Genomic DNA, 72,089 nt, shown 5'->3' on the forward strand with positions numbered 1-72,089 from the left:
AGTACGATTATAAACATTAGAAGGACGTAAAAGTAGAAACTGATATGATGTTACCAAGTTAGTAAATCCTTAAACCGTAATGCTTCATAGAGTGAAAACGGTCCCTTTTGAAATGTGATTTTTTTTTTTAAATTAAAGTTGTTACTTTACACCAACATAACAGGTAGGAAGTTAAGATGTTATATAGAAGAATTTAACGCGTATATTTTGCAAAACATTGTAGCCGCATGACGGTCGTTTTGGGTCCAGCCTGTGCTGGAACAGTAGGTGGTAGTAACGAGTAGATTTGTTGCGATGGGGGTTTTAAAAGCATTAAAAGAAGAAGAAGAGAACGGGCCAATCACAGGCAGTCAAACACTGATGCGGAAGTGTCCAACAGAGGAAGGGTTCTGGCTGACGCATGTATGTGCACTTTGAGCACTTTGTCATCACGTTAATATAGATACAATAAATTCAGGCACTAGTATAGATACGCAGTTCAGACACAGAAGTGTGTAGTGCAGCTATGTCGTTCAGCGGAGAAGCCGTGTTTCGGGCCGTGGAGGCACCGCTGTTCTGGCTCGGTGCTCTGACCGCGGCCTGGTTGTCTCTGTGCACCGTGTACCGACTGCTGTCCGGGTTCAGGGTGTGGGTGCTGGGCAACGGACGGCTCCTGTCACCCGCCAAACTAGGAAAGTGGGCAGGTGAGAAACTAATTGGGGAGACTACCAGCCAGTTTTATTTATTCAAGTAGTAATGGTACAATATAAAGGGACCTGTCCTGTTGTCCTGTCGGTTGTATTAAGTATTAAGTAGCTATTCTTTGTCTGAACATAACACCCCACCCCACTATATATATATATATATATATAATTGAAATGTGCAAAATGATAGTTTTTCTGATATGTAAACAGAATTAAACAGTGGAGCATTAATCTTTTTTCTGTTTAACTTTGTTACAGTGTTATTCTGTAGTATAAGTATTATAAGTCACTTCCATAATAAATTCTTTTATAACTCAGTACTGTTTGACACATTAGTTGGTAACATTGCAGGGAATGTATTGTCATCATTATTACAGCTTATGCGTCAGCTTATTTGACCATCGTTTGAAATCATAGAGGAAAGACGAAAAAACACCCCCTCCCCCCCACACACATTTTATTGATTGGTCTGATGTCATGATACCTGGTCTATCTTTTTGATTTTGGATTGAAATTATATCTGATCCATATGTGGTTTCTGTGTATCTCTAGTTCCAGGGTTGAATTTCTTTAAGGTCTCACATGTGCTAAAAAAATCTTATTTGACTGAGATTATCAGAACACCAGCTACAGCTAACAAACCGATGAACAGTGAGAGTAACTCCACTGAGGCAGAACACATGGCTTGTATTAGATGAGGTCCTATGCAAAAGCCCTGCTACTGCCCTTATAAAAGCAATTTATATTTGCCAGTGCCACTATCCCGAGTCAGGTCAGGTCTTTGTTTGTTAGTCTGAGAGTCTGACCACTTTTTTTGTTTGTTTTTTCTCTTGTAAAATCCTTCGGCGTCTTAGGGAGAATATTTAGCACAAATGACCTAAAGTATGGCACGTACCATTGCCTGATGTCCTTGAAAAATGAACATTTTTCTCACCAGATTTGGTGCCGTGCAACTTTGGCCTTTTAATAAAATGTAGCTGGTGCCTTTCACTGTAAGATACAATCCAAATTCAAAGCAGGTGCAGGTTTTTGCATTTTATAGATGCAATAGTTTAACATTTCTAATCACACCTTGTGTCTCTGTAGTTTATTTGTTTCTTAGGGTGAACTGGATTGCACTGGGCTGTGATGGTGCACCTAACATAATACAGAATGTACAGTGGACTACAAGCACACACGGTGCTCTCTAATGGACTCTCCTATTCTTGAAACCACTGGGAACGACTCATGCTGGGGTTGTTGCGGTGTGTCACAGCTGTGGCTGCTCTGTTTAATGTTTCACTCTGGTGGGGTGATTGTGACGTATCCAGTCGTCCCATATTGCTTCAGCATATACTTGTTACACACTAAGACTTCTTTAGTAAAGCAGCAGAAAATCCTTTGATGCCTTTTTTGTTTAAAAGGAATACATAGTGTTGAAGGGATGATCAGCCCTTTTGTCATCACTTGTAAAACAGTTGCAAGTCTTATCGTTGGATTATGGCTCGAGGGGATTATCAAGTTAGATTGAATGCTGTCCATCTGTCCTACCTGCTTACTGATTGAACCTTGAAATTTGAACAGACTGGCCTGTCGGGATTGCTTTGGTGTTGGCAAGTCTGGTGTACAAAGTTCACACCAACATCAGAGTTGGTAGCTCACAAATCTCAGAAGTTTTTTACATAATGATTCATTTAGGCACCCCAGAAGAGCCCAGGACCTGTAGGGCCTGTCAGTAAAAAAACTACATAGTCAATGAAAATCCAAACCTGAAATTAAAATGCTTATAAGGCATCATAGAAGTATTATCAATGCCTTTCCAATCTCTATTTGCTGATTCCACAATCTTTTGATTGCATATTTATATTGTATATTTCTCTTTTTGTCTTGGACACGTTCTCCTGACTCCTTTACCATTTCCAACAATTCAAGATTCAAGGCTAAAATCAGAGGACTCTACATCTTTCTCAGCCTTTGCAGCTCCAGTCACATCAGTGTGTTAGAGAGGAGCCAAATGTTCGGGGGATGTGAACCGACGACGCCTTTGATCTTTTTTTTTTGTGCACGGCTAAAAATGGAAACGCAGAAGGGGAGGGAGGATATTTTTGGATTCCAGATGCAAAATGATTCAGAATATGCAATGAGGCAAAGGGAGCCCGTTAGCCTCGGCTACTACTTTCATTCACAAACTTTGTCTCACTGAAGTGGACTTGATTGAGAGGATGGCCCGATTATATAACGGGACTACAGCCATTCATAAGTTAGCTTTACATGAGACGCAGGATCCTCGTGATTCTGGTTCAGCGGTGCCTGCATTTCACTGGTGTGTGAGAGAGAGAGCAGGAGACTGTGAGGGAGAGAGAAAAGGGAAGCTGTGATGGTATTACACATTCTAATCATATGTTATCTGAGACAATGACTTATAAAAAATACAGCTGCCTTAATGCATTGTGTGACACTTGCTGAGCATTTTATTAGGAAGGTAAGCTATTTCTCAAACATTGCTTCAAATGACATAGTTGTGACACGTGTGACATACCAATACTGGATACAGTTTTGTTTCCACCCTAAACTTTTGATGGTTGCAGACTTTTATACAGTGCCGTCTGATTTCACAGACGGCACAGTTTTGTTGCTTAATGGTGATTGGCAAACTGCTTATAGGTTTACCTCACTCCGATCTGCCGGCATCAGATTCTGCTCCACATCAGTGCGATTCAATTCACAATTTGTGCAGATTTGCAACTTGCACATTTGCACTTCAAGCCACCTGTCTTGCTTGGTGAATCCAGCAGAATGCCAACTGGGGAGGTTCCTGAAGTCTGCTGAACTAATTCTCAGCTGTATGAAAAACATTTAGACTTTTGTTTTGCATTATGGTGCGTTACCCTGCTGGAAATAGCCATAAAAACATGGGGAAATCATGACAATAAGGGGTCACTACTCCACATTTAATCAATAGTTAATTATCTTTGCCTCACTTCGGCAGTGTTTACTGTCTTGTCTCTCTCCCATAACCCCCAATTGGTTGCGGCAGATGGCCGTCCCTCCCTGTGCCTGGTTCTGCTGGAGGTTTCTTCCTGTTAAAAGGGAGCTTTTCCTTCCCATTGTTGCCAAGTGCTTGCTCATAGGCAGTCATTTGATTGTTGGGGTTTTCTCTGTGTTGTTGTAGGGTCTTTACTAATGGTAAATGGCCTGTATTTATATAGCGCTTTACTAGTCCCTAAGGACCCCAAAGCGCTTTACACATCCAGTCATCCATTCATTCACGCACACATTCACACACTGGTGATGGCAAGCTACATTGTAGCCACAGCCACCCTGGGGCGCACTGACAGAGGCGAGGCACTGGACACTGGCACCACCGGACCCTCTGACCACCACCAGTAGGCAACGGGTGAAGTGTCTTGCCCAAGGACACAACAACACAACATTCAACCTTCCGATTACAAGGCGAACTCCCAACTCTTGAGCCACGATCGCCCCAATATAAATTGCCCTGATGTGACTGCTTTTGCACTATATAAATAAAATTGAATTGAATTAATTGAAAGGGGATATACATGGTCAGTAACTATTCTGAACTTGATTGTGTGATTCATACTTTAATTGACTGGTTTTCTGGCCACAAAAGGTGCCAAGAAAATGCTGTTTCACCTCTAGCAGCATCCTGGACAGTCGAGTCCATGAGTTCATGCGTCATTTTAACCCTGCTTTCTGTCTGATAACTTTTTATCCTCTTGTCCCAATTTCGGCACAAGATGGTTGACTTTCAAAATGCTGAAGTTGAGGCGTTAAAATAAGAGTGGTTGGTAAAATTCTCATTTTGTTTAACTTTTCTGTGAAAACAGTTTTGTTAAAAAAACAAAAAACAAAAATCAGTTATTGTCCTTATATCTTGTAAGGTGTCATGAAATCCTGCGCCCCAATGTTGTTCACATAGTAGCACTATCATTGGAACACCTAGCCAGTCTAACCTAGATTTGCCAGAGACTGCAGTTCCTAAAATAGATCTTGTTTTATTTGAGTGAAGGGAACATGCACTCAGCTGTAAAATGTTTTTCCTTTTTTTCCCTGTTCTGACTGCAAATCACTTCATTCTTAAAACAACTAAAAATAACCCAGCCTACGTTTTCCTCATCATTGTGCCTCCAGACTCCCCCTGCACTCTCCTCTCCTTTTCCCTGTACTATTTTTAGTTGCCCTCAGGATCCCCTGTGCTCGTGTTTGTCATTTTCTCTTCTCTTTTGCTCCTCCACTCCTCCCTTCTGTTTGGCTCTGCTGCAGCCCTAGAGGATGCTTGGCATCCCGGCATCATCTGCACTCAAGACAATCACACAAAGAGGAAAATGGGCACAGCAAAGGGCAGATAGATGGATGAGCACAAGAACAAATGAAGAGTAGTGTTAAAATAGCAAAAACATTTGCTTAAAATAAACTCTTTTAAGGTGGTATTTATATTAGACATTCCAGAAAGAGCACAGAGAGCATTTGAACATGTACAAATTGAAAATTGCTGCAGCCGTTGTGCATAAGTCGTTGTGTTAAAATCAAGAATTCATCCTGTTTTAAAAATGGGTTGAATTTCAATGGTCCTTGCTTCTGGTAAAACGGTAAATAGAAAATCCAAAATCTGTAACTTGTGTCTCACAGGGTGATGTCAGCGACTCTTCTTAAATCTTAAGGTACACTGAGCATAGCTTATTATTAGGACATTGTAATAAAGGTAATATATGGAGAGAATTTCAAAAAATTAACTGATGACTTGCTTTTAAAAAGCAATTGCACTAAATGGTTGTATCACAGAGTCTTGCGTTGGTGCATTCCATGATGTTGTCCGACATATAAGATGTCCTTAGAGTAAGAGTATACATACTGGGGACATTAAAGTTTAAAATATTTAAATTCTTTCTGCACTGTTTATTTTACCTTGTGCCACCTGTACCACCAGAAGGAGGCAGTAAAGACCATAGAATATCTTCCAGACCACCATGACCTGTTGGACCACCAGTCCAACATGATCGAAAAATCAGGTCGGATATCCCTGTGTTGTGCGTTGTTCTTGGATCAACATTTTAATCAATCAACTATTCATCGAGGATCAACATTGCATCAGACCAATCACGCTGTTATGATGTCATAGCTTTGCAACATGGGAAAACACCTGCTGATGTCCACTCAGGAAGAAATCCAAAAAAGGGGCCGTTAGGATTGGGGGTTGGGATGTGATCGCGGTTAGGGTTACAGGGCTATAGGTAGGGTGCGTCCATGTTGCAAAACTATAACTTTACTACAATGTAATTGGTCACTTGTGTTCTTGAACCTGGACCAACATTAGTTTTGGTGATCCAGGAACTATACCAACATGATGATATCAGTTTGAGCAAAAAAGACTCCACAGTTTTGCTGATGGCCACTTACAGCTGTTTTTAAGGCAAGCCGAACTAAATAGATTCCCATGCTATGGGGCTGAAATCTTTTAAATTGAGACTTTAACATATAGTGTTCAAAACCAATGGGCACCATTATGATGTAACATTAGCTACATACATCCATTTTTATGCAGCGCATGGTTACTAACAGGTGTTGTAACCAGGATTGCTAGATGTGAAAATTATACAAAAGGGGATTATGCACCTCAGATCCCTCTTTAACTGTGGACTGTTGAAAGTGCAGTTGGGTGGAAGATGGTTAGTTTTGTCGACCTATAATTTTTGTCTCAGTTTTTGTCAACGACCTTTATCTTTTGTCTGACAAAAACAAGTCAATAACTAAATAAAAACTAATGCACGAGTAGGGCTGCTCAATTAATCGAATTTTAATCACGATTACGATCTGGGCTTTCAACGATCATTAAAAATGACTGAGCCGATTATTAGCCCCTCCCTCGTTTATCCGCGACACCTTAAAGGCCGGTCCGTGAAAATATTGTCGGGCATAAACCGGTCCGTGGTGCAAAAAAGGTTGGAGACCGCTGATTAAGAGGACCCGAGGGAAGCTCGGAAAGCTAAGCAGAAGTTATTTGGAGAGGAGAGTGACTGCCGTTGGTTGAAAAGAGAGGTAAAAAAAAAAACTTCAGTGGTGTTGCACACTATTTTATATTATTTTTTAAAGTCATTGTTAACCCTTTAAAGCCGTCAGAGCAGCACGCTCCGTTTTGTGTAACTATTTTTAAATCCCTGTAGAACCTGGACCATGTAAGCTAGCGCAATAATTTGTTTTGCATATGAAACCAGAGGAGTTGTACTTACATCTCATACCATCAGCTTGTCCTCGGTCACGGTTTCCTTCCACATAAAGCTTTGCAAAAATTGCATAAAAAGCGCTTGCAGGAACAAAAACATAATATTCCAGAAACACGCTTCGCTGATCCGATCAGCTGTTCGTAACACTTCCCACAGTGAAACAGGCGTCAGCGCGAACTATCACATGTCCGCCATTTCCTGGCCGAAACCGGAAGTGACGTCATTTTCGCGGAAATGTAGTTTTTTTTACTTGTAGGCCTTAAAGGCCTATACTGGTCATGTTTGACTTTTCTGAATAGTTTCTGGGATGCTTAGAACTCGAATTGCACTGCTGGAAATAGTTTATTTTGATGCACCTGCTGTTTTCTTTGAAAATTTGCATCATAGGATTGTTTTTTTGTTTTTCCTGCAGTATATAAAAATTGGTGTATCTCCAAAATAAAACTATGAACACACTCAAAATAAGTTTCCTGTTGTTGTAAACTATTTTTTGCAACTTTTTTGTATTTAAAGTTTTGAGGGATAAACCTCTTAAATTTCTCCAAGTAGAAATATATGTAAAAAAACAAACAAAAACGATTTTCAATTTTTTTTTGTAGTTTATTGCACTTTTTTGCAATTAATGTAGTTACTATGGACTTAATTCATACATATTATTAAAATATGGGCTATAACAGTTGTATAGCAACTTGAAATGCTCCCATAAATGGCACTACAACATGTAAAAAAATAATATAAGCTCTGGCGGACTTGGTTCTATAGTAGGTCTTAAAGGGTTAAATAAATATCGTCAAATAATCGAGATCTCAATTTCAGTGAAAATAATCGTGATTATCATTTTTGCCATAATCGAGCAGCCCTATGCACGAGGATCAGAAACTCTGATGAAATCTATTGACACTTTCATCAAATGAAAACAGGATGAAAATATTCTAGAGAGATGAGACTTAGAACTAATTAAGTTGTGTAGTAAGGCCGAAAAAGTTTGGAAGTGATCCAGTGAGAAGAAATTAGCTGTGCGGCGAGTTAGATGCCCACATTTGATCTGCCCCCAACAAACAGGGAGTGGGTCCTATGCTTCTGGGAGAAGAAGATTGGACATATTTTGCATTTGATGTCAAGGGAAATAAAACGCTTTGTAAACCGTGTGGAGCAACCAGTAAAAACATACCAAACTTTTACACTTGATATGATATTTAAATAACTAAAACTGAAAGAACTTAGATGCCTAAATTATGTCTAAAACTAAATGATGTTTTAGTCAAAAGACTGTGACTAAAACGAAATCAAAATTTGCCATCAAAATGAACACTGGTGGAACACACTGGAGGGACAGTCAGACAGTTCCCAGTGGAGCAGTACTTAGGCTTAAAATGCTCAACCCCCCTTTTTTAATCTTTAACTCGTAAGCTAAATCATCAGTGTGCATTCTCGTGAATAGTGAGAGTAGTTTGAGTACTGGAATTGCAATGAGGAACAGAACATGACTCATTCTTTAGTTTTAAACATTTCCTTTCCACAAACCTTTGTTGACTATTGTTTTTTGATGGTACCGTGCATATCTTTTGTTGACTATGAATGGTCCCAGGTAGTGAAGTTTGTTCTGAACAGACTGCACTTATGTCGGTGCACCTTGCATGTAGTATTTAATGAGCCTAAGCGTCCTAAAAGCCCTAGTAGCAGACCCTAGAGGCTGAACTGCTCAGTGCACCCAACCACACTGATGTGGTTTGACCTAACCCACACAGCAGCATTCCCATCTTAAGTGCACTTTACTTTCAGAAGTCTAATGCAAAAAAAAAAAGTAAGAAGGGACTAAATGACAAAACAATAGGAATATAAAATATAATGGACAGTTTCTGAAAACACAAGAATGATATTGTACTCAAAGATGAGGCAAGTATTCCTCTCTAAGTAGGGCCTGGCAGGTCATTCAGGGACATATTGTAACATTTCGACTCACCACGCAACTCCCCATCCGCTTTTTTGTTATATTTAGCCAGAGGTGTGATGAATGGTTCCTTCTGAAAGATGGGAATTGCTAAAAATAGGATCCTGCTGCCGCTGCTGTTTGTGCCAGGCAGTTCCAGGGCATCTGCTCGCTCGACTGCCACTGATGACAGAGAGGACCTCTTTCCCCTCACCCTCCCTCACTCTCTTTTTGTCCTCCTTAGTCACCTCAGCTGCTCCCTGTCAACCGTGTCCTTCACTGCATCTAAAAGTAAATCCCTTTTATTGTGCTCAAGCTTTTTGCGCTGGGTCATAATTAGCCTTTCTACACAGCAATTTCTTGACATCACTTGTCAGTTAAGTATTGTGTCATGCTTCGAAGTAGATCTCTGTGCTGATAAAGTTCCTGTAGGTGGCACTCTTTAGCTGTTCATCTGTGGTGGCTAGCACCGCTCGGGTTTTCTGCAGTATGTTTTTTTGCTTCTACGTTTTGACAAACAAAGACAAAACAAGTCTAAAGTGGAAGAGGCAGAAAGGCTTCAGGTCCTCAAACTGACAGTGTGCATCTAAAGTATCTCTGATTGTGAAGTGGTCACTCACTGGAATCCTTCACAACAGGACAGTCCTCTAGTACTTTTGAACGAGAGTTCAATTCTGAAAAATGTGTAAATTCCTTTTTTACGTAGTGTTATAATTTCAGCTCCTTAGTACCAATAAATGAAACATTACTGCTACAATAAGCGACCTTGCTGTAAGGTTCTGTTTAATAGCGTGGCTATACATGTCTGGCAACAGTTTGAGGAAAGCCCCTTCCTGCCTAAGCTTGACGTTGACCCCTTAGATATATCTAGGCTCATTAAGAAATAGTTCTTTTTTGTTGTTGTTTTAAGCCAACTTGACTGACCTGCTCTTAGCCTCCAGAATCCCTGGGATGAACACAAAAGCTGAGTGTGAGCATCAGCTGGTTGACCGCCCTGCACCGATGCTCTTGTGGTGGAAATGGAGCAAATCCCAGGACCTAAGTTCCGAAATCTCCCTCAGCTTTGGAGGTTGTTAGAGAAGTGGATTAACCTCATTACTTGGCCCTGGGATGACATCAGTTACATTCATATGCCCATATATTTGGCTACATAGCACATGTCTTCTTTGGTCTGTTTAAATATGTTTTGCTTGCAACGCTCTGTTATAACAGAAGTCAAAGCTACGGCCCGTAGAGATTAATGTGATTAAGTCGTAATGGGTCAGTCTGTGATATATTTTCAATATGTTTTTCATATGTTTATCCAGTGTAATTGAGCATAAGGGAAAGGCTGTATATTTTTACATGTGTACAAAGGATCTTATTAAGGTGCGAGTAATGGTAATATAGTTTCCTTGCTAATTAAGTCTCTCTCTGTTTGTAGTTGTGACAGGAGCCACAGATGGGATTGGGAAAGCATATGCAGAAGAGGTAAGGGTCTCCTAGAGGTGTTGAGTTATGAACTTGTACTTGAAAATAGTATGTGCCTGTAATAGTAGATCTATAAACATGTAACACCTGATGGTGAGTACGGTTAAAAAAAATATTTTTAATTTTTTTTTTTTGTTTTTATACAGAAAGTAACACATGGAGAGCCACACAAATGAGACAAAAGCATGGTCACTGAAATTTATTTATTTAGGAAAATGACCCAATATGATGCATGTGAGTTGCAAAGATTGATCTGTAACTGGTGTGAACATCTTGCACAGCAATAACTGCAACTAAATGTTGAGAGCCGGGGTGTGAAACACCAGGCTGGGGGGCCAGAATCGGCCTGGCAAAGACCCCAATCTGATCGACTATATGGCTTTGGAAAATGGGAAGAAAGAAACTTTAGGATTCTGTATTTTCAAGTTCTACAGCTTTTCCTTCTGATAAAGACCTCCTCCATCCTTAATCATATTACACCAGAGTAATTCAGTAATAAATAAAACAATTAGATTACAGAAAAGTTCCTTTTTTTTCAGTATCTACTATAGAAGTGTTTTTTTGTTTTTTTACAATGAGTAGTTAAACTTCATTAGACTAACAGGCCACTTAAGATCAAGGTGGGTTGTACGTGGCCCACAGTGTAATATGAGTTTAGAGTAACTGCTGATCAGTCCTTCACATCACTTTGGATGAGTGAGTTGAATTAAATGTTCAAAACATATTTAACTCGATGACAGGTATCCTCACATGAAGCGCTCGCTTCAGGCCATTCCACAATATCTTTTGATGAGTGAGACCTCGGCCATTCAAAACATATTTATTCCTCTTGTTCGTTTTTTGTTTTTTTGTAGAATGACTAGTTTTCAGGACATCTTTTATCTTGATGCACTGTGTGACCCAGTTTCTCTTGAGATTCCATTCACGGATGTCCTTGAATTGCACTTTCGAATTTGCTGCTGTATTTAAAAATTTACTGTTCCATTAATGACGGCAAGCTGTCGTGGCCCACATGCAGCAAAACAGGCCTAATCTGTGATGTTTCAGAGATGGAATAAGGTCCTGACGCTCGAATGCAGCGATTTTCCCTTCTTCTAAACCAAACGCCTCTCGTATACACAATGAAGTTTTTCTTTGCTCTTAGCTGCCCACAGAGCTCTGTTCAAACAGCCTTCTGGCTTGCTAGTGTGATCTTTAGCAAACTGGCTCTGGGCAGCAGCGTTGGTTTTTGGAGTGCAGTGACTTTCCTCTTGTGACCCTGCCATCCATGCCATTGTTGCTTAGTGTTAAGGCACACACTGGGTCTATTTGTTGGCAGGCAGACCACTGCTGTGAACAAGAGCAGTGTTCTTGATTTGAAGTCTGGTTCAAAGTGAATCAATGGAGTCCAAACACTTATTGTCTGTTTTGCATCAAGTTTATGAGTTTTTGAGATACTACCTCACCTCAGAGACATGTGGTATAGAATCATTTTCAACAAGAATCTCTTATATTTCCCATTAAATTTATTTACTTGAGTTTCCATTTTTAGAAACCAAATGACAAAAATAAAATCTACAAACTTTGCTTTTTAAAAGCTTTTTCATCTGCATTTGGTTCACAAAGTTGCATTTTCAGTTTTCAATATTAATTTGGTATTAATTCAAAGTAATAACTTTGACGTCGTCATAATATTGCAGGATAGCCTAGTGCCAAAATGTAAAAGTCGATCAAAGAACCAGTTAAATGTTGATCATCAGTATGGATGTAAGTGCAGTGCGCATGTGTTTTACTTTGTTGACATATTTCATTTTTGTATTTGCAGCTCGCCCGCAAAGGATTTGCCATTGTGCTGATCAGCCGCTCTCAGGAGAAGCTGGATGATGTATCCAAGGCTATTGGTGAGATATGCACATGTTTATATTATTTCAAAATTGTTTCACCCCTGTAAAATTTTGGACATGGTTAAATATTCCTCTCCTTATTGCATCGGTCACCCTGATTGGTGCAATGTCTGTGTGCCTTGGTGATTTGTGAGAATCGCTGCAGGAAGTAGTTCAGCGTATTGCAGCCAGTCAGTCTGCACCCTGCTTATCAGAATGATTTGAAGTAAACAAAAACGCAGCTAAGGACAACATCTCACACGGATTCAGCTGAAATTATCTTCAGTTTATGTGTGAAAACATCTTTAGAGTCAGATTAAAACCTACCTGTGTTCCAGAGGCACCAGACTAATTTAGTTCATGTGTATGACCGCGACTTTTAGAGCCTCATTTGTCCCGAATCTGAAATCTTACAGCTTGCATAATAATACACTAGGGCTCAGTAACAAAAGAATAAATTATACTGCACTGAATTTAGTGTTTTAGCACAAGTGATCTCTTACTGAGTAGCCCTTTGCTGGACTCTTATGCTTTTGGTTATGAGGTAGTAAAATCTTTTACTGGAGCTGAAAGTGAATATGTCCAGTTAAATGAAAGCGTCCTCTTAAGGGAGGGATAACCTCACTGATGATTAATTTAGGGTTTAATACTTTGTTCCCCTTCCTTCCCTTTCTAAATCACTATTTAATAGTCATTTTTGCCATTCCTGAATGCTATTTGTGAGTATTGTTTTCTGGTATCTTTCATTGTGACTCAGATATAGTAAATTAAAATGCATACTTCTGTCCTCAGCCAGTAAATGTGGTGTGGAGACAAAAACAATTCAAGCAGACTTCAGTGCTGTTGACATCTACTCTAAGATTGAAGGAGGACTCACAGGACTGGAGATTGGAGTACTGGGTAAGACTGCAGGAGGTGCTGAGGCCAGTTCCCTTTTCACGAGTGTTAATCAGCCTGTCACACGATATGTCAAATCTTATCTCAACCACATCTGACAAACAATGAGTGCTGTGAAATCCACTGTGTTTTTCATGTATTCGGAAGGGTTAATTTATAAGCCTTTTACTGCCCCCTGAAGACTGAAATGAGGAATAACAGAGTCAATCCTGTATTCATAAAATACTTAATCTCTTTGAATAATTTGGCAATTCTGAATTTTTTTTGTCTTGTTAACAGTGAACAATGTTGGGATCTCCTACCCTTACCCTGAGTTCTTCCTCAGCGTCCCCAATCTCGACACTGTAAGTTCCAAGTTTTCTGATTATTGTATTTCACATTCAAATTATAGTTAGTATGAAAATACATGAATGTTTGCCCTTGATGTTTCTCCAGCGACTGCATATTCCACAGCATATATCGGCCCTCTGCTCTATTTCTGTAAACTGCTGTAGCGTTGAAGGAAATCTAAATTTTTTATTACTATTTAAAGTTAAGTAGATTAGGTCGCTTCACCTGCATTAGACAGCAGTCCAGTTTCCGTCAGTCTCACTCTCCTTAAATGGAGATCGGTATAGGTGGGACAGTTTTACACTCAGAGCAGTATTCTGCCTCTTAAAAGTGTTAAGTAGAAGAAGGGAAATTTGTTATTCATGAAGTCTTTAAGCTTTGTAAGTCATAAAGTCAGTAATGGCTGTTGCTCAGGAATTTCTAGCTGAAAGCAGGTGTAAAAGAATTTGTAGAAGAATGCGCGTGGTATTTCTTCCATGTGAATAGTCCTTTTACTGTTACAGAATACATTTTTTACGATTCCACCCTATCATGTTATCATTTACAGCAGTGGCTCCTAAGTGATTTGCTGCACAACTTGGGATTTTGTGTCAGCCATGCAGTGCTTTTTGTAAAACGAATCGATTACATCACTGCTATCTTAGCCACTCAGGCAAATTCTATAGCCTAACAAAAAATGAGAGGGATCCCAGGTATGCAGTTCCATTAACCGTTTAAAGCCGGTCGGAGCGGGCACGCTCCGTTTTGTGTAACTATTTTTAAATCCCGGTAGCACTGCAACCACGTAAGCTAGCGCAATAATTTTTTTTGCATATGAAACCAGAGGAGTTGTACTTACATCTTATGCCATCAGCTTGTCCTCGGTCACGGTTTCCTTCCACATATAGCTTTGCAAAAACTGCATAAAAAGTGCTTGCAGCAACAAAAACATAATATTCCAGAAACAGGCTTTGCCGATCTGATCAGCTGTTCATAACACTTCCTACATTGGAATAGACGTCAGCGCGAACTATCGCATGTCCGCCATTACCTGCCCGAAACTGGAAGTGACGTCATTTTCGCGAAAATTTTGTTTTTTACCTTCAGGGCCTCATGAGCCTATACTGGTGTTTTTAAAGGTTATGTTTGACTTTATGACTTTCTGTGTCGTTTCTGGGATGCTTAGGACTCATATTGCACTGCTGGAAATAGTTGATAGTTGCTGGAAATTTTGATGCACATGCTGTTTTTTTGCAAATTTGCATTATAATATTTATTTTCATTTTTCCTGCAGTGTATAAAAATTGGTGTATTTAAAAAAATAAAACTATGAAGACACTCAAAATAAATTTCCTGTGGTGGGAAACTATTTTGTGCAACTTTTTTGTATTTACAGTTTTGAGGGATAAGCCTCTTAAATTACTCTAACTAGAAATATATGTTAAAAAAACAAAAACGATTTTCAATTTTTTTGTAGTTTATTGCACTTTTTTGTCATTTATGTATTTACTATGCACTTAATGCAGACATATTATTAAAATTTGGGCTATAACGGTTGTATTGATGTATAGAAACTTGAAATGCTCCCAAAAATGGCTCCACAGCATGTAAAAATATAATGATAAGCTCTGGCGGACTTGATTCTATGGTAGGTCTTAAAGGGTTAATGGTCACATTTCTTATAGCATGATGCATCAAAGGCCGTGATTGACAGTAAGGAGGAAAACAAAACAAAACAGTTAGCTAACAGGTAACCTTACATCTATAAAAAGAGATCCAATTTAAATAAATAAAAACCTTTTACTAGAAAATATCACGTAAGCTAGCTATCTTTTGGATTTATTCAGATCAGGGATATCAACAGCCTTCAGCCCGAGTGTGTCATCTGTCAGGAAAAGTTTGCTAGTGTTAACACTGTGCCAAGCGAGTGCAGGGCCCGTTTGGAAACTACACGGCCCTTCTGAAAGAAACTTGGCTTGTTTCAAAAGATTGCTGGATGTGACCCAAAAGCAACACGATTGTTGGATTGTGTGAATGTGTCTGATGAGCTGACAGAGGCGAGTCAGTTACACTAGATGTAAACGCACACACAGAGACTTTTTCTTTTTTACTTAAAAAGGCTTAAAAATGACAAAACAAACCTCATTTGCCAATGTTTACAATTCTACTTACAAGTACGTGCACCAGTGCAAAATGTAACCATCTGTACTAATCCACGTGTTCTTCTTGTTTCAGTTCATTGACACCCTGGTCAACATTAACATAACATCAGTGTGCCAGGTGAGTGTTGCTATATTCAAGTAATTACGTTTTTTTCCCCTTAACAGGTTATCAGAGAGAGAAAAGAACCTTAAAATGTCAGTGTGAAAACAAATTAAATCTACTAAAGAAATTCCTGATTGCACTGCAGGTATTTCCACCTGCAAGCTAATACTTAGTAAAGCCACCTTTAGCGGTAATTACAGCATTGAATTTGTGTGGATCAATACAGCTACTTGGGACATAGCTCAGATTTTTTTTCTCCTCCAGTTTTTACTGAAAGGCACATGTGTTCAAACAAATGAAAAATAGCATTCAGGCATGTTCACAGAATTTCAGGGTGCTTTTTGATAGTCAGCATGAATGCCTGCTGCAGACCGCTCATCTTAAATGTCTGGCTCAGTCCCAAACTGCACACTGAGGACTCGTCATGCATAAATGTTTGTCATCCGTTTCCCCGTGGTGCGCTCTCTGTGGAATGAGTAATTAAAGCCGTCAAGGTGGATTCAGGTGTTTAGGATGGTTGGTAAGATAGATCCACAGTCAGGAAGTCCCACAGACCACCGAAGACCTCCACACATACACACACACACACACTGGCACAACACAGTGACTTATACCATAAGAAGTCACTTCTGTCCCAGTTCTCCATGTTCAGCAGTTCCCAGAGCAACAGCTACAGTCGACCCTCTCTCTTAACACTTAATTTATATTGTTCAATATTTCTTTAAACGGCTCCCTCTGCTATCATTATCATTTCTTTTCTCTTGTCTCTCCGACCAGCTCTTCACACAACACCCACACGCACACACACATTTACGAATGTGGATGAACTCCTCCACGTACAACCCACAAACAATAGCCGTTTTTGTCTGTCTCATGCTTTTATTCTGCATCACCCACTTCTAACCTTTTCTCTTTCTGTCTTTTTCCCCCATTATCATTGTTTTCTGTTTCCAGATGACACGTCTTGTTTTACCACAAATGGTGGAGAGGTAAGTTGTGTTTATACATCACCGTTGTCTGCGAATCTATAAAAGGTTCAACGCAGTGAATCCTGATCATTCATATGCACCTGTTTTGGAACCCGCTGCGAGATACGTGGGAGGCCGGTACGGTGGGATTGTGTAACAGGGCGCTGTGTTTGCCAACCAGCAGTGTGGTCAGTGAAAGATTAAACTGGGATTTCTGTGGTAGTGGTGAATGGATATTTAAAATATTAGATCTGGAAGATTCAGGATTTTTGGGAAACTTCTTCCTTGCAGCAAAAGAAGATATTGAAGCAAATCCCAGTCAACATCATTAGTATACAATCATAGACAGAAGAAATGTGGCAGAATGCTGGAATTTTCTGAAAAGATGTTGAACTTTATTATTATTTGACTACGCAGTGGGTCAAACGTGTCGTCAAATGACACGGGAATATTAGGTTTTCGATAAGTGAATTGTTCTTTTTCTGGGGCTGTGAGATCATGTAACATACACATTCGTGCATGGAAGAAAAGATTTTTTGTTAAAGTTATATTCCTAAAACACCCATTTGAGTGTCCTAATGGTTTGAGGTAATGCAAAAAAATTCTGAGGTAGTCTGTTTCCTTCATTATTGCATCCACTCTGTACCAGTTCAACTAGCAGCAAAACAGCCGCACAGCAACTTTCTACCCCGACCACAATGCTTGACAGTTTATGCTGTTTTCTTTAGCTTGAGTATCTCAGCATTGCTCCAAAACATATTTTTATAATTGTGGCAAAACAGCTCAATCTTTTAGTCTCATCGGACCATTAAATGTTCCTCCAGCAGGCGTTTTCTTGTCTATGTGGTCAGCTGCAACCTGTAGTTAGACTCTAGCCTCTTAGTCCATAGTGATTTAAAACACAATGCTGTTCCAGCAGATTCCAGAAACCACCGAGTCAGTGCCTGTGTCTGAGTTACGTCTGACCATCTCACCTAATTTTGTCTTAGCTGAGTGTGACGGCAAAGAGGTGTCACTTCCTGCTGACTTGTATGTGTAGAACTGATTGAACTCATGATCTTGGACTTTTCAGTTTTTCAAGAGAAGTTCCTAACTTTTGTAACTCTGTGATCCTCTTTCTCATATCTGCACTGAGCTCCTTTTATTTTTCTGTTTTACTGTGTTTTGGACAGTCCAGTGGGTGTAGTCAAGTAAACCTCTTCTTTTCTTTATACGTCTCAGCTGTAAGAGGCTGATGGGGTATTGCAGTCACCCTCCAGGGAGATGTGGAAAACCAAGTTTGTGAATGCGATACCTTGAAAATAGACAATTCAAATAGACACCATGGGTGTGTCTACTAAAACACTTTGATGAATTCAAACCTGACTTTGACATCAAAGTTAGAGGTCGGAGGTGGATGTGATAACATGGAAACAAAAAAAAGGGCATAGTAGGATTTTGAAATTGATACCATAGTGTATCTACTAGGAGGGCGAGGGGTGCCACTGGCAGCCGCCAGTATTTTTATCTTGGTAAAGAGAAGCTACCAGCTGCAGTAAAACAGGAACTGAAGAGATCTTGGGCTTTTCATGTTAAGACATTTTTGGAAACTTTAGCACCAGTGAATTCATATATTTACTTCTGTTACTTACTGTTCACAATAGAACATAGAAAATATTTGAATGTTTAAGCAAGGAAAATGTAATATTGAAACAAAAACAGGCTTTTGATGCCAACAGACCTCAAAAAAGTTGTGGTGGGGCAGCAAAATACTGAAAAAGTAAGTGACACTGTAAAGAAACAGCTGGAGGAATTGATGGGGTTAACAGGCAACAGGTCAGTAACATGATTGATTGTATATTTAAAAAAACAGAGCATATTACTCAGAGTTTCTCTGAAGTGAAGCTGGACAGAGGAATAAGAATAATGTTTCCCAGTGTAAAATTGTACAGACTTTGAATATCTCATCATCTGTACCACATAACATCAAAAGATTCTGAGAAGCTGGAGAAATATCTGTGCAAGGTACAAGGCTGAAAATTAATATTGGATTCCCGTGATCTTCGGGCCCTCGGGCATCACGGGAATAAAAACAGACATGATTCTGTCATGGAAATCCCTGCATGGGCTCAGGAACACTTCCAGAAATCAATGTGTGAGCACAGGTCACCGTGCCATCCACAAATGCAGGTTAAAGCTCTATCAAGAAGCCATATATGAACATGATCCAGAAACACTTCTGTCTTCTCTGGGCCAAAGCTTATTTAACATGGACAGAGGCAAAGTGGAAAACACAGAAGTTCTGTTTTGAAATCACGGAAGCTGTATCCTCTGGATCTAGGAAGAGAGGGACCATCCGGCGTGTCATCAGTGCTCAGTTCAAAAGCCTTTCTCTCTCTGATGGTACGGGTGTGCATTAGTGCCTATTGAATTAGCAGCTTTCACCATTGAAGCTGAACGATATATACACATTTGCTTCCATCCAGACAATGCTGGTATATTTCATCAAGACAAAGTCAAATCACCTCTTGCATCCATAACAGCATCATGGCCTCATAGTAGACGAGTTCAGGTGCTGTGATGGTTTGTCTGCAGTCCACCATAACAAAAAGAATTTGGAATCATGAAAACCAAAATGTGACAAAGAAGACTCGGGACTGTTGAGCAGCTGGAATCCAGTATTAAATGAGAGTGGGACAACATTCTTCTCTAAAGATCCAGCAGATGATCTCCTCTGTTTCCAGATGTTTACATTATGTTAAAATATGAGGGGATGTCTAATAATGGTAAACATAGCCCGAGCTCAACTTTTTTGAGATGTGCTGCATTCATTTTAAGATAAGATAAGACCTTATTGATCCCACAACGGGGAAATTTTTGCATCACCTCAGCTCAGGTACAGATATCAGAAGGAAATACAAAAATACAAATAAGTACAATCAGTGAAAAAAAAGTAAGATAATACACTATATACAATGGTAGCATACACAGTATGTGATTATGGATATGGTTGGAAATATGGAAGACATAAACTATATAGCTTGACATAACTATTGTACCACTACTATTCCTATTTATAGACATGTACACACACCCACATGTACACACTAAATATACATATGTATACATATACATACATATATACCAACTGTAAACAGCATTAACATTAGAATGAGCTGATAATTTTCATGAAGCAGGAAAATGCCTCAGTTTAAACCTTGAACATATTTTCTGTCTCCTCAAGTGAACATACCGGTAGCTAAAAAGCCAGTGAACAGTGAACAGCCAGTGAACTCCTCATTACAGACAGGTTCTGTAATGAGGAGTGGATCAAAATCCATCAATTACAACATCATGTTTGGCTTGCTGATCAAATACTTTTCACTCAGTGACATGCAGAACAATTCATAATTTTTATGCAATGTGGGGTTTTTAATTTCTAAATGAAACTACCATTAAAAGAGAGTTTTGATTTCTTTGGAAGTGACCATAGCTAAAAATTCAGCAGGCGATCAAATGATTTCCCCTTCTGTGTGTCATATAGTCATTCAGCTCCAGGAAAAAGATCAGTTCACAGAAGTATATGACAACTTGGATTTCCTCTTTCGTTCTTTGGAAATAGAAGTCATGATAGATGTATCCTAATAAATGTGGCTCTGTGTTGAGGCATATTGGTTTGTTTTCTGTTTTCAAATAAGTCCTGGCACACTTGGTGTATGCTAATGTGTCGTGCAGTTATAAGCCGGTGGGCCGCATGCTTGATCGTAGGCTGTTGTTGACTAATGTGGCTGAATAATTCCACAAGGGATGGGTCACGCAAACTGCCAGATATTATAATAGAAAGATGATTCCTTCATTGGTCTTTTTCTTTTTTTGTTAAATGAAATGTATGCAAGCACCGCAGGCTAGAGTTGAACTATTCCCCACATTGTAAACATTTAGGTATCTTGATGAAATCTTTGATCCTATCTGTATCTACCAGTTCCACTTTGATGTACAGCAAGAGCAGTTTTGGCTCAGCATGCAAGTACACATACTACCGTCTTCTTTTTGTTACCTGGGGATTGAAGTGTTTGTTGCACATCTTTCTTTTCACTCGTAATTTGCTTCTTTAAAAAAAAAGCACCGGCTTGTCTTGCTGTTTTTAGGAAGAAGGGAGCCATCCTCAACATCTCGTCTGCCAGCGGCATGTACCCTGTTCCTCTTCTTACTGTCTATTCTGCCTCCAAGGTAATTGCGCTACATGGTTTATGACCTTTTCATAAAGTGTTAACTGAAGTTGGACTCAGCTTACCATGTACTGAAGAGGAATCCATCTCATCTTATGAATTATTCTAATTGAACAGCGTACTGATAATTTATTGACGATGGTGATTGAAGTTTGTCCAATATTTATTTAGAAGAAGGGATGAAGTGGTTTTTTTTTTTGTTGTTTTGTTTTTTAATTTTGCTGTTTTTATTCAAAATAAATGAGCCGGTGAGTAACTCGGGTCCTGAGGTAGTGTACCAATTAAATGTTTATAGGAACATGTGGCATCATAATGTTTTATCACGGTCTCATGTGCATTTGTTATCTTAAATACAGCCTGCTGTTCACAGTTTTCCTGGTTAATTTACTGCTGTCTTAATCCTGGGTCCCGTCCTGGCTGCTGTTTTTAAATAAGCAGCTAAAATTAGCCTTTGCAACATCTTGAGTTTGTCGTCCAGTTTGCTGATAATTTCGTCTGCTGGTACCATTGATACAGTCACTCATTGATTTCGTTTTTAATATGTTTTTAATAAATTTTGACAGTTTAAAGGATCTTTTCAGTGTCACCTTTTTGCCACCTTTCTAGATCTTTGTGATTTAATGAGCTACATTTATTTCATGTAGGCATTTGTGGACTTCTTTTCACGAGGACTGCAGGCTGAATACAAGAATAAGGGAATCATTATTCAGGTAAAGTTTATACCACTGCGAAAGACCCACATATTTAATATAGACATAACTGTAGTTATTAATGCAAATTTCATAGGACTTCAGGCCAAAAAAACATGTTTCTGAATACTGTATTGATACATTAGAGTTACACAATTTGACACATTGTAACTTATAATCTCATTGTTCTCTTCTTCCAGAGTGTTTTGCCATTTTTTGTTGCGACTAAGCTGAGTAAAATCCGACGGGCTACACTGGACAAGCCCAGCCCAGAGCGCTATGTTGCATCTCAGCTCAACACTGTGGGGCTACAGACCCAGACCAATGGCTATCTGCCTCATGCCATAATGGTAGGTTCTCATGTGTAAATTGGAGCATCATTTATTCAGCCTTGGTATCATCTTTTTGCAGCGTGGACACCATAGTTTGCACAGACATTAACAAGGCGTTGTAGGATTTTCAAATTGATTTCATAGATTCATTTACTAAAAATCCAGGACAAGTTTGACTTTGACGTATCATGTGACATATCATGCTTCTCTGTCGGGCAATGCGATGGATGAGTCTGGGTTTGGCGGTTGCTAGGAGAACGGTACTTGTCTGCCTGCATTGTGCCAAGTGTAAAGTTTGGTGGAGAGGGGATTATGGTGTGGGGATGAGAGAGTTTAGTGTGGAAGAATTTGACTGTCTTGCACAGAGTCCTGACTTCAACCTCATATAAAACCTTTGGGATGAATTAGAGCGGAGACTGCGAGCCAGGCCTTCTCGTCCAATCAGTGTGAGACCTCACAAATATGCGTCTGGAAGAATGGCAAAAAATTCCCATAAACAATCCTTAAACCTTGTGGAAAGCCTTCCCAGACCATTTGAAGCTGTTAAAGCTGTGATAGGTTGGCCCACATCATATTAAACCATATAGACTAGGAATGAGATGTCAGTCAAGGTCATATATGGGTGAAGGCAGATGAGCGAATATTTTGGGAGTATAATGTGTTTTGAAAACACCTTTAGTTGGTGTAGGAGCCAAGATTTGTGTAACCAATTTAACAACAAAATCAAATACATTTCATTTGCACAGTACATAATCCTGACTGTATCTGCAGATGGATAAGCTTTTAACGGCTGGCAGTAACTAACCATGACTAACAATATTGGGATGCTATAGCTGCTTTGACATTTGTGTGTACAATAAACCTGCTGCTGACAGTGACTCGAGCTCCGCTGAAAGTGCTTCAGTTAGTTGGAACTTAAAATGACTCGACAGGCCAGTTCTTACTCGGCAAATGGTAGTCTTAATGACAATAAAAGATAGGGGAGCACATAAAAGCAATGCTATTTTAACACAACTGGTTTCTCTGTAGTAGTAATGGATCTGCTGCAGCGTAACACTCACGATAACGAGCGAGAATCGTACTGCAGGTAGTCAAGGTATGTGATGGCAACAGGACTGAAACCCCATCAGGCGGCAGTTTCACTTTATACAAAATAGCCTCCTACAGGCTCATCTCCATTCACTGAATTAATGTTGTGTCAACAGTTGCTAAAGCATCTGTCAAAAGGTAAACATCCTCTGAAATAATGGAGTGGGATGCTCAGCTATCTTTTCAGTATTGTCTGCATCCTAACACTGCAATTACTCTGCAGAGAAATGAGCATCAGAAATGAGATGGAAACACAAACATAGTTTTGCTTTTCTTTTTTTTCGGAGGCGTCTTCGTTTTTAGCAGAGGTCACTGAGAGCAGCAGTCATTTTCTCTTTACAGTTCCTTCATGCTGTGCTGTACACCAGTGAACTGTGTGACATGAATATCAATGATCTTGTTTATTGATGTGCATATAAATAAGAATAGGGTCTATTAAGAGCATACAGGTGGTCAATACATTCTAATCAGCATAAGTAAGCTTTATTCGAGAATAAAAAAAGAATTCTTTTTTCTTTTTTGTGGATAAGATAAAGTCAGCACTCTTTCCTGCCTCCAGCCTCTGTATGAGGTGCAGAGAAAAGGTTTGCGTGTGCAGAATCAAAGCCTGTACCCGAGTTATACTCGCTTCAATGTTGTCTCATTACAGCTCCCTCTTGGTAGCCCTGTTCTGACCATTTGCAGGTTTGCAGTTGTTATTTCACCGTGAGCCTTGAACTTAAATTGTATCGGCTCGCCCAACTTTCACATCTAGTGTCATCACTCTTGGTGAGCCAGGTCTCCGGCTACAATCGAGGGCGAAGAGCCCACATTCCAGAAACTAGAGATGGCACGATACCACTTTTTTATGTCCGATACCGATATCATAAATTTGGATATCTGCCGATACCGATATGAATCCGATATAGTGTGTTTTTTTTAATCAATAAAACTGTTTTTTTTAATATCTTGCTGCATTTTGTATAAGTTCATACTCAAGTTTAAAAAAACAACAACACTAAAGCTATTCTGTTATACCTGTATGCAAAAAAAATATTTCATAGTTCAGCAATACTGATCAATCTAATAAACTTAAACCTACACCATCCTCCCTATTCTGGTATTTTAAAGAGTACTTAGCGTAAATATTAAGCAACCTAACTAATAGGGTTCCAACTCCCAGCAACAACAACAGCAAAAAAATAAAAAATAGGGAACCACCCCTCACCCTCCACCTCATGATGCTTAATCGACGTAATCAACTTTAATTTGATGCAGTGTGAAAAAAATGCACAGAAATCAATTATTTTTCAAGAAATATTAAATAGATTCAACATCTTTCTTTAACAGAATTGCAGACTGCACAGATGGTGCCTTCCCAAAGGAAAAAGTAAAAGCTTACTAGGGTATATATATTAGACTTAATAGTTACTATATACAGTTATGGACTTCTATTCATTTTACATCAAATTAAAACTTCGGGTGTGAGATTCAGATAATTATTTATTAAAAGCTAGACATTTTAAATGAGAATAAGAAAGAAAAGTATGTCTTTGTGCCCCCCTTTTCCCTGTTAATGCCCTATCGGCCCCCCTGGCTAAACTTTGCTAGATCCGCCCCTGCACAGTTACCAGCCGTCAGCTACGTAGAAAAGGATCCTGGTGTAATATTAAATAAATTCTAACAACAGATTATCAAGCTTAAACGTGCTGCTGTTGTTCAGCCGCTGGTTCCCTCTTTCTGGTGCAAAGTGGGCCAAAAACAAACAAGAGAGACGGAGTCGCGACAGAAAAGCCGATCAGCTGATCATTAAGCAGTTTCATGATTGAAGTAGCAGCAGGAGAGAGAGAGAAGAGGCAGTCGCTCCATAAATCGGTTGTTAAGCTTAACGTGGGAATGCTTTACAAACATTCAGAGATGGACTTACACACTTGCTTTACTTCTCTCGGGGATAACTTTGTCGGAGATGAAATGCCGGGTTGGTAGCGAAGCTCCAAATGCTCAACCATACCACCGACAGGTCTCGCACACCACAGCCACTCTATCACGTGATGCATACTGCTCCAACGTGCTACGGTTCTGAGGCGAGTTACGGCGTGTCGCAAGTTTTGTGAGGTGCTTTCGTGATATTTAATGGATCGGATTACATTTTTTATTTCTCTCCGATATCCGATCCAGTAATTTAGGTCAGTATCGGACCGATACCGACACGTACTATCGGATCGGTCCATCTCTACCAGAAACTGTAACTGAAGTTACCAGGGCTTGCCAGTATTACAGTGTATCATAGTGCTTCCTCTTGTAGCACAGTTATTGATACGCTGGTGCCAAATAACAGTGTTTTTGATAATACATCAAACCCAGTCACAGTTATGACTGTGTGACTCTTCACTTAACTAGTAAATGAGGGAGAGTGAACAAAAGTTGGACTGGGCAGCAAGGAAAAGCTGAAACTGAAAACTATTAGAGATACTGACATAACAAAGCAGTGCATAATACAGTAAATGCAGTCCCAGTCAGAAGTTTGGACACACTCGTGTAATCCTACTTATAGTGACGTCACCTGGGTGATTGTCTTGCAGCAGTGCATCAACATGTTAATCAAAGGCAATGTATCGTAATGATAAGCACTTGGAAGTAGGGCTGGGCCATATCATACCGTTCACGGTAATACCAGTATAATGTTGGGCAACGATAAGAAAATGAAATCTCGCAATAGAATATGGGTAAAACGCGCATGCGCGGTGCCTTTGTTTTCATACGCACATGGCGGAAAAAGCATGACGACGACGGAGAATGAGAAGGGCGAAAGTGGATCGTTGAATGAAACAGATGAACCAGAATTGGTTTGTAAAAATGCTGCAACTTCAGTGGTGTGGGACTGGTTTAGCTTTCATCCGTCAGATAAACAACAAAGCACTATTTTTGGTAGAGCGTGCTAGCGGGCCGTCGTTATTACCGTGTTTTTTGGAAAATACGGCACACTTAAAATCAATCCTTTGATGTTTCTGAAAATCGACAGTGCCCCTTATAATCCCGTGCGCCTCATGTATGAATTCTGGTTGTGTTTACTGACCTCAAAACGATTTTATGTACACGGCGCTCGAAAATCTGTCAAATGTTTTAGTACGACTTTGCTAAGCTAGGAACCCGCACTGCTTGATGGATTGTCGGAGCATTACGGCTGTCGTAGGCAGGAGCCTCTGCGGAGTGATACGTACTGTGCTTCAACATAATATTACCATATTGTGTGTAATTAAGTTTTGTGGATATTATACATGGTTATGCTGAGGATTTGTTGGCCAATATTCACTGGAAATGCCTTTTGGTTAAACTGTCAGCAAGGAATTTGTATTTGCACTGTTAGATTTTTAGATAACTTTAATGCACATAAAAAACAGCTGCTCGTTTAAGTGAAAATACATTGATGTGGGTTTTTTTTGCACTAATAAAGTTGTGGAGTTGTAAAGTATTTTGTCTAGTGTCAATTATATCGTCAGTTATATCGTTATCGCAAATTTTCAAATGGATATAGTGATAAATATTTTTGGTCATATCGCCCGGCTGTACTTGAATGATTCCCATCCCTACTGCGAAGTGTGAATCCTTCCCTCGGGATCAGAATGTAAGCATGATGTTTTGTGGCAGCGGCGGTGACTGAACTGTTGTGTATGCCCGCTTAAAAGGGACATCAACGCAGTCGTTTTCACCCGACGTATTTGCCAGATCGGTCTCTCTGCAACTCATTCATCCTCCTCACACAAGTTGAGGGTTTGTCTTTGTCACACAGTGGAGGAGGTCCAGTACACGCTGCTCACTGGCACATACAGATGGCCGTAGTGTGATTTTCTTTGTCCTAAAGCTGACACAAAAAGTCACACTGGCTTTCCACGATTACAACCCCCTCGGTTTTAATAATATGTTATTTTAGATAAGAAATGAATTTCAGCTTTAAAGTAAATAAAGCATGAAAAATGAAAAGGGGAAAAAAGGAAATTACTAGTAATTATCTGGATGTGTTTCTAAGTCTCTGAAATGCTCTATTACTTAAACTGTTCCTTGATTGTAAAATAAGTTTACTGTAATCATAATTGAAATCAGTGTGATACTGTTGTCTTTAAAGGTAAGGTAACAGACTTTTTGGCTAAAGCGGAAACGTTTAATTTGAGCTGCCTGTTAGTATATGATGTATAGCATGCAAATTAGATGAATTTACCCATAGAGTCAAAGGGGAGAGAGATAGAATTTTACAACTGGCTATAAAGGAACCATGGGATTGTCTGTGTAGCGTTTGATGACATCAGTGAGAAAAGATTTGCATAATGCTGAAATGGTTTTATGATCTTTATGCAAAATACACAGTTATTGCAGGGACTTGTACTAAAAGGCGTGTAGTTCAAGCATAATTTGAAAAGGGCACAGGCATTAAAACGGCACAATTGCCGGAATTTTCCTGCGCGCAAACGTGCTCGCCACATTTGTTGCTCCTGTGGGTTGGAAATTAATAATGAATGCTAATCTGTTATTTGTAAATGCCACCAGCTGACCATGTAATTTCCCTCTGTAGGGTTGGGTGACTACAGCTCTGCTCCCAGCCAAGATCCTCAACAGCCACGTGATGGGGATGGGTTTGTCCCAGCGCGCTCGTTACCTCAAGAAGCAGAAGCAGGGGTAGACGGATCGGTGGAGGCCAAGACAGAGGGATTAACGACTCGTCCGACTACCATCATCATCATCACGGACCCGAGCAGATGAACGTGACAGTTTCTGGGCAAACATCTCAGTTTTGTCTCCCTCTGATATTTGCTAGCTCATAGATGATGTGAGGCAGTATCTGGCCACATTAAAAGCATTCAATCCAAACAGTTGTGCAAACAATATTGATTAAAGCGTTGCTCTTTACTAAGTGAACAGCTTTAATGAATGGGACACTAATGTTAAAACTAAAACCAACAACAACAACAAAAAAATAACCATCTGTCTGCAAAGCGTAATCAAAAAATGAACCCCGCGGGAGAAGATTTAAAAGATTTGGACGTGTCTGTTGTTTCAGACCTCCTGTGAGTTTGTGGACTAGCTTCAAGCTGCTTAATAAAAACTGGAGGCGCTTACTGTTTTGAAAGCACTTAGTGAGTTATCAAGACTTATGAAAAGTTTATTTTTTCAACCATTTCTACTGTGATGTTAAAAACGTCCTTAATTCCATCATTGTTGTCGTCTGCAAACGCACAACTTTCTGTTGAAAAGTACCACATGCTTATTCAAAAACATCCTTTTTTTTTTTTAAACTTCCTCTACTGTTGATGGGTTAGCGAAGGTGCTGCTTGTGTCATTTAACCCAACTGTACATTGCGTGTATAAACATGAAGAGCATAGAGGGAGAGTTTGTGATGGTTAGAATACTAAAAATGTGTTTTGTTTACAGTCATGATTGAGTTTCCGTGTCATTCTCACAGCACACTTGACATTCCAAAAATGTATTTTATTCCACGATAAATGAGTGGGTGGCTTGTTTTTTTTTCTATGCAGTAAGTGGGTCACATCAACATTTATCTCCATCTTTACAGACGTTTTATTTTTATTTCTTCTCAAGTCTTGGATTCGCTGAAATGTTGTACCCCATGTACAGATGAAGTGAAGCAGAAAACAAATTCTAATCTGACATTTGTTTGACATTCTTTTGTGACTTTTGACTTCATCCAGTATGGCAGTAGTGGTCTCACACATTACTTGCTTTGTTTGGAGTAATCTAAATGTTGTTAAGGTGTACTGTCGTTGCAGACGTCAATAAAAATGCTTTTCAACTAACTTCATCCAGTCGTTTGTCCACATGTCCTGTGTTCAGTCACCTTTTTTACCCCTCAGCCATAAAAGGCTCATAGGGCATTGTTGTCATCCCGCTGGGCAGGCAACGTGGACACGCAAGTTTGTGAATATGATAAATCAAGAAGAAGATGATGTAGGATTTTCAAATTGATACCATAGGTGTATTTACTAAAAATCTTGGGTGCATTTGAATCTCAGTGACCTGGATGTCATGTTTCTGAAAATCACCTAGGATTTTCACATTTCTAGCCATCGGTGTATCTAGTAGGAAGCTGAGGGGTAGCAATGGTAGCCACCAGTATTTTTCGTAACTGGCATTTTGAATTGTGTATTTTAGCCAACTAGCCATTCTCTTCCACTTATTCTTATCATGGTCGTAGGGAGGCAGGAGCCTATCCTAGCCACCAAAGGGCGAGAGGCGGATTAAACCCTGAACAGGTTGCCAATCTGATGCAGGGCTTAACACAGCAAGACAGACAACCATTCGCGTTCACATTTACACCTAGGGGCAATTAAGGCTCACCAGTTAACCTAACCCCACTAATTGCATGTGTTTGGACTGTGGGAGGAAGCCAGAGCTCCCACGGAAATACCAGGAGAACATGAAAACTCCACACAGATAGGCCCTGGCCAGATTGCAGACTCAAACTCGGGACCTCCTTGCTGTGAAGCGACAGCCGACTACAGTATGCCTCATGTATTTTAAACTATATTAATCAAATGTGTCAGTTAGGTCTTTGTAGTTTTAAAAATTTTATTCTTTAGGATTTATAGTTGGTTAAAATATAAATTAGCTTTGTAGACAGTCATCAGTTACCAAAAAATTGCAGTTCCTGAAATGCCCACTTAAGGCTGCCTTGAAAAGAGAGTCGACCGCACTGATTCCTATGTTAAAATGCCAAACTTTACATCATGTTCAGACCCTGGAACGTAAAACAAGTTTGGTCTCTATAACTGAACACCTGCACACTTGTGCAGATAGTGATTTATTTAGTTATATATATATTTTTTAAAGAGAGGAAAGTCTAAGATGTTTTGTACATATGCAGAGGAAGGATATAGTGAACAAAGTATGGCAACCGTGGCAACCCCTAAATGGAACAGAAGAAGAAGATAAATTGCTACATTTTTATTAAAGCTTTAACTCTGCATCATGTTCGCACAAGTGGACCTTTCAGCTGTGGTTATCATGTATTTCCTTGCTGTGTGGTTTATTTCACTGTCCAATAAGTCTGAGGTGCCTCGGTGGAATTCTACTATCTTATTAGTGTGGTATCTGTGCATGAATTAGCAGGCGTTTGTGCACACAGCCTAAGGATGTACCCTGCCTACAAGGCTTACTAGTATTAATCTGATAATTTTCAAATCCATCATCTTGTCTAAATGTGGTCACTTCTGGCTCCAAAAAGCCAACCACAAATCAGTTGGTAATGTCACTACGTTTTATGTACAGCCTGTGGTTAACGTGTGTGTCTATCACATACCATCACACCTAAATGCTAAGTGTAAAAACTCTGTAAACTCTACTGTGTAATGAATTTGTCTTACATACCTATATTTAACACTGTGCGTGCTAATTACCAGCTCACATAGCTTCCTAAAGTGGCTTTTTACCATTTTTGTCATTTTCACAGTCCATACCAATGTGCTGCTTTTTCACTGTTCTGCCTCTTCCCTCCCAAACATCACTGTCCGGTTCCCATGCCAACAGTTTCTGGGAGATTATTCCGGTGCACTGGTATGGAAGCTGCGGAAATGTGTCATCACAGAGAATGTAGGAGGGGAGAGGAGCTCTGTGTGGAGGGATGCCCAAAGGAAGAAGCGAGTGGGCTGCGGAGATGTATATAAAGAAGATCTCAGTGGCGATCAGACTCCACTGCTTACTCGCACTTTGTAATTTCACTGCAGAGTTTTAAGAACGACGAGCAGATTGGAAAAGGAGCAAAACAGGATCTCTCACATCATCTTATCAAGCAGAACCTTCAGAGAGATGTCAGCCAGCTTTTGCTGATTGACTACTTCATATTGTTATAAATTTTACTCTTTTTTGTTTTAATTTATTTTTGTATTTTCTGTCCCAAAACAGTCCAGGCTGATTTGACACTCAAGAATTTTTAAAACAAAACCTTTAAAGTCGTACATGCTACGCTTCCGTCTCCCTTAAGAGCTTCACTGTCTACAGCTCATCATCCTCACATTTGGGCCACTGTTCACCATGGCGACCAGCATGGACACGCTCCCTGCCCATCTGCTGCCTTTGGTGATGGAGGAGTTTCCCCAGTCTCTGGCCACAGCTTGTGTCTGCAGGGCAGGACAACGTGAGCCCCGCCTCCGCTGCGTGCAGTGTGGCATCATCGAGGAGGAGGAGGAGGACTGCTCCACCCTAGAGGAGGACCAGGCCCTGCGCTCGTTCCTGCAGACCGTGGAGAGCCTGAGGAGGAGTACCAGATGAGCTGATCCAAAGGGAGTTCTAGCACGACTGTGACATGTTTGACCTATTTGGCTTCCCTACAACCCGTTTGGACCAACAGATGTCTACAGTGTTATGGATGCAGACTGTGCTGACATGAAACCTCTGTGGGTGGTGGTTTTTTCACCATCATTGTTGGAGAACATACAGTACATGCCAACTTGGCAGCAGAGACTGCACTGAGTGAAGACATTGAGAACTCTTTGTTATCATAGAGCCAGTTCAAAGGTACTGGCATATACATATATTTTATCTACACTGTCAGAACAAATGACCTTTATTGTATTCAATATGTGCACAGCTTTACCATCACCCTGCCGCACTGCTATTTGTCATGAACACGATTAGCTTCCTTGTTGTTTGTGTTCATACTGCCTGCTGTTAAGATTTTGAATTTCATATAAAAACTTTGTGTTTGAACCTTTATTTTGTTGCCTGTCTGTAATTAATATATAAAATTTCCAGTTAAAGCTGAGAAAAACACTCAGTACATCAATATGCTACAATTATTCATACCTTATAGTAGAAGCTGTGTTTTGAGGAGGAATGTTGATTTACAAGCTATTAGATTTTTTCTTCAGGGCTAACCAGGCGGTGGCACTATTGACACACTTTCTTTGAGCTACAAAGCGCAGAGTATACTGTCCTACTCAACAGCCCAGCTTAACGCCATATTCACAGCTGAAATCTTTAAATTATCCGTGTCACTGCAGATATAACTCAACTTTATCTTTGAGAAATAAACAAAAGAAGCAATTGTGAAGAAACAGCTACACTGCTGCAACACACACATAAAAAAGGTGATGAAGGATTTTCACCTCTTCTTTTTTCCCATCATGTGACTGATTTCTTCTCGCTTTGATTATCAAAAAGGTTCTCTGCACTATCAAGCTCCAGCTCTGCTTCATCTTTGCACTCTCATAAATGTGATAGTGTTTCAAAGGCAAAAACAAACCCTTAGTAAAGGAGCTGTTACACAGAATGAATGAATGAACAGTTGTTTGAATCACGCATGGGTTCACTTGCTGTTTCTCCATTTCTCAGTGATTTTTTAGAAAATAGTGAAGAAAAAAAATTGGTTTTTTTTTTTGGAAAAACACTCTGCAGATGTCTGCTGTATAAATGAATTCAATTACAGATACTGTATGCCATCTGGAGCCTGTTTAATTTTTGGTTGTTATGTAAATATCATTTCATTGTGGAGGAGCTTTTTCAGATTTCTGCATGCTGGAAAACAACTCTTTTAATTCCCTTTGCTCCGTCACTTAATGTTGCGATCACTGCAGTGGTGTTCAAGTCAGACGCTTCCTTCCCAACAAAACTTTTGCCACCAGACTGAAGGCCGCAAATATTTGGTTTTAAATCATTCATATTAAGAAAAAAGAATTACATTAAAATAATGAATATTTCCATTACTCATTCATTAAAAGCTATGTGCAGGAATGCCCTCAATAAACCCTTAGACTGTCATTGTAATTTGAAAAGGCAATGGAGGTAATTATATATACATACACAGGCTGAAAAAGAAAGGTTTCATGTGATTCTATAGAGTCCTGTGAAAAGGAAGAGAAGAGAACAGTTTAAGTTCGAAAAGTTGCAGGAGATGACCGTAATCCAGAGCACTATATTTTGAGAAAAGCCTATCACAACACAAATAAACTCATACCAACTTTTAAGCACGGTGGTGGAGGGATGATGATTTTTTTTGGGCTTGTTGGTCACCTTGAAATTACCGTGTTGACCATGAATTCCTCTGTGTACCAAAGTATTCTAGAGCCAAATGTAACATCACCAGTCCAACAAATACAACTTGACTGAAAATGGGTCATGGAACAAGCGATCTAGATCTCCAATAGAATGACTGAAAAAGAATCATGGTGTTACAATGGCCTAGTAAAGGTTGCCTCAACCTGAACTTAAATGCTATGAGGGGGTCTTATAAGGGCAGTACATGAAATGAAACCTCAATGAACTGAAGCAATGCTGTAAAGAAGATTTTGGGCAAAATTCTGGAAAAATGTTCCAGTGGTCACTTTTTTTGCTAGGCTTGGAGATATACAAAGACTGACATTATGTGGAAAAGAGCTCAGCCTCTGTGCACTTCTGAGTCCACCTTAGGACAAATCACCAATCTGTTATAAGGCTAACACAGACAGACAACCACACTTACCCTGACATCTATAGGCAATTTGGAGTTGCTGACCTGTATGCAGTTGTGCCTCTGAGGAAGGAAACCCACACATGCAGTACAAAGGGTGAACATGTAAACGCTGCACAGACAGCTTCCTTCAAATTCAGACCTCCTTGTTGAGAGCTGACATGACAAATATTGAGTTTATTGAAGCATTTCTGAAATATTTTTGTCCAGTGTCCCAAGACACCCTGCCACAGCCAAGCTCAGCTTGTGAGACAAGGACACTGCACAATCACACGTCATGGCTGGAAAAACATTCACCGACAGCACAGTGCAAGCTGCAGGGTTTTTAGAACTATTTGTCCCTGCGGAATTTCCTTGTTTAGGGTACTGAAAGAAAACTACAAAGTCCTCTGCTAGATTAGGGTTTTCCTCTAACTATAAAGTGGAATTAGGACAGAATGTACCAACAGCGTACCATTTTGTAAATGTAATAAATGGTATTCTTGATATATGAAGAAATTTGTTCACAGTAGGAATAAATGACCACACTGATACACCTGTATAAACATTAGGTGTACTAGAAAAATAAAAAGGTTTAAACATTTGAGTTTAAAGAATTAAAAACAATTAAATTCACCTTATTTGACCTTTTAATAAATAAAGAGAAAAAAAACATTATTAGGATAAATGGAACAGATTTGTACTTTTTGTAATAACCCAATTTTGCATTTATTAAATTAGTTGCATACAACATTTCTATGGTTGCACTTAGATATGGTATTTTTTTTTTTTTTTTACCACTGTTGCTGTTTTTCTGGCATAGAGTGACTAATGGAGTTCATTTAGAGTAAACTAATGGTGACATTATTGTCTGTATTTTTCTTAACATCACTGGGTTCATGTTATGCCAGGTCATGTGTAATTGACCACTCTAATAGGATGCATTTCAAAGGCTAGTTTATCTGGTTTTAGCACACTACAGCACAAATGAAACTTAAACTAACACCGCAGCTTAAGTTTAAAAAGTTTTTATAGTTTGATTTATAGTCATAGATTGTGTGTGTGTCTGTGTGTGTGTGTGTTATGCTGTATTGTTAAGTTTGATCAATTATTATTCTTATTATTTTAAGCATCCATGTAGACACTATAAATGACTTCGACTATAAATACTGTGCTCTGTAGCATTCGTGCATGCTACATTCTTTACTTTTTCCCATATACTCTCACTTCATTAGGTATGCTTATTCAACTACTTGTACACACAAATATCAAATCAGCCAATCAGATGGCAGCAAGTCAGTGTATTTAAGCATGTAGACATAGTCAAGATGACCCGCCGAAGTTTAAACTGAGCATCAAAATCGGGAAGAAAGGTTTTTTTTTACTGAGTTTGAATGTGGCATGGTGGTTGTTGGTGCAAGATGGGCTGGACTGAGGTTTACAGAGAATGCTCAAAAAACAGAAAATATCCAGTGATATTATCTGGGTCAGAGGAGAATGTCCATGCAGAAGAGCCTCTCTGAAAGAATAACATGTCAAACCTTGAAGCAAGCAGAAGACCACTCGTATCAGCTAAGAACAGGAAACTGAGGCTACTAACCATAATTGGACAATGGAAGATTGGAAAAATGCTGCTGGGGCTAATGAGATTTCTGCATTTGAATGGTAGGGTAAATGTTACAGGCCCCACTATGATGGGCACGTAGCCAGATTACGATCCTGTAAAACAGGAGAGAAAGTGAACACAGGAGACACGCTGCCGTTCGCCTGGTCAGTCTTGCCAGAATTTATTCATACAACACAAGCATATCTGCTCCACTCTTTTGTTAACTCAATTTCACAATAACTGCTCATTCCCTCACATGGCTTGTTTTCCACCAGTACATTTCAATATTAGTCCACACTACTGGCATAAAACAACAAAGGGTTTAAATGACTGAAAGAAATGACAACTACACCTCATTTCCCATAAATGAGATAAACAAAATAACTCACATCATCATGGTAGTGAGTTATACCAGTAGTGAAACTCTACTTTCAACATTACTGCACTACTTTCCTTGCCAGCATTTTTGTTGGCCGTACTCTTATTAGCTCTCTCGCTTCATATGTCTTTTTCAGACCAGTTAGATTCTAACACTGAAACAGCAAGTTTACACATGACTTCAGGCGGGCTCAGAACACTTTACACACACGTTATACAAAACATTTGTCATGAACACAAAGCTACAAGTTTATCAGGAACTGTAAACCCAACTGGGTTGGTGCTTCTTATTATTATATGGAGTATTATACGCAGTTGCAACAGCTTGCTAGCGTTACCCAGGCATACAGCCTAGCTATAACATCCTACAGAGCTAAAGTAGCTCACATAGCGACAGTATAATACATCACATATCACAGACCCGTCTTATGTCATGAAAGTTTAAGTATCACAGTGTCCAGCTGTGTGTTTCTTTATGTTTTTGACCACATTACTGACCTGTAAAACAGGGGAGAAAGTGAACACAGGAGACACGCTGCCGCTCGCCTGGTCAGTCTTGCCAGAATGGAAAACTTATGCACCCGACTCAGTTCCCAAAGCACGCTGCTGCCCCCTACTGTCCAAAGTGTTATACACTCTCCTGGCAACAGGGAACTTACATGACATTGTGGATTTAAATTACACCAATAAACCAGCAAAATAAAACATGCATAATAATCTCCATATATCACAACACTTAACTCACAATTGTGACCACATTTCTGTGTGGATCACATAAACATCAAGAAAGCATCGAAATAATAATAATAATGGATTGCATTTATATAGTGCTTTTCGAGACTCTCAAAGCGCTTTACAATTCCACCACTAATCTGTTGCAGACTTGTGGTGGAGGATATTTTCTTGGCACACTTTGAACCTCTTAATATCGACTGAACATCGTTATTATAGCTGCACAATAGCCTGTGTTTCTTCTTTTCTTCTTCTTTCAGCTGCTTTCTTTTGGGTCGTGACAGTGGATCACAGTGGATCTCTCCTTATCTCTAGCATCACCTTTTGTCCTCCAGTCCAACCATGTCTTTTCTGTGGTCTTCATCTTTGTCTCCTGACTGGCAGCTCCATCTTCAACATCCTTTGTCCAATATATCCTCTATCCCTCCTCTGCACGTGGACAAACCATCTCAGCCTTGGCTCTCTTCACTTTGTCTCCAAAATACTCGTGCTGAGCTGTCCCTCTGATACACTCATCTCTAATCTTGTTTGTTCTATTTTTTTTTCCAATGAAAATCTTCAACTCTGCCACCTCCAGTTACTTCCTGTCTTTCATCAGTGCCACTGTCTCCAAAATATACATCATAGCAGGTCTCACAACCTTCTCCTTTCACTCTTGCTGCTATCTGCTGGTACATTTCCATCTCTATCCTTAACCACCTGAACCTGCTGTACATCCTTTCCAGCTTGATTTGGAAAGCCAAACAGAACAAGTCCTTTTCTCCTAGTTTAGTATCCTACCTCACATAAAACTCACTATAACCTTTTTACTTTGTCTCTGCCACCTTTCTCTTTGCTGTATGTCTAGCAACCCACTACTCCTGTCATACTTTCACCTTCCCGACTATCACTTTTTCTTGGCTAACCTCTTCTTTCCTGTGCTTCCTCTTTCCACCACCAAGTCTCCTTGCCCTCTTTCCTTATTAGTAGTTTCTCTTGTCTCCCACAGCTGCACTGTCCCAGTCATCCGGTGAGGTTTCCCTACCACCCAGAGCCTGTCTCTACTCCTCCCTGGGCTCTCTGCAACATTCTTTCTTGGTTCTACCTTCACTCGCTTCCTCTTCTTGGTTTCCACAGCCATCCAACAAATTATTGTCCAGTGGTGCTTAGCTATATTCTCCCCTGACACAACACCTTACAAGCTCCTATCTCTTTCAGACTGCACCTTCTGCATAAGATGCAGCCCACTTGTGTGCAGCAACCTACATGCAACCATTTTCACTCTTTTCACAGAATCCACCATCATCTGTCTTGCTGTATTTCTCTCAACACCACACCTACCCAACACCTCTGCTCCCTTCAACTAAATGTCCACTGAAGTCTGCTCCAATCACCAAAATTCCCCTTTGCTTTTATCTGACATCCAACCTGTGGGGCATACACACTGACAACATTCATCATTACCCCTTTGATTCCCAGTTTCAAACTCACAGTCCTCTCTGACACTCTCTTCACCTCAGAAAAACTATTCACAGAGTCTTCAAGATAGCCTATACTCTATTTCTCTTCCTATCTATACATTGGTACAGATAGGAGTCCACCCCTGCCTTGCTTCTCTTCCACATGGTCTCCTGAACACACTACATATCTACCTTCTTACTTTCCATCACATCATCCAGCTCTCTCCTTTTACCAGCCATAGCTCTTACATTTAAAGTCTCTTCCCTTACCTCCAAACTCCTTTCCTTCTCTCTCGCTGCCCCTTTCTTCTTTCTTTGTTTTTGGCCAGCAGTAGCACAGTTTCCATGGCACCCTGTCAGCCAGCAGCACCAGAAGCAGTCGTCGTTAACCCGGGCCTCAACTGATCCAGTATGGAAATCTCATTCTTTATGCCAAGATTTCAAGCCAGATGCCCTTCCTGATGCAACCCTCTCTTTTTATCTGGTCTTGCGTCTAGAACTATGAGTGCACTGGCCCTTAGCTCCCCTTGGCTAGGTTTACAATAGCAATAGTAGGCCATTTTATTTTTACTCTTTTTATTTGCAGGATTTTTTTTTGGCCGAGTTTAATGTTATTAGAGCTCTAATTGTTTGTAATGTGCATTAGAATGCACTGCTGATTCAGCTTAGTAATTATACATAAATAGGCTAATTATGTTGGGGGTAGAAATGATTTTGCACAGCTTTCCCCCTAACCTGCTTCTTACTGTTGTTTGAGGAGGATTTCCTTTTTTGCTCATTGTAAACTTGAACGCTGTGTAGAGATTAATATTGTACATTGGTTTTAGGGATGTGGGCATACTGCTGTCTTGGACTCTGATCATTATCACAGTTTGCACAAACCAACTAAAAGGTAATTGTATGTGAGTTATATGGGTTGTTCTTTCTTTCTTTCTTTCTTTCTTAGTAGCTAATATATGATCTAAGAAAGAAGAAAAGACATTTAAATTTACAAAAAATGAGTAATATTTATGAAAAGCCCTTTTTTGGTTAAAACGTATGTGTGAGGTCCTTTGACGATCGAGTCAATAATTTTTAATCTCTTAAATGAAAATAAACATTTGTATAATGATGAAAGAATGACTGGATTTTATTTTTTATGGAAGACTCTTTATTTGTATAGTTTTTCATGTTGAAATTTTATTTATATGATCATGTATACTACTGTGCAAAAGCCAGGAAAGGAGCCAGAGTTTTTGTCATCTTTAAACAGACCTTGAGCAATACTTGAATTTTTAAAAAAGAAAAAAAAATTGCTTTCTTTCCACTCTTCACAAACACATATAATTCAGTTCCCCTTCTGTAGTTGCTTCTACAGAAAATGTGTGTGTGTGTGTGTGTGTGTGTGTGTGTGTGTGTGTATGTGGGGGGGGGGGGGGGGGGTCCAGTAAGGATCAAATACAAGATCTAAAAAGTGGATCTGGACCTTCCTTTGATCCATCTACTATTTGCCAAATTGTCATCAGAAATGGTCTCAGTGGGTGGCTGTTAAGAAGACATTTTTAAGAAAGGCAAACAGGAAGAGGCATGCCAAAGTCAGTATTCCAGGTACTATAATGTAATAAATATCAATATCGAAACAGCAGGTCAGAAGAGAGGTACAGTGAGTGTCTACAGCCATCTGTAAAACACGATGAAGGCTCTGTAATGACCTGGGGCTCATTTTTAACAAGCATTGTTGGGGATCTTGTCAAAACTGATGGAATTATCAACGGAGAAAAATACCATTAGATGTTGATGAATCATGCAATACCATCTGGAAAGCATCTTCTATTTGATTGGAAACAAGAAAAATATATAGTACAATAAAAAAAAAAAAACATTCCCAACAGTCAAACTGCCAGTGTGAAAGACTATCAGTCATGGATTGACCTTCCCAGAATCTCAAGACTACTTAAAGAAATAACAAGACAATTGTCTAAGAGAGTTCAAGATAATGACTTGTGTGAATGAATTGTATTTCCATGTTTCCAAGAAATGAGCAGAGCTCATGACTTTTGAAGATTAATGTATTTAAAAATGACAGAAAGACTTGGTAAAATAAGCAGTGACATCTATGGGAATACACATTTCCTATTTACAGTGTACTGTAATGTGGTTTTAATGTCTCTGCACTCCTCATACTTACTGACCAGTAAAACTACTTGAACTCAGTGAAACTCGCTTATGTGATGCATTTCTATACTATTCTTCATATTTTAATTACATCTTGGCTGCAGTGTGCTGCTTTGACCTTTTCGCTGCTCCTTCATTCAACTGCAGTCATTGTCAACTTTGTATCTGTCTATTGGTGGTCATCAGCTGCTTATAGCTATATTTCATGAGGAGATTGCCAGCTCCAAGCCTGAGGTTTTGTGATTTTAATATGTATAAGCTCATAATAATCAGCTGCATAACTGATGTGTCTCAGCCTGCCTGCTACATATCAGGTGGTAGGCTAGATTTAGAGTTGTCCTTCTTGTTTCACTAAAAAGTATATTCCCTTGTGGTTTTAGACACCCAGAAAGGGAATGGCGGTTGTTGCCTCTGGCTAATTCTCTAACTGTGCTGCAAAAAAAAAAAAAAAAAAAAAATTGCAGCAGCCACAGCTGCTCTCTTGTTGCATTTCATAAACCACCACATAAACCCACCTTCACCTCAGCATCCACCTGTAGGCTCTAAGTCTAAGTTTCCCTAGGGGGATTTTATTATCGTCACTCCCCAGTTGCTGCTACGCTGAGACTTGCTTTCGCTTGCAGTGAATGACAAGCTCAGTCACCAAATATCAACTCTCAACATGCTCTCTTTTTTCTACTTGAGCTGGCTGCCTGAAAAAAATTATACATCTTAGAGAGGGAATAAATATGACCTTTTTTCTATTTCTTTCACAGTTTTGATGAAGAGTTGCACAACAGCTGCTCACAAATCCCACTTTACACTGGCTATTTTGGTGATATCCTGTTCTGATGCCCATTTTTTTAAGCGCTCAGAAACACTTGTTTTAAATGGCCAGTAGCATACAGTTTGGTTGAATGTTGAGGAAAATCAACAAATGATGGTGAAGGAAGTCAGTAGCACTCAAACATTTCACTACAGTGCTCTATCTAATGCTTTTTCCTCACAATTTAAGGTAGCACATAAAGGCAAGATTTTTTTTTAATATTTCCAAATTGTAAATAGATTTTGTTTAGATTACCATCTCTACTGAATCAACTTACACACATTCACAATTTACTCTTCTGTACTTTGCGGCTCATAGCCACACCACAAGAGTGATTTGATCTCAGAAGCTAAGCATCAGGCGAAGTTAACGCTTGGGACACCACCTGCTGTAAATTAGTGGATCAGTGGTGTAGAGTTTAGCTCTCAAGGGTTCACGGCCTTCTTGCATGGAGTTTTAATGTTCTCCCTGTGCCTGTTTGGGTTTCTCCAGGGTACTCAGACTTCTCTCCACAGCCCAAACAAATGTTAGCTGGTTAGCTAGTTGGCAGAGATGGGACCACATCTGAGGGGCCAAAGAAATAACTTTAGAGAGCCGACTAACCCGGAGAAGCGTCTAGTTGCTGTCTGAGATAATGCCAATGCAGTGGGCTCATTGGTCAGATCTGTTTATTTGGATCTGAAAGAATCGAAAAACCCTGCTTGGTCCAAAGCCACAAATTCGTTCAGTGAGAATAGCTGCATTAAAAAATAGGTGAGTCCAAAAATATTTTTAATGCACAAAAAAACCACACATCCGGTGTGTAAAGACCTTAAATTGCCCATGTTAGGTACATAAAGGGCTTGATGGTTTCTGATTATGATCAAAACTTTCTGCCCCTTTACCCCTTGCCCCCATAAATATGACATTTGACAACCTCCTCTTAATCCTGAGTTTTGGCACCTCTCGGAGGGCTGGAATATGCTCCAGGTTTTTCCAAAGGTATTCCTAGTAAACTGGGCAGTCAAAACTGCTCAGTTGAGGAGAGAGAAGCAAGGGTTACCCCTAATAAGCATCCAGTTAAAAGACACATTCCTGTGTTTAATAAGGTGCCACATTAATGAAGTTCACTGGAAACAAAAAAGAGAAGGGAATATTGCCTCAAGAATAATTAGCAAAATATTTACCAATACCTATCATCTTCCCATCCCATGTCCAAAAATCAAACCTCCTTTTCCTCCTTTCCTGGCTCCAGTTTGCCTGTGTACACAGAAGACCTAAGCTGAGTAGGGGAATAGATACAGTGCTACTCACTGCACTGTGTGTGAGTGTGTGCGTGTCTGTGTGTGTAGTGCGAGTAATTACATTTCCAACAAAAGGTTCTGTGGTTGTATTATAGCTGAATATCGGAGGCATTGATTCAGCATTATAGCAATTTTTCAAGAGGTCTTCTGTGGTTCTCTAAACATTGAGAGGTATGCATCCCCTGTATCCTTCCCCAAAACCCAGTCTACGAATTCAATCCTTCTGAGAGCCTGCCTTCTCATACTATTATAAATCTCCAATTAATTATGTCTTGACAGAATCATGGGGTCAAATAGAAGTGCAGAATTGATTTTTGTCACCACAGGCACAATTTGTGCCATTCTCCCACGCTAACTGCATGCAATTGTGTTGGCTGTGGGGATGACGAGCTGAAAATAACGACAAACAAATAGACATTGTACAAACTTGTGTGTTATGGGCATCGATCCTCATTATCCAAGCGTAGTTTGCTGGCTGAGCGCATGTACGTACATGATTGGCCTTGCCCTTCCATTTCACTTGCAATGCTGCAAATCGGTGCCATGTTGGTGGGTTCACTTTCAGGCATGGCATGCTATTAAGGGGTTATTTGTATAATTTACCACTTCTAATTCCAAGGCTCAGCCATATTGGCAGGAACATTCAAGACTAAATTGAGTGTGAAGATTGAGAGGAATTAATGTCTGCTGGACTGTGAGCCGAATGCGTGCCTTCAGTGGGCCCTTGGCCACCACAAGGACAAGAGTCTGAGCAAGATTTGTACGTTAAAGGTTGACTTAGCAAAGTCAATAATTGAGCTACTCTGTGGGACTTTGCCCGCCCCAAAGCAATCAGCCATTCTTTTTTGTTAGATGAGAAGAGAGAGGCGAGCAATCTAATAGGACTATAAGGCTTGTAAGTGGAACATAACAAAAACTAAAAAAGAGATTTATTTTTAAAGGAACAGAAGTTTTAACCGTGTTCCAGACTGCTACAAAGGGCTTTGAAGCCAGATATTACTAGTCAATGCTGTTTTTTTTTTCTTTTTTTGCTTTCCCATTTGAAACACTCCCATGTGACGTTTTCCTTTGTAACAATGCATAATAGAGTTAGAGCTTCTTGAAAATAAAATACAGGAGCTGAATAGTGCTTAAACAGGCGGCGCAAACAACATATCTGCTTCAGCTGCAATAAAGATTGGTTAATTTCATTTTCAATGCGGATTTCGCAGTAGAGATACTCTACAGTCTTTCTGTGTGATTCAGCTCAGCAGGTGATATTATAAACCCTTTAAGACCTACCATAGAACCAAGTCCGCCAGAGCTTATATTATATTTTTACATGCTGTAGTGCCATTTTTGGGAGCATTTCAAGTTTCTATACATCAATACAACCGTTATAGCCCAAATTTTAATAATATGCATGCATTAAGTGCATAGAAATTACATAAATTGTAAGAAAGTGCAATAAACTACAAAAAAATTGAAAATCGTTTTTGTTTTTTTAACATATATTTCTAGTTAGAGTAGTTTAAGAGGCTTATCCCTCAAAACTGTAAATACAAAAAAGTTGCACAAAATAGTTTCCCACCACAGGAAATTTATTTTGAGTGTCTTCATAGTTTTATTTTTGACATACACCAATTTTTATATACTGCAGGAAAAACGAAAATAAATATTATAATGCAAATTTGCAAAAAAGCAGCATATGCATCAAAATAAACTATTTCCAGCAGTGCAATATGAGTTCTAAGCATCCCAGAAACGACACAGAAAGTCATAAAGTCAAACATAACTTTTAAAAACACCAGTATAGGCTCATGAGGCCCTGATGGTAAAAAACTACATTTCCGCAAAAATGACGTCACTTCCGGTTTCGGGCAGGTAATGGCGGACATGCGAAAGTTCACGCTGACGTCTATTCTACCGTAGGAAGTGTTATGAACAGCTGATCGAATCGGCAAAGCCTGTTTCTGGAATATTATGTTTTTGTTGCTGCAAGCGCTTTTTATGCAGTTTTTGCAAAGCTTTATGTGGAAGGAAACCGTGACTTAGGACAAGCTGATGGCATAAGATGCAAGTACAACTCCTCCGGTTTCATATGCAAAAAAAATTATTGCGCTAGCTTACGTGGTTGCATTTCTACAAGGATTTAAAAGTAGTTGCGCAAAACGGAGCGTGCCCACTCTGACCGGTTTTAAAGGGTTAAAAGAGAAAAACTGAATAAAATAAAGATAAATGGTTCAATCCGTCACGGTCAGATAGATTCACACAGCAGGCCAACACTGAAGTCTGCATTGAATTGAAGTTAGTTTAAGGTAATACTGCACAGCTAGATATTTGTTTTGTTTGTATCAGGGACTCTGAATAGATCAAAATAAACTTAGCTTGAGGTGTTTATTTAAAGTGACCTCATTAACTGCAAGATGAATTTTGAGCATTCCTGTCCACTGTGAGTATCTATCTATCAATCTATCTATCTATCTATTGTAAACTTGGTGGAAGGGGTTACATGAATAGGATGAGGGACCTATTAAAATCTTTCATACCAACTATCCACATTGACGGTTAAACAACTGTAGCTCAGTGTTCCAACATTTGGAAGAAGGGACTGCTCTCACAGCTAGAGATTGATGAGGTACAACACACATGCTATGGCAAGGGGGAGCCAGGACGACAGGTCAGGGGGGAGATGTCATCACCCCCACCCGAGATTGGGTACCAAGCCCCAAGTGTGAATGAAGAAGGATCACATTGAGTGTGAGAGGATCTGACCTGAAAGACAGAATCTTGACGAAGCTTGAAACCTGGATCCACTGTAGCCAGTTACCAAGACTATGTGAAGTAATAATAATGGATTGGATTTATATAGCGCTTTTCAAGGCACCCAAAGCGCTTTACAATGCCACTATTCATTCACATTAAGACACTGCTGGAGGCAACAGCTGCCCTGGGGCAGACTGACAGAAGCGAGGCTGCCATATCGCGCCATCGGCCCCTCTGGCCAACACCAGTAGGCAAGTAGGGTAAAGTGTCTTGCCCAAGGATACAACGACCAGGACAGAGAGCCCGGGAATCGAACCGGCGACCTTCCGGTTACAGATGTGCTTCCCAACCCACCATTACTGAGACTAACAAGCTGTGTCACAGCCTTGGGCAGCTGCTTGAAGAGGTACACTAGAGATCAAAGGCAGGACAATAAACCAGCTGTTCTCCACGGAACCAGCCAAGGTGTACTCTCAGTGGCAGGGGAACAATATGAGAACAGCAGCACCAAGGCTGGAGACAGAGCAATACTGGAAGAGCATATGGGAGAAGGACACAACCAATAACAGCAATGCTCAGTGGCTAGTGGATTTGAGAGCAGACCACAGCAACCTCCCTGAACAGGGTCCATCCCAGTAACCATCACAGTGGCAAACATCCAAGAAAGGGTCTCTAGTATGAAGAGTTGGATAGCACCAGGCCCTGACATGGTTCATGCCTACTGGCTGAAGAAGCTGACTGCCTCCATGAGTGTTTGGCAGTAGAAATAAACCACCATCAAGTGCAGGATCTACCAAAGAGATGCGCTGTTCCCACTGCTGTTCTGCATAAGCCTGAACCCCCTCAGTGAGATCATTGCCAAGACTGGCTACGGATACCAACTACGGAACGGAGCAGTTGTCAGCCACCCCCCAACCATACATAGTGGTGGTAGACAAACAGAAGATGATGGCCTAGTGATAGATGTAGTGGTTCTGAATGACAGCGACATAAGGAAGAAGGAACATGAGAAGCTTGAGAAATACCATGCTCTCAGAGAAGAGCTCGAGAAGATGTGGAGGGTTAAGGTAACAGTGGTCCCAGTGATAATTGGAGCACTTGGTGTGGTGACTCCCACGCTAGGCGACTGGCTCCAGCAGACCCCAGGATGAACATTGGAGATCTCTGTCCAGAAAAGTGCAGTCCTAGGAACAGCTAAGATAATGCGCAGAACCCTCAAGGTTGAGGTAGAGGACCCAAGCTTCAAGGGGCGAGAGGAGAATTCCCCATATATATACAGGGTGTTGTGGCCATTTTTGTTTAATGTTTATAAAATGCAATTTGTATTCTTTTTTTTTTTCTTTAAAGGTGTAAGAATATTCTGACCTGGTTTTGTTATGTAAATTTGTAATTAATTTTATTGGAGAAGCTTTTGGAAAGTGATTGGTTTATTAGCTTATGGACCCTCCCATTAATCAAGAGATTAAGAGCACCCTGGATGGGTGTGGTAAAGAGGTTTTTCGTCTTTTGTTTGCCAAATGTCAGATGGGAAGACGGGAGGGTTAGAAAATGATTTTTTGAACACTTTTGAAGTTGTTAAAGCAAATTAAGTTAACTTTCGTTTAATTTTAAGTTTTAAGAAGTTATTTGGTTGATTTTTGTTTATAATTTTGCACGAAATAAACCACATATGATTTTTAAACAATGGAGTCAGAAGTGCGTTCTAAAACAAACCTCCCGTTGCCACCCACGGCCTTTGCTTGGACTTTTTTGGTGTTTGGAAAGTAAAAGGCCGCGACATTTAAGTCAAAAAATCATTTTCTAAGCTGAATTATTAGGCAAATGAGTATTTTGTCCACATCATCCTCTTCATGCATGTTGTCTTACTCCAAGCTGTATAGGCTCGAAAGCCTACTACCAATTAAGCATATTAGGTGATGTGCATCTCTGTAATGAGAAGGGGTGTGGTCTAATGACATCAACACCCTATATCAGGTGTGCATAATTATTAGGCAACGTCCTTTCCTTTGGCAAAATGAGTCAAAAGAAGGACTTGACAGGCTCAGAAAAGTCAAAAATAGTGAGATATCTTGCAGAGGGATGCAGCAGTCTCAAAATTGCAAAGCTTCTGAAGCGTGATCATCGAACAATCAAGCGTTTCATTCAAAATAGTCAACAGGGTCGCAAGAAGCGTGTGGAAAAACCAAGGCGCAAAATAACTGCCCATGAACTGAGAAAAGTCAAGCGTGCAGCTGCCAAGATGCCACTTGCCACCAGTTTGGCCATATTTCAGAGCTGCAACATCACTGGAGTGCCCAAAAGCACAAGGTGTACAATACTCAGAGACATGGCCAAGGTAAGAAAGGCTGAAAGACGACCACCACTGAACAAGACACACAAGCTGAAACGTCAAGACTGGGCCAAGAAATATCTCAAGACTGGTTTTTCTAAGGTTTTATGGACTGATGAAATGAGAGTGAGTCTTGATGGGCCAGATGGATGGGCCCGTGGCTGGATTGGTAAAGGGCAGAGAGCTCCAGTCCGACTCAGACGCCAGCAAGGTGGAGGTGGAGTACTGGTTTGGGCTGGTATCATCAAAGATGAGCTTGTGGGGCCTTTCCGGGTTGAGGATGGAGTCAAGCTCAACTCCCAGTCCTACTGCCAGTTTCTGGAAGACACCTTCTTCAAGCAGTGGTACAGGAAGAAGTCTGCATCCTTCAAGAAAAACATGATTTTCATGCAGGACAATGCTCCATCACACGTGTCCAAGTACTCCACAGCGTGGCTGGCAAGAAAGGGTATAAAAGAAGAAAAACTAATGACATGGCCACCTTGTTCACCTGATCTGAACCCCATTGAGAGCCTGTGGTCCATCATCAAATGTGAGATTTACAAGGAGGGAAAACAGTACACCTCTCTGAACAGTGTCTGGGAGGCTGTGGTTGCTGCTGCACGCAATGTTGATGGTGAACAGATCAAAACACTGACAGAATCCATGGATGGCAGGCTTTTGAGTGTCCTTGCAAAGAAAGGTGGCTATATTGGTCGCTGATTTGTTTTTGTTTTGTTTTTGAATGTCAGAAATGTATATTTGTGAATGTGGAGATGTTATATTGGTTTCACTGGTAAAAATAAATAATTGAATGGGTATATATTTGTTTTTTGTTAAGTTGCCTAATAATTATGCACAGTAATAGTCACCTGCACACACAGATATCCCCCTAAAATAGCTAAAACTAAAAACAAACTAAAAACTACTTCCAAAAACATTCAGCTTTGATATTAATGAGTTTTTTGGGTTCATTGAGAATATGGTTGTTGTTCAATAATAAAATTATTCCTCAAAAATACAACTTGCCTAATAATTCTGCACTCCCTGTATATACATATTCACTGCCGACATTCTTAGGTACACTTGTTCAACTGATTGTTAATGCAGATATCTATTTAAGCAATCCTCTGGCAGCAGCTCAATTAGTCAAATAAGTGATGAAATAAGTGATTTTGTGAGTGGAATGGGCATTGGTGCCAAAACTGAGAAGCTGTTGATATACTGGGATTTTCCTGCAACCACACCATACAGTATAAAACTTAAATAACCACTCAGTACAAGCAAGATCATCACTGAATGCACAATATGTCAGCTGTGAAGCAGTTACAGTGGCAGGAGACAACACTGAACAGGGAAACAGGTTCAATTCATATAGGGTCACCAAAATGGAAAAATGTGGTCTGGTCTGATAAGTCTTGATTGCTGTTCCTCCTTTGTTTGAGTGGTGCAGGTTGTTGTTGCAGCAGTGGTGGGAGATAATCTCTTGGCACACTTTGGGCCCCTTCCAACTGATCTTCATGCATACACGACACCACACCTTCATGACCACAGTGTATCCATCTTCTGATGGTTGCTTCCAGCAGCATAAAGCTCAAAGTCACAAACATCAAATCATCTCAAACTGGTTTCTTGAACATGAGAATGAGTTCATTGTACTCACGTGGCCTCATCAGTCTATTTTAATGTAGTGATGCTTTCATGTTAATATGGACCAGAATCTCTGACAAACGTTTCTAGCACCTTGTTAAATCTATGTCATAAAGAATAAAGGCAGATTAAAATGCAAAAAAAGAGGGGGCAGGGGTTTAATCCAGTTCTTGCAAAGGTGTAACTTATAAAGTGGTTGGTGAGTGCATATTTAGACATCAGCAGAGTGCATCACTAAGATAACTTATAATGCAAACGGCTTTGTGCAAATTCCAGTAAAATCAGCCACAAAAACATGCACTGTTCCCACAAGGATCCCCTAAACTTGTTGATGTTACTTTACCACTACATCTCAGTTTTGATATAACCCCCCTGCCTCCTTCCCCCCCAAAAAATCAAAGAAATAAAATCAGACTGGTGCAACAATCCTTTGAAATAAGAGAAAATGAGGAGAAGCGCTGCAGCGTTTAGAAACGAGTACACTCACTTTGCTTTCTATAATGAAAGATGCCTTACATCATGCATCTTTATAGTCATCCCGAGCTGTTTTCTGAATCTTAGCCATAAAAGAGATGAGTGAAAGTCAAAGTGAATAGAAGGTAACTTTCTTTAGGTGAGTGTAGTTACCAGTAATGAATGAAAAAGGCAGGTGCATAGTGAGTGTGCTGAGACTTATTCACTGGATTCCCAAGAGAAAATGGAGCAATATACTGCAAACGTTCCAATTACCTCTAAACAGAGCCAACTTTGTGATTAGAACGTCTTTACCATTTTAGAGTGATGACATAGTGCTGTATCAATATAAAGTATGGCCACAGTGCCTTAATGACAGAGCAGTGATAAGACTATTAATTTATGCATTTACACCATCTGCAGTTCACCCCCACTAATCTTCCTTTCCACAGCAGCATAAACAACACTACCAGTTTCTGTTCGCTTGGGTTAATTGTATGTATTTATTTTTAGAATGTGTTGAGTGCAACACAAATGTCAATTACCTCTTCCTATTTTAGTCATGTTGACATGCTGAGTATTGTGGAATGTAATTGTTCATTAACCTATTGTTTTTTTACTTTAAATTAGTAGTCCCATTTCCTCAAACTATATGCATATTGCCTCTAATTCGATCTGGTTTTTTCTCCTCCAGCTTTAACAGCCTGAACTTCCCCCAAGAGATAAGCAGTTTTATCTTGCAGAACAGGTGTAAAAATGGAGGCTTAAAAGCCAGAAATATCAGCCTCTGCACAGAAACTGTTGAGTCATCAATGTTGATCATATCTGTCATATCCTCCCAGGTAAATTATGGTTATTATGTGCTATGTGACAGGAAAAAATCGTGACCGCTGCAGTTATACACTTTGACTTCAGCTTGTATAATCTCCAGTGTAATGTCCAGTGTCATCGGTTGGTTGCTCATTTCAAAATGCGTCTGCAACCGAACACAACTGGATCCTGATACACGAGTTTGGGTCTTTTTGAGCCTAAAAGCGTTGTTGGTGCAATCACAAGCACCTGATTGAGCAACCCAAGGCAACGCCAGATCAGCTCACTGGCTATGCAAATGAAAATTCCCATGCTTATTTTTAAATGGTTGGAAGGGACTTTTACACAAAAAAGACATTGACAACAAGAAAAATAACTGTTAGTGATGTAAATTAGGCAGATCCTGAGTTAAGCTTCTCTCTACTTTGAGGCAAGTGGCCTGGGTCAGCACCAGAGCATATGAACTGGCTGGATGTACAACCCAGGGATATCTGCCCCTCCTACCAGGTTGTCTATCAACTCATTGTGCTATTTTTAAAAGAACAAAAGATAGAGAGTTCATTAATACTGACACTAGTGTGCACAGTTGTGCTTGCAGTCACATAATTATTAAGTAATGCACAGTAAAAAAAAAAAAAAAAAAAGCAAACAAAGGAATTCAAAACAGTACTGCAAAAAGAAATGAAAACACTAAATTCAATCATAAGCAAGCTATTCTGAACTACATCATAACCTGATATGCACAATAAAAATCATATACGCATGGTACAGCTTTATGTAGCTAAAAGTATAAAAATATCTGTCTGAAAGTGTTTCTCAAACCAGGAGAGAGGTCCTCTCTGTGTGCAGAAGTCTTAGTCCGCTGGGACAACTGGGGTCAGTGACTGTGAGTGCAGAATGTCCTCGGCACATTTCTATTTGTTTTGCAATTTGTGAGTGAAATTGTGTTTTCAGGGGCCGATAGTGCCCCAGAGACATACGGGGTACTTCCCAAAATCTGACTTACATAGACCCATATGCTCATAAATCAGTATCCTCCTCAGCCATGCTTGCCAGGATTGCTGGAGATATATGGGGCTATTATTACAGCAAAACTATTTGTGTTTCACAATCTGCATGCACATGCTTAGATGTGTGTGGAGAGTTGTGTGTGTGTTTCTGTGATCTGTGTGTGCATAATCCGATCTAACCCATCAAGTCTGTCACACAGATATTCCAGCTTCAGTTTTATTTTCTCCCTTCTACTGCAATTGTGACACTGAAAGGATGTGAACAGCTGAACATGATCAGATCAGCTACAGTGGGGTTTCATGCAAACTAGCACTATAATTAAACATGTAAATCCTAATGCAGTTTTTCCACAGCATAAAAGACTGTACATTGATGTCAGCACAGCATGCAAGAACCACTGGCTTTGACAAGGAAGCAAAAGATAAAAGGTAACATGTGTTTGTGATTTTTTTTTCTATTGACACTGGGTTTTATTCAACTTTTTCACTGTTTTTTTTTTTTGTACTTCTTTTGTTTTGTGTGCATTTTTCGACACGTTTGTGTTTTCGTAACCTTTTCTTAACTCTTTCATGGTATGCATTTTTAATTTATCTTTGCTATTTGGGCTGATTGGGACCCGATGAATGTAAAAACGAAGAATTTCGTGATTTTTTTTTTACCTGATTTTTGTTTCTGAGAAAAATTAGATCCACATATGAGGACATTCACTTTAAATTTCAATAGAACAGTGACAGTATAATGTCCTCGTAAGTCGATATCAGGCCCTTGTAGGCAAAAGTTAGTATTTTGGTCTAGACAACCCAAAATGTGATGTGGACCCCAGGAGGTTAGGTTGCAGTAGGTTTTACCTCACAGGTCCACCGTACACATCACTGTCACAAAGTGCATGACTGAGGACCCAAATGCAGATTCTTGACACAAACTGCGTAAAGTCCACGCACACACAAAAAAATCTAAGCACAATCCAGGCAGGTAACAAACACAGAGACAACGAATCACTATTTATACAAAATAAGGGAAATCAGGGAACAGAATGCAGGAGGGTAGTAAGACACAGGTGAAGATAATCTAAAACAATGAGACAAAAGAGAAAATAAAACTAAACATTAAAGCGGAAAAGGCAAAGGGCCACCAAAATAAAACAAAGTGAGAAACAATAACTAAACAGAAACACAAAAACATGAATTACTTTAACATAGGCAGAATGACAGGAAGGTGAGATGGAGATCACTGAGGGAACAAATAAACACAAACAGAAACTGGAACAAAGAACTAAATACTCAGAAGGAAAAGCAAGTACAGGAAGATCAAAACATAGATAAGGACCAAACACAGAACACATGATAAACACAGATGATGGTCACATTCCTATATTCATCAAGTGTCCTACTGTGTCCCGTTGTGTTAAGCTAAAATATGCAGTAGTCTGTGAAAACAGCTTTTAGCCATGTTATGCAAACATGAACACAAATGGTAAGAGAAAACCAGGAAAGCTTTCTTTCTAAAGACCCACTGTCACAGTAAACGAGACAGTCATAATCACCTGTAACTGGACAGTTCTAAAAATAAAAGATTACACTCCCTAAGAAGTTTGAAGATTCACGTTCACACTCCTTCAGTATAACCTGCCAGTCCAGCTGAAACTGTAGCAGATTCTCCAAATGCACTTCAGAGCATGGTGAAGGATACTGCATACATGTGAGAGAGATCCTCTACACCCAGTCTTCACACTTAAACTTTTAGTGTTTTACATTGTTATTAATGCGAAACACAGAGAACGAAGAGCAGAGTCTTACTCACGATGTTCCATTTCTGGATCTGAAATTCTACCAAACTGTTCAATGTCCTTTGTAAACACTGCAGTCCTACCAAAATGACTTTCAGAAGATGATTCACTTTTCCAAACTCTCTATTAATTTACTGTTAAGGAGAGTAGCTCAGTTAGGCCAAACGTAGATATAATATCAACCTATGAGAAACAACAATGTGCTATTTATTTTTAAAAATTCTGAAAAAAATTATGAGAAATAAAAGTTTTTCATGATGTTGGTGGAAGCATTCGAATCAGATTATGCCCACATGCATCTCAACATGCAAGTGTGGCATGGATCACATTACGCACATATGGATATAATATGCACGAATGGATTTTGGATATGAATACACTCTCCACACACATGTAAATACAATGAAATACCCCCCACCCCCAAACTTCGATGCAGGAGCCAAACTTTTTGAAAAAAAAAAAAGTCTAACCGTATGTTAGGAAAAATCTGCTGAGGGGGCAAGTGACCTTTTTGAGCAGGACTGAACCTTTCACTTCATCTGTAATGTTTACACTGCAAGCGATTAAAGCATCAACCAGTGGAAGTGAAGGACACTGCTGACTGACATAGAACAGGATGGTAAATATATCAGAAGTTTACTTGTGGAACCTGAGACTGGAATGTGGCTAGCAACAAAATCATTAGATATATATATTAAGATATATATGTGTGTGTGTGTGTGTGTGTGTGTGTGTGTGTGTGTGTGTGTGTGTGTGTGTGTGTGTGTGTGTGTATTAGACATTACTCATTGTTTTTCTTGAAAGTAATGTAGTATGTTACTTAATTACTCACCAGAGCAAGTAATTCATTACACTACTTGTTACATTACTTTCTCGTTACTCTGTAAAATGACCTGAAACGCCACATGTCACATAACTATTATTAAACAATATAAACCTGATGCTACAGTCCCACACCAACAAAAATGTGTAGCCTAATGAGGACAAACATACAAGCGTTCTTTCAGTGTTTATGGGTGAACACAAAGCTGACAACACAAAGCAAGGCTGAGAACGAGCTCAACAGCACCTGTTCATGTTTCTGTGATCGCTCATCTGTTTGTTACATGTTGAAGTTCAGGTTCTGACTGCTGGGCTGGGCTTTAACATCACTCTGGGTTCTCGGTTAGCTTTGTGTTAGCATGCTGTCTGTGCAGATGCTTGCGAAGAGCCAAAATTGTGTGTTAGCAGTATAATGCTGTTGTGTCTGTCCTGCGCCCACTTTGGACTTTACCATCACGCTGTTGTTCTTTTGTGCAATAAAAATAAAAGTAATGACCATATCTCCACTTGTCAAAAGCCTTCTCACTGCACTGCTCCACCACTTTCCTCCTTGCACACTAACTAAACTTAGCAGATTGTTACTGAAGTGCACAGGAGGTAAAACAAAATGTTTTCTTGTGATCCACCTGGCATGCAGATAACTGAAGTACCAGTGTAACTATAATGAGATTACTGAATTTAGAACAGTAACATGTTACGTGGCTGCATTACTGAAAAATGTAAAATGATTACAGTAACGCATTACTCTGTAACGCAAGACTGTATGTTTATCAAGCTTCATACAATGTATTTCCCAAGCACAATTGTTACTTTATTAAGTAAAGTGAAACACAACGCAATGCTGATTCTGCCAGTAAATGAATTTACTGCTGCCTCCTCCATGTATTCTGCCGATGTCAATAATCCCACATGTACACTTTGTTGTACTGTTTTTTTTTTTTAACTTTGCAATACAGTCAAATATATATATACAATGACTCTCTGTGATGCAGAGGTTACATAAAGATATGGTGCAGAGCAGAAACTGTCCACCTGCCAAACTGATATGAATCACACAACATGCTCAAGCTCTACATTTGGCAAGGATTTACACAGCAGCTGTTTTGTTTTTTTATTATTTTCTTCGTCCTATTTGGTGACAAAGATAATCTGCATAATTTGAATATATTTCCATGGTAAATGAAGACAAACAAATGTTTTGTTTTTTATTTTTTTCTGTTTTTTCAGGAGGTTACACTTAAGCTTAGAGTAATTTGTCAAGACTTTGAAAATGCCCTCCTTCTTAGCTAAAGCTGTCTTTAGAATTACTTTTGTTTTCACGGGATGCAAACTGTATTCACATTTTTCACGCTCTCTGCATTGTTTTTGTTTCTTTTATCGTAAAAAAAAACCAAACAAAAAACATTCCCTTTGGGATAATTTTCTATTTTTGTCTGAACTACATATTCCGCTGATTCCAGCTACTTTTGTAACTTTGTTTGAAATATATCTATAAAGAACGATCCCAAACTGGAGGTGCTATTTTTATTAGCTGCATTACATAACCATTTTAAATGATATGCATATGTGCGTGTATATGCGTGCATGTGCGTGTCAAAAAGCACAGTGCTTTTATGCATCATGTGACAGTGTGGATTGTCTTGCCTTCAATATCAAAACCCACTGTTACCCTACAGAGCTCTTTGTGTCTACATGACAGCAGCCTATTCATCAGAGGTTGCGTGTTTCTGCTGAGTTTTGTTTCAAGGAGATTATAATAATACCTACAAAGAATGTCTATTGATAGTGTGATTGTACAAGTACAGTAAACAAACTGTAATGCCATTCAAATAGCACACTCCCGGGTTTGCTAGTTTTGTCTCTAAAGAGGGAACATTTGTGATGACTGACAAAAGCCACTACTGTTTCTCCCCTCTTTTGCCAGCTCTCTCTTCCTCTTTATGCTTTGGTGACAAATAACCTTTTCTGCTTCTCACACTTCACCCAGGACATGCACCCCCGCACACTCCGAGCCCAGTCAACACACTCTGTTGTCAGTCACCGTGAGTCCTGACATACACGCATCTCTCTACGCTTCCATGTCTTTCCTCTTCGTTATTAAAATACAGACTGCGCAAAGTGACACTTTCTCTGCTTTTGGCATGATTGGTTATGTTGAGTTCTTGGAAGAAAGGAAACAGACCCATTCATCTACATTTTAATCAAGAGCATACATGCTTTAAATATTAAAGCCTGCAGGGGAAGGTGAGTCCCCAGCTGTCTTATGCAGACCTGACAGGAGGCTAAAAACCTGTGCCCTAAAAGCACTATCGCGAAAGTTCTACTTATGATCGGACTTTCTTTTTTCTTTAGAGCACTGATTCCATTCAGACATGGCATGGGACATGGTTTATTTAATAAAGTGGATTTTTGTATTAGATTAGACGGCCAATTTTGAATGATGCTGCGCTGGCACAGTCACAGTCTGTCGTTTAGCATGAATTACAATGCAGAGATGTTGACAAAAGCCATTTTGCAAGGTCACTTGTCACAAAGGATTTAAAGGAAACTCAAAGTGATTGATTGACCTCCCAGAGTATGGAGACGGAAAGAAAGAGGCACATATCCCACTCTGCCTGTGCTGTCAAACTACGCTGTGTGTGTAAATGAGTCGCTGATAAATTAATAGTTATTTGTCATTCAACAAAAGTGACTCATTGGCTACTTTACTAAGCAAATCAAAGATGGCATTTTTATTAACATGCCCAATCTGTAAACTCTCGATTGTAACTTTGCTGCTCAAATCAAATATCGCATTTTGAATTTCATGTTTTTCGCTGTTTAACGATAATGAAAAGTTGAGTTCTGAGAGGTTATCTTTGAATTTATAGATTTGGCTTTTCGTTATTATGTCATTAAGAAAATATTGATAAGATTAATACAAAACAAACCAAAAAACAGGATCTGTTACTTACAATTATGTATTCATTACTTACATCACTTACATTTCCCATGTACCACAGAACATGGAACAAAAAGAGAACAAATATAGCCAATGTGAACAAAAAGAAAGGCAAAAGAATGAATTCAGGCCAGTTAATTTGCACTATGTGGTCTGACTGTCAGGGATGGGGGCACAAATAAGACTCAAGCCAGCAAATTAAGCCGATTTTACTTACTTTGGTTCCTTCCTACACTTGGCTAACCCCTCTTTTTTACAAGACTAGTTTTTCCCTGGCTCTTGTCAAGCTTGCCCCTTATCCTTTTCAGCAAAGCATGGGCGCTATTCATCAAGGACACTGTAAGCGTTCATCACACGACCGATTATTCCTGCATTCTCCCATTCCTGTCCTTCTCATTTGATCTCCATCAACGAGGTCTTGTTCTCTCTCTCTCTCTCTCTCTGTCCCCTCTTAATTAGCCTCCATGCAGACACACACACACACACACACACACACGCACACACGCTCACACACACAGAATGTGATAATGAAGCAAGGAGGAGAGAGATTCCAATTTGGAGTACAGCTAACCCTTCAGAGATGCACTATTTAATTCTTAATTCATCCTCTAAAGGCCACACTGGAAGTTTCAGTGTAACATCAGTGTACAGTATAACATTGGACAGCCAATCTGCAACCAAGTAAATAAAAAAAAAAAATCAGGGACAGACGGAAAAAAAAGGTACTTATTCAATACAATTATAAAGGTGTAAACTCTTGACTTCATTAACAGCTTGACAATTAAAAAAAAACTCAACAAATAGAAAAGTTAACTGGGAGCCCTAAAAACACAGTGCACAGATCACTTCATTAGGTACACCACTTCAGTTGCTCGTTTACGCAAACATCTCAACAGCCAGTAACATAATCAGTGTATTTAGGCAAGTAGACATGGTTCAGATGACATGCTCAAATTCAAACTCAGCATCAGAATCGGGAAGAAAGGTGATTTCATTGACGCTGAATGTGCCAGACAGGCTGGTCTGAGTATTTCAGAAACTGCTGATCTACTGGGATTTTCCTGCACAACCATCTCTAGGGTTTACAGACGCTGGTCCAGTGTGAAAAAGAGAGAGCGAGAAAAAAATCCAGTTCTCTTGACTTGTTAAAGTAAGAGGTAGGAGGAAAACCACCCTAGTGCTTCGAGCGGAGGGGAAGGCAAAAACAACCCAAATAACCACTTGTTACAATCAAGACATGCAGAATAGCTTCTCTGTATGCACAGTACGTCCAACCTTAAAGCAGATTGGCTAGAGCAGCAGAAGACCTTACCAGGTGCTTCTCCTATAAGATAAGAAGAGGAATCTGTGGCTGCAGTTCACACGAAATTGCCAAAATTGGACAATAGAGGACTGGAAAAATGTTGCCTGGTCCAGTGAGTCTCGATTTCTGCAGTGAAATATTTGGATGTAAGCCACATAAACGCATGGATCCATCCTGCCTTGTATCAGTGGTTCAGGTAAGTGGCAGTGTTGTAATGGTTTGGAGAATATTTTCATTGTTTACATGTGACATCAGTTGCTAAGCCTGACTACCCCTTTATGACCTTAATGTCACCCTCTTCTGTTGGCTTCGAGCAGGATAACGCAGCATGTTACGAAGCTCAAATAATCTCAAACTGGCTCCTTGAACAAGACAATCAGTTCACTGTACTCAAGTGGGCTCTGTAGTCAACAGATTTCAATCCAGCTGAGCATCCTGAGATCAGAGATGGGCGGTAATACGTTACGTGTTGCTGTAATCCGATTACTTTTTTCAAGTAACGAGTAAAGTAAGCGATTACTATTGCAAAAAAGTAATTAGATTACTGTTACTTTCCCATAAGCACGCTGCGTTACTGCGTTACTAAACCATGATTTTGTTTGTGAGAGTGTCTCATGACAATGACTTAAGCGTGTGCAACGTTCGTGGTAACAGGAGTGCGAAGATCAACAACAGATAATATATCGAGTGTGGGAGAGAGTATGACTGTGCAGTGTTTAAAGCGTGGAAGTACTGACCTTACTTTGAGTTTGATTCAGTAAAAATTGACAAAAACATTAGCATCTGCTGTTCACTGCGTGGGAAGAAAACTTCTTTTTCCAGCGAAAAAAAGCCTAAACTTCTGAGCAAGTACCTAGCACGCTGCCACAGGAATGTGAAATTCACAGAGAAACCCCCGGATCCCTCCCACCGACGTGACCGCTGCGGTACCGGGCAAACATCCGCCTGCTGTACTCCTGCTAAACAGGTGAAAATAGATTTACGTGCGACAGGACTGCGTGCCGCTGAGTCTTTGATTTTATTTATTTGCTGTGTGTTTTACTTGCATTTCTTTGAAAGAGTGAGTGTAAATGCAAAAAAATATTTTATTTTATGTGCTGGATTATGCAGAAAATAGGTTTAAATGTTAAACAAATTTCTTCCAGTCAGAGAATGTTGCATGTAATTAAATTTTTTGCTTCATGCATAAAGTTAAAAGATTAAAACTAATAAAACAAGTTTTAAAAAGAGACTTTTCCATTTGATTACATTTTGTATGATGGATTATGCAGAAAAAATAGAATTGGGCTGAAAGGTCTATTGCTTTATTACCTATTCAGGTTGTGTATTGTTTTTAAGCTAAGTAACTAAGTAATTACTTTTGAAAATAAGTAATCAGTAAAGTTACTCGCAAAAAAGTTTTCATTTGTGGAGACTTCAATATTGATTTGCTAAACCCAAATAAACATAAAACCACTGAGGAATTTATAAACACAATGCACTGTATGAATCTATTCCCTAAAATTACTAGACCTACCAGGATTACATCACATTGTGCAACTCTCATAGACAACATTTTTGCAAATGACATTGAAAATAAGACTGTAAGTGGACTCCTGATTAACGACATAAGTGACCATCTTCCAATTTTTACAATCTATGATAGGAATTACAAGATCAATAAAATGGACAGTAAAAAGGAGTACAGACGAGTAAGAACAGAAGAAAGAATGAATGCATTTAAAAAAGATTTATTGAAGGAAAACTGGGGTGAAGTATATCAGGAACTGTCATGGTCCTGGGCCATGTGGGCCCAGTATTCTTAGTTCTTTGTATTTTTGTATTTCGTTCCTTATTTAGGCCATGTCTTCTGAGTTGCCCTGTTGTGTTGTTCCCTAAGTGTTTTCCCTTCATGGCTCTCTCCCCCCTGTGTGCCCTCTATGTATTGATGAGCCCTCGTCTCCCTTTGTGGTTGTTTCATGTTTCCCCAGCCCGTTATGTCTGTGTTTTCCCCGTGCTCTCTCTCCTCCTGTCGGAACCTCTGTGCCTCTACATGTCATGTTCAGTTCACCCCGCCCTGTCTCGTTATGATTATCAGTGTCACCTGTGTTCCCCGTGTGTGCCCACTTTCCTCGTTTACCCTCTGTGTATTTCTGTCTGAGTCTCCCTCTGTTCGGCGTCGTGTTCTCCCTCATGCTGTGTGTGATTCCCCCGTGTTTCCTGGTGAGCTTTACGTTAGTTTTTCCCAGTTTAGTTTTGTATCTCCCATTATCTTTTGTCAGCAATAAAGCTGCTTTTTGAGTTCATCCCCGTGTGTGTGAGTTTTGCATTTTGGGTCCTCCTCCTGCCTGCCACACAGCCGAGCCATGACAGGAACAGGACGTTAATAGTGCTTATAATAAATTCCTTAGAATATTTACATTACTGTACAATACCAACTGTCCAATAAAGCAATATAGTAGGAAACAGAAATATATGGACTGTCCATGGATAACAAAAGGTCTGCAAAATGCATGTATAAAGAAAAATGCTCTATACAGAGAGTTCTTAAGAACGAGAACTAAAGATGCTGAAATCAGATACAAAAGATATAAAAATAGGTTAACTAATATACTTAGATTTAGTAAAAAGGAATACTATAAGAAGCAATTAGATATAAATAGAAATAATAATAAAAGATTATGGGAAATCCTGAACAGTGTTATAAAATGTGGGACTGGACAAAAGAACTATCCCAAGTATTTCATTTGTAATGACCATGAAGAATACAATATGGATGTTGTGGCAAATAGTCTCAATGAATTCTTTGTAACTGCTGGACCAAATTTAGCAAGAACAATCACTCATCCTGGGAAAGCACAGGAAAAACCCGATACACTGATTGACAGAAATCCATATTCTATGTTTCTCACAGCCGTTGATGAAAATGAAGTTCTTGAAATTGTCAAAAAATGTAAAAATCACAAATCTTTGGATTGTAATGATATTGATATGATAGTGGTTAAAAGAGTCATTGAGGCTATTATAAAACCATTTACATACATCTGTAATTTATCATTTCAAACTGGTCGATTTCCAGACAGAATGAAAATAGCAAAAGTTATACCTCTATACAAATCTGGAAACAAACACCATTTCACAAACTACAGGCCTGTCTCTTTACTACCTCAATTCTCAAAAGTTCTTGAAAAACTGTTTAAAAACAGACTGGAAAAATTTATAGATAAACATAAACTACTCACTGAGAGTCAGTACGGATTCAGATCAAGCAGATCAACATCATCGGCACTATTAGATTCAATAGAATACATCACAAATTCCATAGACAAAAAGCAATATGTGGCTGGGTTATTCATAGACTTGACAAAGGCATTTGACACTATAGATCATGATATATTAATAAGAAAACTGGAACGTTATGGTGTCAGAGGGGTAGTTTTAGATTGGGTCCGGAGTTATTTAAGTGACAGAAAGCAGTTTGTGAAAATAAATGGTGGTTGCTCCTTATGTATGGACATTGCTTGTGGTGTACCCCAAGGGTCAGTTTTGGGTCCAAAATTCTTCAACTTGTACATTAACGACATCTGTAAAGTGTCCAAAGTATTAAAAATGGTTCTCTTTGCTGACGATACAAACATTTTTTGCTCTGGTGATGATCTGCAGAATTTATTGGAGGATATGACTAATGAAATAAGTAAAGTGAAGTTCTGGCTTGATAAAAACAAATTATCATTAAATTTGAATAAATCTAAACTGATGTTATTTGGAAATAGTAGTTTAAATACAAATGCAAAGATTCAAATAAATGGTGTTGATATTGAAAGAGTCAGTGAAAATAAATTTCTGGGGGTAATAATAGATGAAAAACTTAACTGGAGAGCTCACGTAAGATATATTCATTCCAAAGTATCACGAAGCATTGCAGTACTAAACAAGGCAAAACAGGTATTCGACAGAACATCACTTCATATTCTCTACTGTTCACTGGTTTCACCATACTTAAGCTATTGTGCAGAGGTCTGGGGCAATAACTATAAAACCACATTACATTCACTTTTTACTCTTCAAAAGAAAGCAATTCGAATCATCCACAATGCAGGTTATAGGGAACATACAAACTCACTATTTTTGCAGTCTGAAATATTGAAAATTGACGATATAGTGAAATTCCAAACAGCACAAATTCTATTCAAAGCAAAAAATAAAGAACTGCCAGGTAATATTCAGAGTATGTTTTTTTTTGAAAGAAGGAAGTTATAATTTAAGGGGTTTTTGTAACTTCAAAACAATGAAGGTACGTACTACAAGAAAAGGCTTTTGTGTTTCTGTTCAAGGAGTGAAACTATGGAACAAACTGAATATGGAATTAAAGCAATGTCCAAACATAAAACTGTTCAAAAAGAGTTATAAAAATATGATCTTCTCGATCTATAAAGAAAAGGAAAATATTTAAATTAAGTGAATGTCTCTATTTAAAAACAAACAAACAAAAAATTCATGATGTGATATTATAGTATATAGTATATCAGAAATCTGTTCACTATTTTTATTACAAATTATATCAGTAAGGAAGCTGACTAAATATTCACTGATAATTTATGGGACAGGGGTGGGATTAAATAAGTGTATACTTCTTCCCACTCCCTTTCAACATGTAAATTAATCAGAATGTTTTTTTGTATGTAATTTGTATAGTATATTTTTTTTCTCTCATTTCTTTTCTAAATGTACTTGTATATTGTTCACATGTTGAAATAAATTACCAATCAATCAATCAATCAATCAATCAAAGTAATGGAATTACTTTTTTGGAGAAGTAATCAGTAATTAGTTATTAATTACTTTTTTCAAGTAACTTGACCAGCACTGCCTGGTATGTGGTGAAATGTAAGCTTGGTATCATGGATGTGCAGTTAGCAAATCTGCAGCAAATGTGTGAAGCTATCATGTCAATATGGACAAAAATCCAAGAGTGTGTACCTGATCTGCCTTCTCAGTTATTTTCAAGAAAAACTTATTTTGTCCCAGATTAAGTTTCTATGATGATTGAGAGACATTTTAAAATTACTCTAAGTGACGTATTATCTTCCTCTCTTCCTACAAAAGAAGTTGAAAGAGTCATCACCCTGGTAAGCTACTTAAATGAGGGTAACACCATTGTCAAAGGATGCATTTTCCTTTCCTAATCCTAACCAAATAGTGATTGAAAAAATGTCTTAAAAAGTCCTAAAAAACTGGGCCTAAATCTTATTCTCGTGGGTGAAAATACACAGTCTGGCATATGGCACTACAATTGTCTTCTCTTTCCAACTGTGGCCTTTATCTTTATTCTGTCTTATACTGTAGCCATGTTGCTACTACGTCAAAGCATATTTGAGAATCTAGTTCACTTTCATGGGACTGTTATTGTTGTAAAATAGGGTAAGCCTAAATTCTATTTATATCAAAACATTACAAAAACAAGACAAAAGAAATGACATACTGAACTGAAGGCTTCGTTGTTTATATCACTGTAACTGTCTGGTAAAGGAAAGGGCAGTTTTAAACTCTTACTGCTTCTTCACTTTTATCTCTAGTCAAGCATTTAGTTCAGAATATCGCTCTCATTTGAATTAATCCTTCTACAAACATGCTGCATGCATGGATCAACCACAGTGCACTTACATTCTCCCTGGGGGAGACAAACTGATAGGATTGATTGACAGACCAGGAGGGTGTTGCAGTGGCATAATTTATCTCTGAATGGCTGCTACGGAGTTCGCATTGTGGAAGATAATGTCATTTTGCGCCTAATAAGCTAATGGATCCTAAATCCATTTTTTAGCGTGCATATGAGCTGAACGCCATTACCGTAATGGTGATGCACGTAGGGATGGAGAGAATGGCAGCAAATGTTATTTGAGTTTAAATCCACTCAAACCTCTAACATGTGGTGGATGGATTATGACAGATGAAGAGACAGAGGCAGCGTTAGCTCTCCAGTTAACTCTGCCCGTGTGTTCAGCTTTTGCTTTTTTCAGAGGGATTAGAATGTATGGAATTATTGGAATTAAGGAACTATATAGTTGATTGCTTATAAAATCCCGTATCACTTATTAATATGAATGCACAATACTGAAATTAAAATTGATGATATTCCTATATAGCATATCATAACAAAAACCATGTGATATAAACAGTTGCTCTAATGACCTTTCCCAAAAATGCTTTGTCTTAATCAGATTTAAACTCTGTCATGTCCAAGAGGCCATGTATCAAATGGCCATTTACATTGTTATCATATTGCAAAATGTTATCTGAGTCTTGACATTTTATAGGTTCTGACCTATTCCTATGCAGCTTATATATCAGACATTTTGGATCATACTGATATGATAGCACCATGATGCAAATCCTCTTTTCCCACCACATCCCAAAGGTGGATTGAGATCTGGTGACTGTGGAGGTCAGGATTTCAAACTCCCCCACTCTGACCTGCTCTGCACTGACTCAATATCCCATTCTCAGCCCTGCAGTAATGACTTTTGTTTTCATCTAACTACAGTCTATACAATCCTATATGTTTATTTATCAATCACAACCAGCTAGCTCTGACTCATGTTAGAGCAGGTTAAAATTTGTGTAAACAATTATGTTGCTAGGCATCCCAGCATGCCGCAGTCGTTGTTTTATATTAGTTTTATGTACTTGGTGGTTCTACCCATATGGAAAAGATATACGGTATATAAATCTTATAAAGTTTGTATCTGTCTTGTATGAAAAGCATATAAGAGTGAAAACAGATATAAGATCCCTTGAAAAATTATATAATGAAACTTGTATGTTTTGGATACTTACTAAAACAATGTATGAAAGTAATGAGAAAGTGGCCACTTTCATGAGTAAATCATGTAAGCCTTATATGATTTACTCATGAAAGTGGCCACTTTCATGAGTAATCACATATAAGTTTTTACTATTTCTTTTCCATATGGGTAGGTAAGAGTGGCTTTTTGATTGTTCACCCCCCACCCCCTACACACACACCGAAATCCAGTATTTGATGAATAAGCCCATTTTACTTAAAGTCATGAAAGATGAGATGATTTGGTTCTACTTTAAAACAGATGCCAAAAGATCAAAATAATCCTGTTGGCTGTTCTAATCTTAACTAAGCATCTGTATCATAGAGTGCTAGAATAGAAAGCCTAGGAACATATACATAGATTAGAATTGGATGGTTTAGGATATGTTAGCTTGGTGCCAGGACTTGACAACACCTTCCATAAATGATTTTAGTCTTGAAAGATTTCAGAAGTTGACTCATCTGTTTCAGTTGTTGACTAGAACACTAAACACAGTGCGCTAAGCACAGAATTTTGGTAGCTATTTATTGGCAGAATTTCTATAAATGTAATAAAATTATAATTAATTCTTTTCATAAACAAACTGAGTAGCTCAGCCATTTTCATGCCAAACATCCACTGATTCCATCTCTTCAACGCTGATGGCTTTCTGCTTGTCTTGATAGTAAATTAAATAAGCAATGATTTGAAGAGTTTGAAGGAAATTCTAATAACAGTTTTCACTGTTTTATACGATTACACAATTAATCAAGAAAATAATCAGCAGATTAGTTTCAGCCCTAATTTTTAGATTTTCACACTAGATTGGCTAACTGGCACACAGACTGTTAAAGCTGATGAGACTTGACCAAGAAGAATTTGTTTGTCACTGTGCAAGAGAAAATAATTAAAGAAAATTATGTTTCTCATAGGCCATGACAAATGTGACTAATTCACTCTAGTATTTTGAGAAATGTGTGCAGAACCTTCTAAAAACACAATTATCATGGTTAATCTTCCTAATTTCATGAATTGCCACTAAAGTCATGCAACCATGATTACCAGCTGCGACAGAAAGCCTGCCATTGTTTTCATCGTGTGTGTATGGTAGTGTGTGTCATCATGGCAATATGCAGTCTTGGAGACTCCTATTGTAGAAGGAGCTAGCACAAAGGCAGCTTTGACTTTGACAGCAGCACAGCGTTGCAACCATGCAAAATGCAGTTATAAAATGTTTGACTGCTTCACTTTTAAGATCAATATTAAGGATGAGCTTGAAGGTGGGTGTAGTCAACTCATTGGTGCTGCTTGTATTCTGTGGTGTAACTGAGCACAGCACCACTTGTGTTTTTTTTTTTTTCTGGCCGGGTGATGAGGTGTCCTTTATTCCTCCAAACATGATGCTTGGAATTCAGGCCACAGAGTGCAATCTTTGGGTTATCAGACAGGAGAATTTTGTTTTTCATGGTCTGAGAGTAATTCAGGTGCTTTTTGTAAACTGTAGAAATGGAGTGCTGCAGAAATGCTTATCCTTGTAGAAAGTTCCTCTCTCTCCACAGAGCAATGCTGGAGCTCTGTCAGAGTGACCTTTGCGCTCTTCGTCACCTCCCTTACTAAGACCCTTCTACTCTGACTGCTCAGATTGGCAAAGGAAGCCAGTTTAAGGAAAAGTTCTACTCTTGAGTCATTTACAGATGATGGAGGCCACTGAGTTTTTGGGAGTCTTCTGACATTCAACTATGGGACCTTATGTAGACATCTATGTGCCTTTCCAAATGATGTCCAACAAATGTATTTACCACAGGTGGACTCGAATCAAGTTGTAGAAATATGTAACAGATGATCAGTGGACAAAGGATCCACCTGAGCTTCATTTTGAGTGTCATAACAAAGGCTTTTAATGCACTATATATATGTATATGGCATGCAGAATTTGTAGGTTAAAAATTACTTTAATACATCCATCCATTCGCTACCGCTTATCCTTTTCAGGGTCACGGGGGGTGCTGGAGCCTATCCCAGCTGTCATAGGGCGAGAGGCGGGGTACACCCTGGACAGGTCGCCAGTCTGTCGCAGGGCTAACACACAAGGACAGACAACCATTCATACTCACATTCACTCGCACATTCACACCTAGTGGCAATTTGGATTATCCAATTAACCTATCCCCACAAACTGCATGTCTTTGGACGGTGGGAGGAAGCCGGAGTACCCGGAGGGAACCCACGCAGACACGGGGAGAACATGCAAACTCCACACAGAAAGACCCCGGCCTGATGGTGGAATTGAACTCAGGACCTTCTTGCTGTGCGGCAACAGTGCTAACCACCGTGCCACCGTGCTGCCCTACTTTAATCCATTTTGAAATAAGGCTGTAATAAGAGAGAATGTAGAACAAGTGAAGTGCTTGAATGCTTTCCAAAGCAATATCCACAGGCCTGTATTATGAAGGCATAAGTTGGGTAATTTTAGATTTAACCAAAGTTTCTAAGTTAATAAAAGTGGTTCACATTTTAGCAGGGTGACTTATGCTGCCCACCTGTTCAAGATTAGAGAACCACAGATACGAAATGCTTTTGCAATCATGCAATCAAGCTTGTGCAAGATCTCTCGACCTCGCAAAGACACACAGTGTCTAAAAATTTTAACAGAGTCTAAACTCTTTTTATTTCCCTAATGAGAATCTGTGAGTAATATAGATTCTTAGAAGCAGCTTTATTCTTGCATTTCTGTTGGCTGCAAGCAATTTTAAACAATTTAATGTTCGATAAGCTTTAATATATGATCGTAAAACAGAAAAGCTATTTGCACTTCTTGACCTTATCAAATTTGCAAGGGCCAAGCTTACATTTCAATTCTGTTTTTAATATTTATTCTTTAGTTGCTCTCAGACTGTTAAACGCCACAGTGGCTGCAGCTGAAAGAATAAGGCTAAAATAGTCCTACACACATTTAAACCTTAATTTAATGGAATATGCAATTGTAACGTGTCAGATTCTCCCGTGTCTTAATGATAAAGCTGTAATACTGATAAGTCTATTAACTTGCAGTCGGCATTTTTGCTGGCTTTCCTTTCCGGCTTCAAATAGGCTAGACTTTATTAATATAGTACTTACCAAAGTGCTTAAAGCACACACAAAATCACACAGCACTTTTAATAGCCTATCATACTTTTCCTCTCACACACTGACACAGCTGTGTTGTCTGTAGTGAATGCATTGCTTTAACTTCTCCATATTTTTCTGATATTAGAATTTTTATCTTAATTTATAAAATCAGTTGCTACACTGCCAGTAGACAGGTTTCATTCACATGAAACCTGTCGATATGACCAATCACAGTCATATCGACAGGTTTCATGTGAATGGTTGACTTTCCTTGTGGGATGGTCAGCGTTGGGAAAGACATTCTGGGTATGATGAACTTCGAGATTCCTTCAGCCAACTGCTTCTGCAATGCACTGTCTTCCTCTCCAAGGAGATCAACTCTAAGGGCTGCAGCCAAACATCCTGATAAGTTCATTCATCTGCTATCGCTCACATTCTTGTACTAACACATTCTGTCACAAAGCAAATATTTGTTTTTGTTCAGGTCTTTTGATTGAACACCTCGGAGACTGCTGCTTTCCAAACCAAACACCACCAATATCTCGACAGTGTTCATAGCTACCCTCCTGACACCCTTGAACATGATAATATCTTTTATGAAGCCCATTCTCACATCTGTTGCTGTTCACCTTGTTTGGTGTGAAATCAAAGGAAGTGTCTTTTGTCGCAGTGGTACGCAGCGTATGCAAAATCCTAAAGGGCTTATAAAAACCTAGCACGTTGAAACAAATGTGGAAAGACACAAAAAGACTTCCAGATAAACAAAAAATGCAAATGAATTTGATAAAGGATTAAGTTACAATTAATACACTCAGCCACCCATACCCTCAATACACATTCACCAACACTCACACACTGTCACAAAAGCGATGATTTCATTTTCTGCATCAGAGACTTTCAAATTTGTCTAACCTCACATGACATTTTATGTAATTTGTTGTCATCATACTAACCTTAAATATGCTGCGGTCTTTTGTCATTTGGATTCTACTGTCCCTTTTAATCATGTTGGTTTCTTAATTAATTATTAGTGCTTCATTTTGTGTCCGAGTCCTGTTTAATAATGTGTGCTGCATTTCCTCAGAGTGTTTTCCAGCGTTTCTCATCAATGTTTAGCTGATCAGCTGTTTTTTTGTGTCCAGACAAACTGCATATGGCCTGTGACAGCTACAGTCCATACATTTTGTGTTTTGTGTGTGTGGTTGAGAGGTGGTCCTTTGCTTATGACATTAAATTATGAATTGCAGCACATTTTTTCATGCTCTTCTCATATCCCGTTCCTCATATGTTGGAGCAAAGATGGCACATTACATATAAACATTTGTGTGCTACCTGCGTACAAATACTTTGATATTTGGACCGAAATTGAGTTTCACCACCAGAATGCATTTAGTCCTTGTGTCTCATTAAACATGCCGTCGGATATGTAATAGTTTTTATATGAACAGCCATTTGGCTTGGCTCATTATCATCATGCATAATAATTTCTCTCTGTATGGCTGTATAATGCCAGCAACTATGAGGGCATGCTGCAGGAGCATGACAACACATTGATGCCATGATATAACGTGCAGATGAATTGCCACTGGATTTTGTTCTTATTGTTTTTTAGATCATCTTTCAACATCAATATATTTTTCACACTGTAATAAAACATTTTAAACCATGACTGGGCAATTTTGAAGGGAACCTTTAGAAAATAGACTCAGAGGGCAACTCCCTCCTCCCTTTGGAATATTTTAGCGATCATCATCTCATCATTATCTGACCTGCCCCATAGCTTTTATACTTATCTGTATTTGTATTGATGCTCTTGTCATATTAGCCAGTTGACTACCTTTTAGGGGGGCATACTAATGCATCCCTGTGAAAGAGTACTGTCCTATTCATGCAGGATTAGCTTTACTGGAGGAACAAAAGCGATTCACCAGCCTAAAAATAAAAACAAACATAATGAAGAAGAAGCACAGTGAAAGCGCAAACCTCCGCCAAGGCAGCTCATTCTCTGGGCAGTATTTACTTTTATGGGAACAGTATTGTATTTCGTATATGCTCATTTTGTTTCCTTTATTCTTTTTAAACATACTTTAGGAAGTTTGTAGTGCAGTAAGAGTAACTTGAAGAGGTAAATGTGAAAGAAAGGGAGATGTGAAATATAAAAGTGAGCTTGGAGATCAAATGTGATATGACATTTGGATACAAACTATATGTGATATTTCTAACCCTCATATACCAATGAAAACAAAGACATTAGAGTTTTAAGCATAATTTGTTCTATCAAAGTTTGACTTTCTAGATCTTCTAGAAGAGGTCAGAGGTAAAACAACAACAAAAAAAAACAAACAAACCCTGTCATAGTGCTACATATTCCCTATATGGCTGTATGTTGTCAATACAAACAATTGGAGTAAGAAATATACCTTTACATAGTTTAAAAGAAGGAACACACGAGAAGCTTGAGAAGTACGAAGGGCTCAGAGAAGAGCTGGAGAAGATGTGGAGGGTGAAGGTAACAGTGGTCTCAGTGGTAATCGGAGCACTAGGTGCGGTGACTCCCAAGCTAGGCAAGTGGCTCCAGCAGATCCCAGGATCAACATTGGAGATCTCTGTCCAGAAGAGCGCAGTCCTAGGAAGAGCTGAGATGCGCAGTACCCTCAAGCTCCCAGGCCTCTGGTAGACAGACCACCCGCAGGGGCGAGAGGGGAATTTATATTTATGTGGTGGGGCGTGGTTTGTGGCACAGCCGCAGGGGAGGCTGACACACTGGCGTTCCATCAGTTTATCATGCCTCCCCTGCATAAGACTTGCCGGGATCTGAGCTTGGGGTTGTTGTGTGTGTGTTTGGGACGCAGCTGAAAAGCTGGATAGAACCAGCAACCAAATGAAAAGTGTAATGTGGTCGGGTCTGTCATCATCCCTATGACACAATATATATTTATAGCATTATTATCACTTTAGACCAATCTAATAATCTTGAAAAAGAGGTCAGAGGACAACCGTGGTATAATATTGGCTTCATTGGGTATTTCTATAATTTGCAAATGTTGCAACAGTATTCTCTGCAACTCCCACCTTTCTTCTGACCTGAGATTTGCTGCGATGGCAATTCTACAGGTCTGTGAAAGAAGGTTTTTGTCACGGTTTGCGGGGCAAGCCGTGTGGAGTTGAAATAGGACCCAAAATGCGGCAGCTCTGGTGCAGATGAGTGTTTATTTGACAACCGAAAATACAAACAGCAACGGTGTGGGTACCATGAAACAGGAAAACCTAAACTGGGTAGAACTAATAACACAAACCAGAAACGAGGATGCAGGGAGGTCCGGGGAAATACATACGGGAAGACGCAGGGAGACCGAGGGGAAACAACACAGACGAACCAGCAACTACCATGACAGAAGACACAACTTAAATACACTCAGAGAACACAGGGAGATTACACACAGGTGGGGAACACAGGTGACACTGATAAACATAACGAGACAGGGCAGGAGTGAACACAACATGACGCATACTGACGAGAGACTGTCAAAGTAAAACAGGAAGAACACAGAGGTTCAGACAGGAGGAGAGAGAGCACGGGGAGAACACAGACATAACAGGCTGGGGGAAACATGGACTAAACACAAAGAGAGACGAGAGCTCATAAATACACAGAGGGGCACAAAGGGGGTAAGAGTCACAAAGGGAAAACACTTAGGGAACACCACAACAGGACACCTCAGAAAACATGGCCTAAATAAGGAGTGAAAATACAAGGAACCAAGAATACTGGGCCAACATGGCCCAGGACCATGACAGTACCCCCCCCCCCCCCCCCCCCCCAAAGGCTGGCTCCAGACAGCCCAACAAGAAAAACAGCCAGAAAAAACAGAAAACAACCCGACCAGGGCGGGCGGCGGGGGTCCAGGACGGAGGGCTCGAGGCAAAACAAAACAGGAGCACCAGAAGGCCAAAAGACAAAAAGGAAAAACAAAACACGAGACCCAACCCAAGAAAACCAATGAAACGAAACACACCACAGCCCAAGAAAAACGGAGTCCAAAACAGAAAGGTCCAGGGGGCCGGCAGCACAGGAGTCCAAAACAGAAAGGTCCAGGGGGCCGGCAGCACAGGAGTCCAAAACAGAAGAGTTCAGGGGGCCAACCGTGCGGACGGCAACGGCGGCGACGTGGATACAGTTCGGGAGGCCGGCTGTGCGGACGGCAACGGCGGCCACTCAGGCGACGGCGGTCCGGGGGCCGGCCGTGCGGAAGGCAACGGCGGCCACTCAGGCGATGGCGGTCCGGGGGCCGGCCGTGCGGAAGGCAACGGCGGCCACTCAGGCGATGGCGGTCCGGGGGCCGGCCGTACGGAAGGCAGCGGCGGCGACGAAGGAGACCACGGAGCAGTTCAGGGGGCCGACCCCGACGGCGGTGACGTCCAGCAGGTGGCCCGGAAAATGGCCGGCGATATCGAGGTGCAGAACGAGGCTTGGGCGGCGGCATAACAGCCGCAGGACCAGGCGTAGCAGAAGCAGAGGCCGGACCAGGCGTAGCAGAAGCAGAGGCCGGACCAGGCGTAGCAGAAGCAGAGGCCGGACCAGACGAGGATGAAGACTCTGATGAGGCCGGACCA

General features: G+C 39.6%; 1 protein-coding gene across 1 annotated transcript; it reads left to right on the plus strand.

The window, feature by feature from the left end:
* The first annotated feature begins 368 nt into the window (after window positions 1-368).
* On the plus strand, window positions 369-28,520 carry hsd17b12b (hydroxysteroid (17-beta) dehydrogenase 12b). Its single transcript, XM_085357507.1, has 11 exons — window positions 369-683; window positions 10,261-10,307; window positions 12,112-12,187; window positions 12,962-13,069; window positions 13,346-13,410; window positions 15,611-15,655; window positions 16,595-16,629; window positions 20,736-20,817; window positions 21,461-21,526; window positions 21,706-21,855; window positions 27,473-28,520. The coding sequence occupies exons 1-11, from the start codon at window positions 506-508 to the stop codon at window positions 27,578-27,580; spliced, it is 960 nt and encodes a 319-aa protein (XP_085213633.1). The 5' UTR covers window positions 369-505; the 3' UTR covers window positions 27,581-28,520.
* Window positions 28,521-72,089: the final 43,569 nt, after the last annotated feature.

Source organism: Diplotaxodon limnothrissa, linkage group LG1, assembly GCF_057381915.1.
Source record: "Diplotaxodon limnothrissa isolate DT_005_m linkage group LG1, D_limnothrissa_male_GT1.1, whole genome shotgun sequence".
In the NCBI taxonomy this organism is placed as follows: Eukaryota; Metazoa; Chordata; class Actinopteri; order Cichliformes; family Cichlidae; genus Diplotaxodon; species Diplotaxodon limnothrissa.

Excerpts from the sequence above, each read along its gene's own strand:
- hsd17b12b (XM_085357507.1), top strand. The coding sequence starts at position 506 with ATGTCGTTCAGCGGAGAAGCCGTGTTTCGGGCCGTGGAGGCACCGCTG. Across the intron at positions 21,527-21,705 it reads ATAAGGGAATCATTATTCAG|AGTGTTTTGCCATTTTTTGT; the intron begins GTAAAGTTTATA and ends CTCTTCTTCCAG. Across the intron at positions 21,856-27,472 it reads ATCTGCCTCATGCCATAATG|GGTTGGGTGACTACAGCTCT; the intron begins GTAGGTTCTCAT and ends TTCCCTCTGTAG.